Below are 58,903 nucleotides of genomic sequence, written 5' to 3'. Positions count from 1 at the left end.
TGCAGGGTCCATGCATGCATACACGGACAGCCAAGGGACGCGGAGGACCAAGGAGGTAAGAGGGGAACATCCCCGCTACCATCTCCCACCCCGCGCGGGGATCTGGGGAAGCGGAAGTGGCGCATGAAGCCGGGAAAACACCCACTACCATCACCCCGTCCCGCGCTGGTATCGCGGGAAGCCGGGTAAGCGGGGTCACCCCCCCCACTACCATCACCCGCCCGCGGGGATTGCGGAAAGCCAGGGTAAGCGGGGAACACCCCACTACCATCACCCCACCCCGCGCGGGGACCGGGGAAAGCTGGAAGTGGCGCGGGAAGCTGGGGGAATAAGGGGGGGACACCTCCGCCCCGCGCGGTTAAGCGGGGCCGGGGAGAGAAGGCGGAACACCCTTGCTACAATCTGCTTTCACGCGCGGGTATCGGGGGGGTGAGTAAGGGGGAACTGCAGGAGGCAGGGAAGGGGCAGAGGGGATGGAGGATTGGAGAGTACTTACTCTAGTACTCTCCAACAGATCTCTGGCCAGAAAAAATGGCCGGCTCGTTGTGGGGCTGGCTCATATAGAGCCTGGCCGCGCGCCCACAAAGCCTGGGAGCGCGCGCCAATCAGCAATCAGGTAGGGGGAGTTATTTATTTATTTATTCAGCGCGAGCAGGGAAAATTCAGCGCGAGACGGGAAATTTAAACAAACAAGCACGTGTTCTGCTTGGGCCAATATTTACCTCGCCTGGGGGTTAAATCCACCCGTCCCGGGCGTGTAAATGTATAGGATTGTCGAACACTGTATATATATATATATATATATATATATATATATATATATATATATTATAACAGACGACAGAGAAGCCCAATGCTACATCCAACATGACAGAAATACACAGTAAAATACTTATATATTCTCTTGAAATAGGGTAATTTAGTTTAACCCTTTGGCCAAAGCTTTGCAAGCTTGCGAGCCACGACAAGGCAGACACCTGTTCGCAAGTCCTAACACTACCAGATAAAATACTAATATACCTATATTAGGATTAAAATTCTCATTTACCTCTATTAGGAGGGAGAAAAGACCACAGTGGGTCTATATCCAGCAGAATGAGGAACTTGCAAACTAAGGAAGACATCGGAACCCCCCCCTAACCCAGAAGACAGGTAGGGAACACCTCCCCTCCAATGTATAACATTGCGTGGATGCGGGTACCTGGACATTGAGGGACTGCGGATCAGGTAAGATCCCAGGCGGGATTGCTGCTTTAGATATTGTGAAGCGGGGACGTCCAGACACTGATTAAAGGGTGCAGGAAACTAGTCATTCACGACCTGGCTTTTATTTCTAGATCCGACATTTACACACACACAACACACACACACACACACACGTAAGGACTAATTGTAGTATAATGTAATCAATAAATACATTTATGTCAAAAACTAATGTTGTTCTGACTAGGAATTTATTAAATGTATTTTATTTAAAGCGGGTTGGGGGCGGGACTGGGGGCGGGACTAGGTAGCGAGTAGATTTTTGGGTGATTTGTCGAACACTGTGTTATATATATATATATATATATAATAAAGAGAAGAATGGACAAGCACAACCCGTACAAGTATAAATGTTTCCAAACCCTGGTGTTCTAGGTTCTATGGATCCTGATCCCTGGTCCCCGACTTCGGCTCGCATTGGACTACTCTATTGATCCTGATTCCTGTGTGAGCCCCCCCTAGGGACTGCTATTTCAGTTAAGGGGTTAGAAGCCTTAAAGGGTTAACTGTGTGGCTCACGCAGGATAATGCCACTCTCCCATCACATGGTTTAGACTTTAGAGCAAGGGTGCGCGAACTATTCGCGCAGCGCCCCCCCCTGCCTATTCCCCCCCCCCCGGTGCTCGCGCCCCCCCCTACCTTCCTTTCTGGCATGCGAGGGTCACGTGATGCCACGCCATGACCCCGCTGCGTCATTTGACGCCGTGTTGCCATGGCGATGCGTCACCAAAGACCCGGCTGGCAGCAGGTAAGTTACAGAGGCCTCACGCCTCTCCCGGCATCTAATTTAAATGCCGTGGGGAAGAGCGCGGGGCCCTGTCACCGTCCGTGCCCCCCCAGCAAAATCTTCCGCCCCCCTCTCCCCCCACTCCCTGTTTGCGCACCGCTGGTTTAGAGGGTCTTGGAACATGGAACCATCAGGGTATAAATATAAGGTTGACGTCACGTCTCCATGGCAACCGGCATCATTTGACGCTGCGTTGCCATGGAGACGCGTGACTGAAGCCGGGTAAGTTTACAGGGGAATCGCGCTCTCAGCGCAGGGCCTGTGTAACCGTTGCGCCCTCCAGAAAAGTCTCGCGCCAGTTTGCGCACCTGCTGTAGAGAACCTGATTGACATTCCAAAAAATGTTTAGACACCGGATGGTTTGTATCCTTATTGGAAATTAATCTTAGGTGTTCTAAAATTCGTATTTTAAGTAACCTAGTGTTTGTCCCACATATTGTTTTAGACAGCCTCATGTAAGTAGATAACCTACGTAACTCGTTTGGCATGTAATAAAGGATTTTATGGAGTATTTTTTATTCTATCACTATTTTCAAAGGTTAACGTTTTTTGAACATATAGCAGATTTTGGCAGTGACCAACCCAGGACATTTCTCTATGTAACCCCCCCCCCCTTATCTGTCTCCAAAGCAGTTTATATCAGATTGACTATATACATTGCAGTGCTCAGTCTCTCAGACCTGTTCAGAGTGCTGGGTATCTGATCAGGATTGCACTAGTGACCTTCCGGTTTGGCTGATCCCAACACACTCTGTAGTTACTAACACTGAGAACTCCTTACTAAAAGCATGCTTCCTCCTGTTCAATAGTGATGTGTGTGCTGGGCCTAACGTTGTCTGGTCCCATGCCTGGGGACACAAATAAAAGACTGTGGTACTACAAAAGTTCCTGGCGCCCATTATTTTCAATCCTTGCTACCTCATCGCCCAACCGCTTGAATCCAGCACCCAGAGTCTAGGTAGCCCATACTGAGTAGGCAAACACCGTACACCGATGTAATCTCTCTAGAAGTCAGGTAGTGTGGGATACATTTGGCGCCCAATGTGAGGCTGGGCAAGCAAGAAAAAGAAAGAATGTTTGTGTTTTGCCCTTTTGAACTTTTAGGATGAAGAGCTGTTTCATGTGCATTTTGACAACGTTGTAGGCTTCTGTGACGGTGACCCGCGGGGACCACCTGGAGGCCCACAGCGCCTAGCGGGGACCACACAGAGACCCCAAGACCCTGTGGGCACCCCCTCTGGTGCACTGTGGGGCCTGCGGACACCCGTCGGGCCCACCGGGGACTACTGTAACAACATAGTCTCAGGATAGTAGGAAGCTTTCTGTCTGATTTATAGCAGAAAGTGCAGACATAGAGGGGAAGTGATCCACCCCACAGATTCAGTCACTAAGGCTGGTGGATAGGAAATCCATATCAGACTTTACAATAGGCCTAGTTCCCCCTCACCCGCTCACCTAATTACAAGAACAGGTATTTAGAGCAGAGAGTTGCTTCTGCACTCTCTCTTCTAGAGAGAAGGAGCATGCTGCTCCCCTGTTTCCAGTTCGGGGAGGATGTCCCCTGCAATGTCCGGAAGAATTGCCTGGACCCTTGGGATGCTGTCGCCATCTATCAGTTAAGCTATGTCTAAAGACTGTGGATATTATTGTGTATCTAGTGAACCTAAGTGATAGGGTATTGGTTAAGCTAGTGACCCAGCATCAGTTAGAGAGGCTTATACTACTGTGTAGTTAGATCCCCCCTAAAAGGGATAGGTGTTACTTTTATGATTTCTTTTGTTTCTTAAAGTGACAGTGTTTGAAATGTTTAGTGTCACTGATATGAGTAAACAGCTGAAGGTTAATGGCTGAGTGCCTCAAATGAGTATTTGTTGAAGCTGCAGTTCCCTAGTGGAATGAAATAAAGCAGGCAGAAGTCTGAGTTAAGCAACATAATGCTTCATATGAGCCTTTTTGTCTCATTTATAACCCTAGAGGACCGTGTCACGAAGAGCCTAGGCAAACATCAGTGCTACAGAAGAGTGCCGTTTGCCACAATATATATATAGCCTGGCAAGGAGGCTTACACTATATACAGTACCATCTATCTACAATACTGTATAAATACCTTGTTTCTGTACTACTGCATACCTGATGAAGAACCCTGTGAGGCTGGTACAATAAAAGATATCATGTTATCTACTCCTTCTGTTACTTTACTACCCTGTAGTAGGAGAGACAGACCCAGTCGTTCTCCTTCTGAATGTAACCCCTTCAAAACTCACAACAATGATCTGATAGTAGCCTCCTGGAGCCCCTGGCTCTTTCCTACAGAAATTTAGAGATGTAGTTGTAGCAGCTTTGGTGCTGGGCCAGGCTTAGATATCCCCGCAGGAAGTGCTGCTTCCTGTATAGCGCTCACAGGAAACGTAGGAGTGGAGAGGCAGCGAGTGAGACATGGCGACTGTAAGGGGAGGAGGGCAACTATTCCACAGTAGTGGTGTGAAAAGGGTTTAACAGAGTGACTGACCCCGGGGTCCAGTAACACTCACTATGTACGGAGTGCATATTAATTTATTGTAAGGCAAAACTTTACTTGATTTTGCCCTATACTGATCAGAGAGGAAGAGAATGGGCAGATGTAGGATGTAAGAGGTGCAGAGATGTGTGTGCCACTGATGTGTGTGCCACTAATGTGTGTGTGTGCCACTGATGTCTGTGCAATAGGAGGGGTGTGTGTGTGTGTGTGTGTGTGTGTGTGTGTGTGTGTGTGTGTGTGTGTGTGTGTGTGTGTGTGTGTGTGTGTGTGTGTGTGTGTGTGTGTGTGTGTGTGTGTGTGTGTGTGTGTGTGTGTGTGTGTGTGTGTGTGTGTGTGTGTGTGTGTGTTTTGTAAGATACAAAATGTTACAGATTTTCTCAACATAAAACTGTACTCTGAAATGTCTCCCTTGCCTCAGAAACAAATGCATAGGGTCATCATTTCTAATATTCCATATAACGGCTCCCAATAATTTGTCCCATTACTTAACATACCTGCTCCTTATAAATCCTCCTTTGCTCCATATAACCGCTCCCAATTTCTCCATATACACACTCCCTGTAATTCCTCCTATTGCTCCATTTTACCTCTTCCTATAACTCCTCCTATTGCTCCATACAACCGCTTCCTGTAACTTCTCTTATTGCTGACTATAACTCCTGCTATTGTTCCCTATAACTCCTCCTATTGCTCCATATAACCACTCCCTATAACTTCCCCTATTGTTCCATATAACCCCTCCCTATAACTCCTCCTATTACCCCATATAACCGCTCCCTATAATTCCTCCTCTTGCCCCATATAACCGCTCCCTATAACTCCTCCTATTGTTCCATATAACCCCTCCCTATAACTCCTCCTATTGCCCCATATAACCGCTCCCTATAACTCCTCCTATTGCTTCATATAACACCTCCCTATAAATTCCCCTATTGCACCATATAACCGCTCCCTATAACTCCCCTATTGCTCCATATAACTGCTCCCTATAACTCCCCCTATTGCTCCATATAACTGCTCCCTATAACTCCTCCTATTGCTCCATATAACCGCTCCCTATAACTCCTCCTATTGCTCCATATAACTGCTTACTGTAACTTCTAATGCTGACTATAATTCCTCATATTGCTCTATATAACCGCTCCCTATAACTCCCCTATTGCTGCATATCCGAGCCCAGCCTGCACCGACCCAGCACCCTGAAAAGATATGAGAGACTTAGCACCGCCATATATAGTATATACCCCCTCCCCCTTTCAGGTATAATTAATCGTCCTCTGTTTTCCTTCTTCCACTGAGCGATCCTGTCTGCTCTAACTCCTCTGGTTCTCTTTTGCCCCGATAGTATGGCTTGTTTGGGGCCTCGCGATCCCATAAAGGGAAATGTTTGTCTGCCTTCCTCTTTTCCTGCCGTGGGGTCTGGTCTAAAAGAACGTGATGACTTTTGAATATTTTTATTATTCTATTTTGGTCGATCCCCACCATTTGTTTCATTGGAGGGACCATCCTTTCCTTTGTCCTCTGGAAGTACATCTACCTCGAGGACAGAGAACCTGCAGACGGTTGGTGGAGCACCGTTCGAGCCCCCACTAGAAGGGTGTGGTCCCGGACGGTCGTCCTCCCCCAAGGCAGCAGCCTCTCTAACCCCTAGGCACGTGGATGTGTCCTTCCCCCACGTGTAACACTATTAGAATGAAATCGTTTCCTTCTTGTAACACTACAGGAGCGCTTCCAGTTTCTAACCTTGTCAGTGACATAGTCATCATTATCTCAACTTAATTTATTTTGTTTTCTGAATATAAGGTCTTTCTCAAACGTCTCTACTCTTTTGATGGTAATATCACATTCTAAAAATTCTTTACTTTCAGAATGTGGTTTGAGAACATTCTGAATAGATTCAATTTCTACTTCTACCGATTTCAGTTTCTATTCCCGAAACTGACCTGGAAGCTTCATGAGAGAGTATGAACAACTATCTAGTTTATTGTACCAATTTTTGGTAAATTCCGGATCAGTTCCAAAGGTGGGAGCTTTAATGATCCGGAGACCTCTTGGCACTAACTTTTTATCTATATAATGCTGTAAAGAATGGGCGTCCCACCAATGACGCATCTCATCCTTTAAAAGCTTTTCCAATTTGAAGAAGTTATTCTTAATATCTGAAGTCTCATCTATAGAGATATTATTGACATCATCCCTAGAAGAGCCTAGAAGTCTCTTCTCCTAGTACTTCTCTCTTTAGCTGTTTTCATCATCTTAATGTAGCCCTTCAAACCCCGCCCCCCCCCCCCCACCTAGGTGAGATTGGGGTCATCTGTTTCTCTGCTACTCCATTTAGGTGATGTGCTGTACCTGTTTGGCAACAGGAGGGCTGAGTGCTCCGCGGTGTTGTGGGGAGAACAGGACAGGTTTACAGGTTACCTTAGTTCTTTGGTGCAGCGCCTCCAGTCAGAATGGATCCTCTGTGATAGCAGCAGGATGGCCCATACTGACACCTTCATTTCAGCAGCAAGACATTGAAACATACTGGTGATGGTTCCATGGTATTTATTGCAATCAGAGCAGATGCACAAAGCAGGTGCAATCTTCTCCCAGCTTCCCCTATTGAAGGCACTCTGGTTAAGGCTTGAGGCCCAGACCAGGCCTTCTGGACTCCTCCTCACATCCCCTAGTGAGATGGAGGGTAGATGGTGCTCACTCCACAGGGGGTGGGAAAGAGAGACCCCCACTTTAGGAAAGTGCCAGTATTTATAGCCTGGTGTGTGACTGTAACTCTGACTCATAACAAATCATATCTGGATAATGATAGGCCCTCACATCCAGTGTGTGGTCCAATCAGTACCCACCCCTCAGGCTGGCACTCTCTGGCTGTTGCTAAGGCCCGCCCTTGGATACATCTAATGAATCCAAGGCTGCAAAAGCACACAGGGCCAGAGGCTAGGCTACATCCTCCCCCTGGTGAAAAATTCCAACGGCCACGCTTGGACTACAGTATGAGTAACATCCCATACTGTACAACAACCTGTAATTAACATAACACACAAAAGGCATTACTATCTGCATATACATTGCAATGCACTGTACCTTAACTATACCCATCCCTATATGGAACCTGGATATACTGGACAATGGGGTAGGGCTACCTCAGTAGTAGTGGGCCGGATCAGGCTTCTTTACCATATTGTCCTGACCGTCAAGTACTCTTATTGAATAGCACCGTTTGTGCCCAGACTCAGAGATATACTCTACCCTATTCATATGGATATTGCGCCCAACACCCCATGCCTTTATTAAACGCTCTATTTCAACCTGCTCTTCAGCCTCACGCTGACCCTCCTCCCACCATGGTAATGCACCCACTATAGATGTGACAGGCAGTGCAGGCATAACGACATCATTTATGGAGACCACAGCAGTTACAAGACCCGATGGGTCAGGGGTTTCACACTAGGGTGACGATCAGCACGGGTACACTGGCTATGTGGGATGGAACGGACACATTATAGTCCTGAAACTGGGAGACCATTGAGATATCCTGAGGCGGAGCCATAAAAGTGTCCACAGTCCCGGCAAAGCTCTGTATGCCACGGCCCCGGGCAACACTATATCCGGCTGCAGCATCAGCCGCAGCATCATGGAAACTCCATTCCTCGTTTCTCCCTCGGCACTGCATGGAAAATGAGTCCGAGGACTTGGCACTCACCGGGGAGGTAGCAGCAGCTGTTAAGCCCATCCGGCCGGACGGCTGTGCGGCCTTCTCTTCTACCGGTGATGGAGCTGTAATCGGCGTTGCGTCACAGACATCAGGGGTGGTGCCAGCCTCAGGGTCAGGGACCGGTAGGACAATCGCCAACTTGAGAGAGTGGGAGGCCCCGAACTAGAAACCGGCGCTTCCTCCGCATGGTCCTCCCTCGTGGAGCAGACCTGGATGGCAGATAGGCTGATCCCCATACCGTAAGCAGGTAGGTCTTCAGCGTAGATCTCGGGCAGAGGGTTGAGCGGCTCTGACATCACTCCGAGCGGTACAGCAGAGAACCTCGGCAGGGCATCGGGTACGTTGCTGAGGGTCTCAATCCATACAGCAGAGCCAGAAAGGGAGCTTCCCCTCCGCTCTTCTTGGCATGGAAATTCGACCTTAGATTAGTGACTCACTCCCCCGGGACACATCACAGGAACCAGGGTAGGGCAGTGCTGGCTCTGGATGAAATAATTCAGAACTTGGGCCACATTCTTCCATAGTGGAGGCAGCTTTGCATACACAACAACTGGTGTTGAAGTGGAAGTGTATCTGGCTCCTCACATCCTGTTTGCTCAGTAAGGGCACACCCAGCTCCTCCCCCTAGTGAATACGATAGTCCAATCAGGAGCAAGGAAGGGGGCGTAGTTTCGGCAGTTTGCGCTGTTTTCTTGCAAACTGTAGCAGCAAAAGCTTGTAACTGCCCGCAACTTTTGCAAAACACCGTGCGGTGTCCCGGGTATCGGCGGGAACCGCCATTTTGTGAGTTAGAGTCCAGCAATCATGTGACGTCCCGGGTATCGGCGGGAACTGCCATTTTGTGAGTTAGAGTCCAGCAATCATGTGACGTCCCGGGTATCGGCGGGAACCGCCATTTTGTGAGTTAGAGTCCAGCAACCATGTGGCGTCCCGGGTATTTTGGAGTGCTAAACAGTACATACATAACTCCTTTTGTTTCTTCAGGAGCCACACACAATAAAACATATTTTCTGCTCTACTTGATTACATGGGTTCCACGCTTCCCAGTGGCGCCTCGGTGAACGCCCCACTATTCAGCTCATCAGTACGTCGATGAGTGGGTGCACTGGGGTCCCTGGTGACGCCTCAGAGGCCCTGTCCCCTTGCTGCTTTGTAATAAGGGTTAAGGAGGTAACCTCCTCCCTGGTGGCGCCTCAGAGAGCGGTTTCCCCCCCCCCCCCCCTTTAGACCTTTGTAAACGGGCAGCAGGCTCCCTGGTGAAGCCTCAGAGAACTGCTCCCTTAGCCTTTTTTTCTGATATGCAGAGTAACCACACTCCCTGGCACGAAGCCCAGAGTACTCCCCAAACTTATTTTCTATTTTCTTTTCGGCAAGGGCCTGGGTAACCCCCTCGTTGGTGAGGCCTCAAGGAGAGACTCCCCCCCCCCCCCCTTCCTTTCTCAGTGGATGGGTAGCAGGCTCCCTGGGGAAGCCTCAGGGAACTGCTCCCTATTCTTTTCATTGTAGGGGGAAGTACAGTCTGTGATGCACAAACACAATAAGTCCATAAGTCCTGCTGCTGCAAAAACCTGTCCTGTGAGAATGGAATCTCAGCAGCACCTCCAAATGTAGCCCTTGTAACCCCCCCTCCACCCCCCGCTTCCTCCCCCCCCCTAAGGGAGATTGGGGTCATCTGTTTCTCTGCTACTCCATTTAGGTGATGTGCTGTACCTGTTTGCAACAGGAGGGCTGAGTGCTCCGTGGTGTCGTGGGGAGAACAGGACAGGTTTAAAGGTTATCTTAGTTATTTGGTGCAGCGCCTCCAGTCAGCATGGATCCTCTGTGATAGCAGCAGGATGGCCCAGACTGACAACTTCATTTCAGCAGCAAGACAGCTTCCCCTATTGAAGGCACCCTGGTTAAGGCTTGAGGCCCAGACCAGGCCTTCTGGACTCCTCCTCACATCCCCTAGTAAGAAGGAGGTTAGATGGTGCTCACTCCAAGGGGGAGGAAAGAGAGACCCCCACTTTAGGAAAGTGCCAATATTTATAGCCTGGGGTGTGACTGCAACTCTGACTCATAACAAATCAAATCTGGATACTGATAGGCCCTCACATCCAGTGTGTGGTCCAATCAGTACCCACCCCTCAGGCTGGCACACTCTGGCTGTTGCTAAGGCCCGCCCTTGGATACATCTAATGAAGCCAAGGCTGCAAAAGCACACAGGGCCTTTATGAAGAAATTATCCCACCCAGTGCCTGCACCTAAGGCCGGTTCTATACTGCGTGCGCGCGCTACACCGTGCGCACACGCTGCACTTTTAGTTGGCTGAGGATAGTCAGCTATTCTATAATGGTGCCACGCGCGTGCACAGCACTGAGCGTGGAACCGGCTGACAGGGGAGAGGATGAAGAAAAGAAAGAATTTGCGCCTCTGAAATGTGTGTGTGTGTGTGTGTGTGTGTGTGTGTGTGTGTGTGTGTGTGTGTGTGTGTGTGTGTGTGTGTGTGTGTGTGTGTGTGTGTGTGTGTGTGTGTGTGTGTGTGTGTGTACAATGTTATTAAAAAATGTATTAAAGTATTTATTTGTTTATTTATTCTGAAACATATTTAAACATACACACACACATATACACACACATATACATACACATACATACAGTACCTCACTCGCTCACAGCATAAACACAAAAAGAGGGCGTCACGTGCACGCGCGTTCACACAGGCACGCGCGCGCGCACGGTCGCACACACTGTAGAACGGCCCTAACAGGTCTTACACTGGTAGGGCCAGGAAAAGAAGTAGCGGCCGGAGGTTAGGCTACATTAACACAATCAAAAGGTCAATAAATTGGAATTGGTATATAAAATAGGCTGCTACTAAAAAGGTGATAGTGAACAAAAAACAAAGCAAAAATAGTGTGTGTATATATATATATATAATATTAGTGTATATTAAATATAAATGTGATTATAAATGGTGAAAATGAATTAAAGTACAAGATGTGAAATGTGTTTGTGTCTAATTACTACAATAGTGAAACATAAATGCCCCATAGCGTAAAAAATACATTTAATGGAGGGAACAAGGGAAGGGGGGTGGGGGAGGCTCACTCACAAGGATTAGGGTGCGGGGGCATCAGTATCCCAGGTGTCCTTTCCCAGTGCCAATCCCACCCAAGTGTAGGGAGTAGTGCTACCCCTGTGGACCAATGGTGCACTTATGATACCTTCCTGGGCACTCCTGTACCCAGGTGTCACCGTCAGGCAATGGATCATTCAGGTCCCGTGACGTGGGGCCTGCAAATCCCTCCTCTCTCCGTATCCGCTCCACCGCGTGGGGTGAACTCCCGCTGGAGGGTCTCGCCGTTAGAGTCTCTGATACATTGGGATGGTAGGGGGGTAACCAGGCTTTCAAATAAAGGTTTAAGCCCGTTTGGTTACCCATGATCTGTAATAAGGGTTCAAGAAGAGTCAGCTCTTGAGCCCAGTACTGTTTAATGCATACAATTTATTGTGCAACAATAAAGCATTTTATGTGTTTTTACCTTTCCAGGAGTGCCAGCGAGCAGGGATTGCTGTGGTGTGGGTTTCAAGGGGGGTTTTGCAGAGAAAGCGTCAGAATGTGCCTAGGTAGCCGTGGTCCAGAGTTACTGGATACCCAAAAAATGTACCCGGGAATCATGAGTGATTCCTGGATACATGTAGGCATATAGTCCCGGCAATATCTCCCATTGAAAACGCTTTTGCGACTCACCACTAGGGGTTCCCTGCTTCAGCACAGACCAGAAAGGTAAAAGGGGCATAGGGATGTGAGGTGTCCCTGAAACAGTCAAGGGGTCCCTAGGTTAATGGGGAGACCCAGTAAATGCCCAGGTCACTCAAACCCTTATAGGGGTTCATGGTTTGGTTCCCTACTTCAGCACAGCACAGAAAATTAAATGGGGCATAGGGATGCAAAGTGTCCCTGTAACTATAAGGGGTCCCTAGGTTAAGGGAGAATACCCAGTTACTGCCCAGGTCACCCAGAATCTATATAGGGGTTCACGTGTTGTTTCCCTGCTGCAGAACAGCCAGAAAAGTAAAAGGGTCATAGGGAAGTGAGGTGTCCATGAAACAGCCAAGGGGTCCCTAGGTTTATGGGGATATCCAGTAAATGCCCAGGTCACACAGAACCGGTATATTGGGTTCAGAGGTGCTCTAAGCATACACATATAAGGTTGTGATTGGAATCTTAGAATCCATACTAAGTCTATGCAATAGTGTGTGGGAATATGGCGAGTGAAAAATGAAGTGCAGCTTTTTATTCTATTCCCCATACCAGAAAGACTTAGGTTTTTAAAGTGTATATGTTATTAACAAAGTGTGTTAAGTACATATGCTTTGTGCACAGTAAATGAGCTGGGACTTTCAGAACCAATGTTCTGACAGGCCACTGGGACTCTCCAACAAATCAGGGGAGCTCGTCCCGTAGTTATGAAATAAAGAAACACTACATAGTGTAATACTCTTGTGAATAAATTTGTGCAAACAAAGCTCAAAAATGACTACTCACAATAAAGCAGTCAAATTCAGGCAGTCATCCAACTTAAGGGGTGGATGTTCCCTGTGTATACAGCAGCCACCAGCCCCCAACCTCCAAGGAGACAAAAAGGAGAAAAGAGACCATATAGTGCAGATGGTATTTAGTATTAAAGGGATTCAAAAAATGCAGGCTTACACTTCATATGATCGAGGTAGTCAGTATGATATTATAGGCAGTGGGTGCTCATCTGGTCGCGATCCTTTTGAGTTCCTCACTATCCTCTGCTCCACCGCAATACTCTCGCGTCCACGCCAGGCACTACCTTTGCGTCACTTCCGGTTGTTAAGCAAACTTCCGGATCTGAATTTTTTTTTTTCACTTAGGCCACTGGGACTACCAACTTGGTGCCAGTAAGTCTGAACAGGACATCGGAGATGAAAGCCACAGAGGATGTCTGATGTGTCAAGACTATTTGGGCAGGAGGAAAGAGCAAGTACCCACGTCCTGGGATGAATGGAAGGTCTCTGAATTTCCACTTGCCCCACCAGACTTGGAGGAGCCCAACCCAGCGTGTGGCATCTGAATAGCAAGTGGCTGAGGTGGCAGCCTTGCACATGCCCTTGGCAGATTCAGCACCCCCACTTGCCCGGCTTCACAAGACCAGCATCGCTCTCATTGGCTGGTTAGGAAACTCCCACACCCGGATTGACTGCTGGGTTTTGTGAATGAAACTCAGAAGTATTATAAACCCCTGAGCCAATGAGATTTGTAGATTCTAAGCACCCAGTCCAGTCCAGTCCAAGTAAATTCCAGTCCTCTGGAGAGAGGGGAGCGGTGGTGACTGGAACTGCAGGCTGATTTCAGTTCCAGGACATTGCGGGCTATGTCCCGGTCAGGGGAAAAGCATTATTTAGGATTTCCTGCACCTAGGAAAGTCTAGGTTTTTACCCCAGTTCCCAAGTAAGTGTGTCTTTTTGCCTGTAGTTTGTGCTCCACTGTGTGTATGCCTATTTAAGTGAATAAACTACAATTTATTTCATTACCTGTTTTGCTCAATGAATGATCCTGGTATAAAAAGGTGTAAACTGCCTCGTCTCCCGTGATGTATACAGGCCTGGGTCGCGTCTCAGACCGCAGGCCAAGCACACTGAGTGCCATCTCTTTCTGTTGCTGCACCTGTCACTATAAAGCTAAGGGTAGCGTCCCTATCTGGGGCCTTCCCTATAGCACCACAAGCTACAGGGTCAGGGGAGTATCTGGCCTAGTCCGGGAGCCACTTGCACCCGGACACTACCTACTCCCTTGCAGTCCCTGCTCCGACTGGCGTGTTCTTCCTATCATGCCAAATGTAACTTATCTGGCTTGCCGTGATTCTAAGAGACCTATTGGCTTTAACTCCCCATGTGGTGTGCAGCCCCTAAGGCTGCTAGGATATGTAGTCCCTCGCGAAGCCTGTTCTAAGATGGCCACCGCTCACGGCCGTACTGCGCATGCGCACACCTCTCCTCGCACATGCGTGATATTCAAAATGGCGGCGCCTGGCGGCACCCGGACTCCTCTGCAGCCATCCCCCACACCACCCCGGCCAAGAGGTATGAATGGGGACCTGGCTACATATTGTATTAGTCATTTATGTTTCACTATTGTAGTAATTAGACACAAACACATTTCACATGTAGCCAGGGCTGGTTTCTGGCTACCAGTCTGCCCTTCTCCTGGCAGTAAGCCCTAGTAAATGCAGGCCTTCCAGGACTAATCCTGGGTTTTCCCCACCCCCAGCAGCTTCAGTGAGTCACAGGGGAGGTGGTGTAACTAGGTCTATGTGTCCAATCAGGGATTTAGACCTGGCTCCTGCTTTTCCTGTACTCAAGGGGCTGCACTACCAAAGTTATTCAGTTGCCTCTACCCTTGAGAGAGGCTGGTCTACCCGAATAACTGTGCATGGCTCTGTCAGTTTGTACTCCCTCCCCACGGGCAGTGGAGTGGGAGACTATACCTCTTACTTCACCAGGGAGTAAGGGAAGAGCTAGGACTGCTTCAAGTGCCCTAGGCTTGGAGTGAAGGTCCAGGGTACATCCTGAGGGTGAAGGCCCTAAGAACTGCCTGCTGATGTGAATGCTGTAAGATCAGCAGTGTGCAAGAAAGTGTGACCCTGATTTACTATACCTTCCTGACTGAGACTGCAATCTATCAGGGGAAGGGTAAAGAAGTTCTCCTACAAGGGATTGCTCTCCACATCCCTGGGGACTTCAAGAGATGGAGGCGCTGTCACTGTGAGTATGAATCAGTTATTACCCCAGAAGCCTGTTCTGACATCCCCTACCACCATGCAGGAGACTCAGATCTGCTGTGAGCCAGCAGGTATGCACCATGTAGCAGCAAAATCTCCCATAGGGGGGGGGGATGTGTTACACACATCTTGTACTTGAATAAATTTTCACCATTTATAATCACATATATATATATTGACAGAATTATAGACAGCGCCCCTTACCAAACACACCAAAACTGCTGCAACGCCGATATATGTGGTAGGTGTTTGCACCAGGTCGATAAATTGAGTTCAAACAGATAAATATCAATATAAAAAGTGGCAGGGGCCGTATGTATGCCCAATTGATAATATTATAAAAAAAAAAAAAAATTTTAAAAATGTGTTAAAAAGAAAAAGTGTGCATATAAATCAAAAAGAAAAATAGAAAAATATGAACAAAAATTGATTCAAATTCTATCAAAAATAGAGGACAAAAGAATAACTGTGCAATTGACATAAATAACTAAAAATATGCAAGGTCCAACCTAACCTAAATTGTGAATTACATTCAAGTCATAACAAATAGTGGACCAAAAACAATAATATTCAAAAAAAATTGGTAAAGCAATTGTAAATGTTCACAAAAAATACTTAAGTCCTCAGATTGTCCAGGATAAATGAATCACAAAAGTACAGGCTGCTTCTTCTTGGGTTCACCGAACTCCCACAGCACCTATTTAGAAAAAAGAGAAAAGAAGCGCCCGATCCTTGTGTAAAATCAGATAAGAATAAGGGATATGTGGCAGTGAACCTACGGTGGTCGAGCAGCTCCCAGCTACCAACGTGAAGACGCAGAGACGTGTGTGAAGTCCCTTCCGGGTCCCAGTGCTCCACGAGAGAGGTGAATGGCGGCCGCACGCTACAACTAAGCAGCCGCAAAGGAAAGTACAGATTCCCTTACTCTCTGGGACAACTCTCTGGAACAACGGCTGATACAGACATAAGATCCAGCACTCCAAAGGACTTCAGTTTACACAGAGGCGATCGTGGAGTCTTCAGTTGGTGCATGGGCTGGTCCCATAATATGCCTGATTTTATCAGACAAATTGTAAGTGTGCATTTGTCTTGTCCGTGATGTATTAAAATTCTTATCTGATTTTACACAAGGATCGGGCGCTTCTTTTCTCTTTTTTCTACATATATATATATATATATATATATATATATATATTTGGTGCTACTATTTTTGCTTTATAGCCCTCTTTCCTGCTTATCTAGAGCGACTACTAGTGCTGTATGTACCTGCTGGCTCAGCGAGATCTGGGCCTCCGCTAATTGGGAGCCTGGGTAACAATAGGTTCTTGGCAGCGCCTCCACTTACCCAGGATCCCCAATAAGTAAGATTCCCCTAGGTAAGAATAATAAGCCTCAACGTTGTAACCTTTTACTAATATGTAATCGCATAACCTTAGCTTACACCTATTAGGGATAACACACATATAGTACAGTACATGAATAGCTGATACTCAGTAATTACACACCAGTGGCCTGGCCACGCTCCTCATTGAGTAATGTCACTTCCCACCACCGCGTGCACCCCACACCGTGTCCAATGTATAGACTCAGTCCCTTGGTCACTCAACCCAGTGTCCCCAAAGAACCCTCCCCCAAGGCGGGATCAGCGCCTGAAGGTACCGGTGTTGGTGCACTTATTAAATACATTCCGGCTACTCCAGCAGCCGGTAACAGACTTCGAAAAGGATCCGCCGATCCAGCGTAGTCTCTCACGAGTTTGGAAATGTCCAGCAGCTTGAGCCCAAACCACTGTCACCACCGCAGCTCAGGGAGAACACTGTGTCCCTGCCAGCTAATACAGTAAGGGAATAGAATGTCTCTCTCTCTAGGGCTTTCCCTGCAGCACCACAAGCTAATCGTGACTCAGGGTCTGCACTGGGCCTAAGGGGGAATCTGGCCTACGCAGGCGGGTCACTGACCCCCTGCACACACAAACCCTCTCCCCTTGCTTCTCCGGCACCCTCTGCTAGCGTGGCCTCTCCCCCACGCTTCCCTTTCCTGCCTGCTAGCCAATCCTGCACTCCTATTCGCTCCCTGGCGTCATGTGGCTCAGCTGAGGCTCATGGGCATTTAAGTTTTACCCCAGAGCATCCTGTCATTAGCCAGCCATTTCGCGCGTTTACACTGCGCATGCGCAAACTCTCTCCGTGCCTCCGATCGCGCATGAGTATTGCGCAATGCCAATCACAACATGGCGGCGCCCTATGCTATCGGGCCGCCGCGGAACCCCCAGACGCGTCCTACAGCGGAGGTACAGAGGGGAAACAGGAACACCACTACATATATATATTAACACACACATTCCCAGCACGCTCAAACTCCCACACCCACCACATCATGAATATATATTTATATCAAAAAGAGTGCAACTGGGCGTGGCAAATGACAGGGGTGCCCAATGCTACATTAAATTGACAAAACATATATGGTAATTAGTATAAAGATTATGTGGGTGTAGGAGTTTGAGCTGCTGGGAATGTGTGTTAATCAATGTCTGACTGGTAACAGTTGTATGGAGGTAGGTGGCACCTCCCCCCAGAGCTCGCCCCTCCTCACCTTTTTTAACTTGGGAGGTCTTTTCACTTTGCTGCAAGAACAGGATTCACTATGGTTCTTTCCCCTCATACAGAGGTAAAGGGAAGGGTCACAGGGTAGTGTAGGACCTGCATTAATGTTGGTTATACCTTGACGTGGTATGCAGGCTTATGACGCTTTGGCCAAAGAGTTTAACTAAATAACCAAGTAAATATTATTATTATTATTATTATTATTGAAGTATTTAAACTTTATACTTATTACTTTATATGTTTTGTCAATTGGATGTAGCATTGGGCACCCCTGTCTTTTGTTGTGTGTGTATATATATATATATTGATATAAAACAGGGTCCCCCTGGGTCCTGCTTACCTCCGCTAGAGGTTGTTGAGCGGTGCGGCGGCCCGGCTGGTGACTGCATCACCGGTGGTTCCCAGCGACTCCTTGAGCAGGGTGCCGCCATCTTGTGCGCAGTTGCACATGCGCCGCAAGTCCCTGAGTGCGGAGGCGATTAAGGAGCTTTGCGCATGCTCATTGGGATGCGTAAACGGAGGCCAATAGGAAAGGCTCAGAGACAGGGACTACATGTCCCATGAGCCTTAGGGGCTGGCATCACAGGGTGCACTACGGCCAATGGGACTCCAGTATTCTCCTGCACCAAGAAGATACATTTGGAGTGCTTGCACCATGTTAGCAGTCGGAGCTGGGACAAGGAAGGGGTAGGTTGTGTGTGCAGGTGTCTGTGGCACCTGCACTAGGCCAGATACCCCCTATTAGGCCCCAGCAAGGCCCTGACTCCCACATAGCTTGTGGATGATATAGGGACTTGCCCGTAGACAGGGACATTGCCCTACTTAGCACTATCAGGGTCAGGGACACAGTGAGACGCCGCAAGGTGACTGCGGTCTGCGGTCCACAACCAGACCATCAGAGACTATCATCAGTGTGGGACCCTCCAGCTGGATACCGCCCACCGTGGAGGTGGCCTCATCGCTGACATCGCTGGATCTGTGGATCCTATATTCTACAACGCGCTCGGGTGTGGACACACCCGGCAGGCACCCAACAAAGTGCACCAACTCACCTTCACACATTAGTGGGCATCGCTGTACCATACATTGGGTTGGGGAATTGACCTTGTGGACACCGGGTTGTTTGGGTGCCCAAGGGCCCCTAGGTACTTTGGGGAAAGGTGACTCCATTGAGAGGGGGTGGAGTATTGGGAGGTACAGCCGTGCGAGGCCTGGTGGGTAGGCTGTACTATATTAGTGTATATAGTAAATCTGTTCTGCTTTACAAAGTGTTATTCTTATTGTGTCCTGTGATGGGGTCATTCTACACCATAGAATCCCGCACAGGTGGAAGCGCTACCAAGCATCATTCCAGGATACACCCCAGGCTCCCAGCAGCGGAGACTCAGGCCTCCTGTGAGCCACCAGGTATTGCACCATACACACACCGTAGCTACACATCTCCCATGGGGTGGGCGAAAGTGCACTACATTTGGAGGCGCTGCTGAGATCTCAGACCTGGGGTGCCCTACTCAACAGTTCTAAATTAGTGAACCAATCAGCACTACCATGTATACACCCATGCAGTAGCAGGTCTATGACTGGGCCGTAAAGTTACGAGAACCTCAGCGACACGTGGTCGCGGTGGGAGGAGTCCTCGCTCTCACATCAATATTCGCTGTCTGCGAACAAGTGAGAAAATCTCCTGGTCTGACACTAGACTCATCTGTAGGAAATACAATTCTTCTTATCAAGGGAGTACTATCTTTCTGACCACAGGACAAGAGCTATGCCCTGAAAATGCCGCTCAGGTCATAGACCTTCCAGAGACTTTATCACAAGGGTGCCCGCTCATATACCCTGGGATAGCATCCCCTCACACTACCCCCCCATACAGTCCCGGGGAGTGGAGGACCATCAATATGGCCACCAGTACTCCAGCCAGACCCGATGTACCACTAACCCGGGTAACGTTCACTTCAAATAGCCTGCACGGAGCCACTAGCTGGGCAGGGAGCCCACCACAATAACCTCCCCCTAGCTCTCAGGTGAGAAGTTTTACACAGGTCCGTAGCCCCGAGCAAGGAACCAACAGACGCTTAGCAAGTGGCGGCTTCGTACTGGGGGTGACCCTACCACAATTAGTGGAGGCAATCACTATGTCTTCACAGTCCCAAAATTACAGGAAACTGAAGGCTTTCTCCGGGACGACTCCTACCCCCGCGGGTGAAGAGGGAATTGACTCCTGGAGGGAACACACCCTCAAGGTGATGGACGAATGGCCCTGCTCCGAGGCGATGAGGTGACAAAGAATAATGGAGAGCCTCCGACCTCCAGCATCCACCATGGTCAGTGGCAGTTCGATCAAGACGCTGACCTCTCGGCTCACGGGGTCGTGAAATTACTAGTGCGTATCTAAGGCAGGAATGAAGACGAGAGCGAACTGTGGTCCAACTATTACGGCCTCAGACAAAAGGATGGAGAAGACCTGTCCATCTTCCTTCAATGGATCCAAATGCTCCTCTGGAAGCTGCGATGTCGCAATATTATCCCCACCGTAATGGTAGACGAGTACCGGCGCAAACCATTCCTTAGAGGGGCAATCCCCACTCATCACATAGTGATCATGATCAGGTGCGCTCTACTACAAGGACCTCCTCCTACCTAAGAGGACCTCTTGGGGTTAGTAAAGGGGCAAGAAGCATATACACGTCTGCATACATCCCCAAAGACTAAAGAACCCCTCAAGGGTGAACCCAAGGGAGCATCCGCACCGAAGGTTAAGGAACCCTATAGTATGGAGGAGGACTCTCAATCAAAGTCACCTGCCGTCAAGTCCAAAGCGTCCGAGAGAATATCTCCTACCTATAAGAGCCGCACCGCCCCCGGCGACCTCATCTGCTACAGCTGTGGTCAGAAGGGCCACTTCTTCAACGAATGCCCCAAGAAAAAAAAACTCCAATTAAGAATTTCCACCCTAACGTAATGATCTGTGGGGTTCACACCGTCGAATCCCCTGCCCCATCGGACGAAACCACTTCCCTGGCCTCCGACGACCCTCCTGAGCAAAGCCCCAATGATGGAACCCCACCATTGGATGCTTACAGTCGGGTAGGACCAACCGCTATCATATGTGTCATCATGGACGGTGTATATTCATCAGCGTTGTTGGACACTGGGTCTCAAGTGACCATCGGGTACAGAGGTTTCTATAATGAACACCTTAAACACCGTCCCTTGCAATTGGCGGAGCATATGAAAGTGAGGGGGCTAAGTAATGAGGATTACCCCATTGATGGGATAGTGAAGGTTCAGCTGGAGATAGCTCAGCTGAACACAGGCAAATCGCACCCTACGGATGTGGAGGCACTAGTGTGCCCCGAGCACCTAGAGCAGCCCAAGTACCCGATTATCTTGGGAACTAACACTGATATAGTGCGGGCAATAGTCAGTGTCTATCTACAAGATGTCGGTGAGCTGCCTCTGAATAACCTAAACCACCATCCCATCCTGTTGGAGGAGTGTTGCAAGATTCCTGCCCTAGATAATCATGGAGATCTCTTCAACCTGCGAGCAGGACTAACAGCGATTCCACCAGGGGGAGTGAAGCTCATGGCCGCATTGTGCTGCTACCCCGACCGAGACGAGGCCGACCACCTCTTTTCTCTGGAAAGCACACCAGAGGAAGATGCTCAGCGAGGCTACAAGCTGATACCAGAAGTACAGGGATGGATGTCGAAGATTCCTGGACGAATTAAAGCAGGCCTGCACAACTCGTAGAGTGAGAAGGGCCGAACTGCTCCAAGGAAAAAAAATTGCGCCGCACGGGTAAAATCATCATCATCATCATCACCATCATCATCTCTCCTCCAGCACCTCATCATCATCATCATCCTCATATCTCCCCCAGCACCCCTCATCATCATCCTCATATCTCCCCCAGAACCCCTCACTATCAACCTTTGCGATACTCCCCATCTATCTCTCATACCAGCATCTCTCACCCTCACCCACGCACATAATACTCCCCCTCCACATCAAACACACAATACCCCCCTGCACAGCACACACATCACACCCCCTTGCACCTCACATCCCTCTCCCCCTTGCACCTCACATCACTCTCCCCCCTTGCACCTCACATCACTCTCCCCCCTGCACCTCACATCACTCTCCCCCCTTGCACCTCACATCACTCTCCCCCCTTGCACCTCACATCATTCTCCCCCCTTGCCCCTCACATCACTCTCCCCCTTGCACCTCACATCACTCTCCCCCCTTGCACCTCAAATCCCCCCCTTGCACCTCAAATCACCCCCCCTTGCACCTCCAATGACCCCCCCAATGCACTTCCAATCACCCCCATGCACCTCCAATGACCCCCCTGCACCTCAAATCACACCCCTTGCACCTCAAATCACCCCCTTTGCACCTCAAATCACCCCCCCTTGTACCTCAAATCAACCCCCCTTGTACCTCAAATCACCCCCCTTGCACCTCAAATCACCCCCCTTGCACCTCCAATGACCCCCGCCTGCACCTCCAATCACCCCCTGCACTTCCCATCACCCATCACCCCCCCCTGCACCTCACATCACCCATCCCCCTCTCCCCCCTGCACCTCCCATCACCCATCACCCTCCCCCCCTGCACCTCACATCACCCATCACCCCCCCCCTGCACCTCACATAACCCATCACCCTCTCCTCCCCTGCACCTGTAAAAACATTTCAATGCAACCTGTTTATTTTTATATTTTCAACAAAAGACATGTGACTGCCTGGGTGGGTGGGTGGGTGGGTGGGTGAATGACAATGACTGGGTGGGAGAGAGTGACTGTGTGACAGTGACTAAGTGGGAGAGAGTGACAGGGTGACTGGGTAACAGGGTGACAGTGACTGGGTGACAGGGTGACAGTGACTGGGTGACAGTGACTGGGTGGGTGGGTGACAGTGACTGGGTGGGTGACAGTGACTGGGTGGGTGACAGTGACTGGGTGGGTGACAGTGACTGGGTGGGTGACAGTGACTGGGTGACAGGTTGACAGTGACTGGGTGGGTGGGTGACAGTGACAGGGTGACAGTCACAGGGTGACAGTGACTGGGTTACAGGGTGACAGTGATCGGGTGACAGTGACTGGGTGACAGTGACTGGGTGATAGTGACTGGGTGACAGGGTGACAGTGACTGGGTGACAGTGACTGGGTGACAGGGTAACTGTCACAGGGTGACAGTGACTGGGTTACAGGGTGACAGTGATAGGGTGACAGTGACTGGGTGACAGTGACTGGGTGGGTGACAGTGACTGGGTGACAGTGACTGGGTGACAGTGACTGAGTGGGTGACAGTGACTGAATGGGAGAGAGTGACTGGATTACAGTGACTGGGTGGGTGACAGTAACTGGGTGGGAGAGAGTGATTGGGTGACAGGGTGACAGTGACTGGGTGGGTGACAGTGACTGGGTGACAGTGACTGGGTGACAGTGACTGGGTGGGTGGGTGACAGTGACTGGGTGACAGGGTGACAGTCACAGGGTGACAGTGACTGGGTTACAGGGTGACAGTGATAGGGTGACAGTGACTGGGTGACAGTGACTGGGTGGGTGACAGTGACTGGGTGGGTGACAGTGACTGGGTGACAGGGTGACAGTCACAGGGTGACATTGACTGGGTTACAGGGTGACAGTGATAGGGTGACAGTGACTGGGTGACAGGGTGACAGTGACTGGGTGACAGTGACTGGGTGGGTGACAGTGACTGGGTGACAGTGACTGAGTGGGAGAGAGTGACTGGGTTACAATGACTGGGTGGGTGACAGTAACTGGGTGGGAGAGAGTGATTGGGTGAGGGTGGGTGACAGTAACTGGGTGGGAGAGAGTGATTGGGTGACAGGGTGACAGTGACTGGGTGGGTAACAGTGAATGGATGGGTGAGTGACTGACAGGGTGACAGTGACTGGGTGACAGGGTGACAGTGACTGGGTGACAGGGTGACAGTGACTGGGTGACAGGGTGACAGTGACTGGGTGACAGTGACTGAGTGGGTGACAGTGACTGAGTGACTGGGTGGGTGACAGTGACTGAGTGACTGGGTGGGTGACAGTGACTGGGTGGGTGACAGTGACTGAGTGACTGGGTGGGTGACAGTGACTGGGTGGGTGACAGTGACTAGGTGGGTGACAGTGACTGGGTGGGTGACAGTGACTGGGTGGGTGACAGTGACTGGGTGGGTGACAGTGACTGGGTGGGTGACAGTGACTGGGTGGGTGACAGTGACTGGGTGGGTGACAGTGACTGGGTGGGTGACAGTGACTGGGTGGGTGACAGTGACTGAGTGACTGGGTGGGTGACAGTGACTGAGTGACTGGGTGGGTGACAGTGACTGGGTGGGTGACAGTGACTGAGTGACTGGGTGGGTGACAGTGACTGGGTGGGTGACAGTGACTAGGTGGGTGACAGTGACTGGGTGGGTGACAGTGACTGGGTGGGTGACAGTGACTTACCTTTACCGGGTGGGTGCAGCTTGCCGCCGGACGCTTTCCCCTCCTGCCCCCGATATCCCTGCGGCAGCTGCCCGGGACGGGAGGTGGGCTTGGGGGCACGGGCTCGGGGGGGGCGGACTCGGGGGGGGGGCACGGGAGGTGAGCTCGTCAGGGGGGCCACGTGAGGTGAGCTCGCGGGAACGTGGGAAGCTGGCCGTGGAGGGAAGCGTGGGAAGAGGGGGGGGAGGAGTGGGCTGGTACTTCCCCCTCCGTCCCACGTTGGGAGCAGGGGGGGGGGGGAGCGGCCGCAGAGGAGCTTGCTTGTTACTTTCCCCTCCGTCCCACGTTGGGAGCAGGGGGGGGGGAGCGGGCCCTGATGAAAGAAGATGGAAGAAGACCCCAGAAGACCCCAAAGAAGAAAGAAGACACAGACGTGGATTTGTTATGGGTTTTTATTTTATGGTTACCTGTGGATTGGTTCCTGTGCTTCCGGCTCGCCTGGATTTCGGTGAGTGGGCATCTAATGGTGAGTAAACAAAAGAAAAGTGTATTATTTTTACTTTTACAGGTTTTTATGATTTTTCATTCATGTCTTTTATTTTTTCACTCCCATTTAATGCCCGTTAATGTATCTATGTATATAAAACATTCACGGACACTGAATGGGTGTATTGTATGTAAATGCATTGTATTTGATGCTGTATTATTGCCCCTGTATGTTATGTTTATCTATCTGTATGGATAGACATATAGGGATAATAATTGATTGTTTGGCTCATGTTTAGGTTCTTTTCATGTATGGATAATGTATTTAGCAGCTTTATTTTGTCACTGTTGTGAATAATGTAATTTGTATTTAGATAAAGGCTTCTTTATGGTAGTAAGATTAGAATGATGGTGGTTACTTTAAATTAGAATTGTTTTGGCAATGGTTTGGCTTTAGCAATTGAATAGGGAATTGTATAATTGATTTGTATTGTATTATAATTGTTTGAGGAAATTGATTAATTGATTGATGCTAATTGTATTGATGTTGGTTAGTTTCAAATTGATTTTCAGGATGACTAAATTAGAATTGTTTTGGCAATGGTTTGGCTTTAGCAATTGAATAGGGAATTGTATAATTGATTTGTATTGTATTTTAATTGTTTGAGGAAATGGATTAATTGATTGATGCTAATTGTATTGATGTTGGATAGTTTCAAATTGATTTTCAGGATGGCATTGGTGGTTAGGGGACATTGTTCATAGTGTATTTTATTGTTACATATATTTTGCATAGTGTTATTTGATGCACAGATTAATTGCATCATGTACACAATGCAATTGTGTGACATTTCATAGACATTTGTGTAGCTGCAGTTTGTTTTTTTTATACAGTATTTGCAATGGCTGCTGTATTTATTTTAACATGCAATGTGGTGGTTTTAAGATTAAAAATTCATGTTTTTATTTGTGGATGTTTTATGTGTTTCATAATGGGCAAATAATCTATTATCCCTATCTGGATAATAGTTATTTGGCACATTATTGTACTTTAGGTGTTGGGGGGGGGGGGATTTATGTATTGAATGTATAGGCCAGGTTTATTTATTTTACATTCAGGGTTGGTTCCTTGGTTCTGCGTGAGACCTCTGGAGACCACCTGCGGTCTCCTCAGGTATCTCACGGGTATCAGGCTGGTGGTTCCACGGGTGACACCTCCGGGGATGAAGCGGTGGTCCCACATCTGTGGGGGCACCGCAGACCGTAGTCTGCGGGGAAGAACCGGTGGTCCCACATCCGTGGGGGCACCGCGGACCCGTAGGTGTGGGGATGAAGCGGTGGTCCCACATCCGTGGGGGCACCGCGGACCCGTAGTGAGCACTCGTGAGTTCCCCAGACCCCCGTGAGAACCACCCGAGGCCCCGCAGACACCTGTGGGTCTGTCCCGGGGCTCCCAGACATCCGCGGGCCTACCGTGGGGACCCAATTGTGGCCCACGGTGTCCCAAGGAGACCACCTGGGGGCCATGGCGCTTGGCGGGACCCACCAACAGGCCTCCAGAACCTGTGTGAAACAAGTTGCTGGTACCCTGTAGGTCTGTCAGGTGACCCGCCAGCCCGCCGGGGACTCGCGTGGGGCTGGGGTATGAACCCTGTACCCTGGGGTATGAACCCGCCAGCCTGCTGTATGGGTTTTGCGCATGCAAAAATAAAAAGCCAGAATTTTTTCTAAATCCAGATTTCTTTGCATCTACTCTGACCTGACGTGTTCTAATCAAAACAACTTTCGCGTTTGCTAAGTTTGCGTTGCTTAGTGCATTCCGCTTAAGGGCAGAATTTCACGCAAACAGGGTTGCGATTGAGCAAAGTTGGACTTAGAAAAAATCCCTGAAAAAAAAAATTTTTAGACCGCAAAGTGCCTGTTTGCGTTGCTTAGTGCATCGGGTTGAGCCAAAAATCACGATCGAAGAGCACTTTGCGGTCTAAAAGTGACTTATCGGAGCTTAGTGCATAGCCCCCTTAATGTGCCACCAAAAGGTCCAGCGTTTCGGCAGGGAACTGCCTTTCTCAAGGAGAGGGCTACAACATACATCTAAAATCCCCACTATATATGCTAGATAGTGGAGATGTCACAAGGTGAATAAATATGCTCAGTGGCTGGAGAAGCGTGGGAGATCCCAGGGAGCAACCACAGCTCTAAAAAGGCTGTCACAGGGACTTGCTATAGGTGCTACGCACTGAATCTGGAGAATATACAGTCATAGAGGGAAGTACATGCACTCTGCAGTATGGTGCTGGAGGGGGTACTTATCTGTCGGTGCACAGGATCCAGGGAGCTCCAGCAATAGTAAGACCGGGCAGGGGAGTTAATGACATTCAGGTCCCCCCGGTATATGTCCGAGAACCCCAGAACCAAGGGGGGTTCAGAGTAAAGTAATTTTTAAGATTATGTGTATAACTGTGGCAGTGTTTTCATGTAAGCGCGTGAAAGGAAAAATGGTTTTAAAACCGAGCAGCTCGCAGCATAAGCAAGCGGCTCTTTGCTAACTTTCGCTAGGAAGCTCCTAGCGCCGTGAGATTTGCTGTGAGCGCTGTTCGGGTAAAATCAGGAAATATCATATTGCACAATTTTTATAGAATCATATCAAAATTGATGAATTAAAGTCCCCCTATTTTAATTATAACAACATGTTAGGCACATTGGGATTTTCCTTTGAAGCGCCAGAGACAGAGGGAACGCTTAATTTGTAAGTACTGTCGTTTAGAAATGTATGGTAGGAATCTCCTGCAAGGTAACTGCGCATATTCAGCCCTGGACTTCTAAAGCACCCCGCTGGTTCGATGCCAGGATGTCTGGAAACAGTCCTTAGTTGAAAGGCTCCCACTCACCAGAGTGTTAACTGGGGAGGGGTAATTCAAGTATCCCCCATCTTGGTAATGTCTGGGCAATTGGGCCAGATGTCCAGCCAGCTCAGACAAAATGTCACCAGGTAAGGGGGCTGGGTCTGGTATGCTAAGCGGCAAAGGTGTGAGGTTTGCCATGCCCTTAGCAAACTAAGAAGCCCCTATGCCAGGTTTTGCAAAGTATTTGCAACTCTGGGATAGGTGGGGAATATTATTCCCACGGAGGAGATTGGCTGCATGGGTTAAGGATTGGGTTTTGTATTGCCTAAGAATCCCTGCAGCCCATCGGGAACCAGTTCCATCTACAGTTCTAAAATTCTACAAGATTCGTAACAAGCTTAAAGATTTCATAAGAACTGGTGTTCCAAGATCCAATACTACAGCGGCAGAATGAACTAAGCAGTTTCGGCGGAGTACACAGTGGTTGCGACTGGCGCCACTGACCAAAGACTGTTTCCAGCTCTGTTTGCGAGCAATTCCCGCTCCTGGGAAATTGCTTCTAGAAACATTTGTTTCCAAGATTTTGTTTTGGGAAGAAGTTTTTCGTTTGCCCCCATCCCAGCAAGTGTATTTATAGTGTAATTGTAAACTAATGTGTGTGTGTTCATTCTGTAAATAAATCACAATTTATTTTACCTCTTCGCTTTGCTCAATCAAAGGATCCGGGTATTAAGATGATAAAAGTGCTGGTCTCCCATGACACACCGTAACCACCTTCTCCCTATCCCACAAGTGGGAGACGATGAACCAGTGTACACCACTTGACGGGGCCAATTAAAAGCTAGCCAAGAGACTGTAAATGAGACTATCTCTGAGACCACCCAGGAGCATGCAGACGGTGAAGAAACCGTTAATGAGACCATAGAGGATCCCATGGAGGGACCCTCTCAAAGGGGACCTCCAAGTCACGGAGCACCTCACGGAGTTACGGGTAAAGGACCCCGACGCAAAACGCCTGCAAGGGTGGCTCCAACTGTACTTGTAACCATGTATTATTTGTCTTAACTCTGTGCCCAGGACATATTTGAAAACGAGAGGTAACTCTCAATGTATTACTTCCTGGTAAAATATTTTATAAATAAATAAACCTGTGGACCCCAGAAGCCCATGCTTCATTCCAAATAGAGACTAATTAGAGACATTTATGCCCTCAGTGGGAGAGGCTGAGCCTCAGGACTGTGTGTACTACTCCCCAAAGGGAGTTGCAGAGGAACCATTCAGAAAGAGCCAGTGAGCTAGGCATCCAACCAATCGGATGACCTATGACAAAATTGGGGCACCCCATTATTAGGCTCAGCAGTGGGCCCGTAACAGAGTGAAATCAGTAATAACTATGTTCACAGAAATGCATAACCTGATGTAGAGCTCATATGTGATAAGTTGTACATAGTTACTGCCTTTTTTATTGTGTAAACTTCTGTCCTATATTGTTATGTTGCGCTGTTCCCAAGCGGGGTCGTTGAGGTTTCACAAGGGGGAGAGTATAACGGTGTCCCCCTGGGTCGCGCTTATCTCCGCTAGAGCAGGGGAGGTTGTTGAGTGGTGCGGGCGGCCCGGCTGGTGACTGTATTGCCGGAGGTTCCCGGCGGCTCCCTGAGCAGGGTGCCACCATCCTGTGCGTAGTTGCGCATGCGCAGCAAATCCCTGAGTGCGGAGGCGATTAAGGAGCTTTGCGCATGAGCATTGGGACGCATAAATGGAGGCCAATAGGAAAGGCTCAGAGACAGGGACTACATGTCCCATGAGCCTTAGGGGTTGGCGTCAAGGGGTGCACCATGGCCAATGAGACTCCAGTATTCTCCTGCACCAAGAAGATACATTTGGAGTGCTTGCACCACGTTAGCAGTCAGAGCTGGGACAAGGAAGGGGTAGGTTGTGTGTGCAGGTGTCTGTGGCACCTGCACTAGGCCAGATACCCCCTATTAGGCCCCAACTAGGCCCTGACTCCCACATAGCTTGTGGCTGCTACAGGGACTTGCCCTTCGACAGGGACATTGCCCCACTTAGCACTATCAGGGTCAGGGACACAGTGAGACACCGCAAGGTGACAGCGGCCTGTGGTCCAGAACCAGACCATCAGAGATTATCATCAGTGTGGGACCCTCCAGCTGGATACCACCGACCGCGGAGGCAGACTCATCGCTGGCATCGCTGCATCAGTGGATTCTATATTCTACAGCGCACCCGCGTGTGGACACACCCGGCAGGTACCCAACGAAGTGCACCAACTCACCTTCACACATTAGTGGGCAGCGCTGTACCATAGGTACATGGGTTGGGGAATTGACCTTGTGGACACCGGGTGGTTTGTGTGCCCAAGGGCCCCTAGGTACTTTGGGGAACGGTGACTCCATTGAGAGGGGGCGGAGTATTGGGAGGTATGGCCGTGCGAGGCCTGGTGGGTAGGCTGTACTATATTCGTGTATATAGTAAATCTGTTCTGCTTTACAAAGTGCTATTCTTATTGTGTTCTGTGACGGGGTCATTCTAAACCATAGAATCCCGCACAGGTGGAGGCGCTACCGAGCATCATTCCAGGATACACCCCAGGCTCCCAGCGGCGGAAGCTCAGGCCTCCTGTGAGCCACCAGGGATTGCACCATACACACACCGTAGCTACACATCTCCCAGGGGGTGGGGGAAAGTGCACTACATATACTGTATATATATATATACTCCCTATAACTCCTCTTATTGCTCCCTATAACCTCTCACTATAACTCCTCCTATTGCTCCATATAATGCCCTCTATTGATCCGTATAACTGCTCCCTATAACCGAGCCTTCTAACTCCTCCCTAGTACCTCCTTTTGCTCAGTATAACCTCTCCTACTGCTCCATATAATTCCTTCTATCGCCTCCTATTTTTATAATATATTCCCGACACCTCCTTGCTTCCTGATACAATCTTGGAAAATCCCACTAGCTGGAGTCATTGACTCTAGGACATTTACATTCAAAAAGTCTTATAAATGCCTGGACTCATGGTTACTGCCCCACACCCATTCGCTCCTACCAACCATTATGGCCAAGCACTGCCCTCTACTACATTTATTCCCTCGCCTGCTGTCTCTGTAAATCTCCCAGCATACCACTTAGATTGTAAGCTCTCCGGGGCAGGGATTTCCTTTCCTAATGTCTGACTTTGCTGCGCTTATTGTATTATAATTCCCAGTACTGTACTACATTGTCTTTGTAAAGTCTCAGTACACTGTGGGCGCTATACAAAGATATACATAAATGTTGGAATGGTGCAGTTTTTCAGCTTAACACACAGACTGTATATAATATTAAAGCACAGCTTGCATTGCTGCACTGTTAAATGTGTATACACATATATAACCCACTGTCCAGTGACCTGGTTGCAGATAAATGGACTTTACCAGCAAGGCATTGCTGAATAGGAGAACACCCCAGTTTATTAATGCTTTGTATTATAAAGGCTGGTAACTACGAGATTGTATCTCTAAATAGCCTCCTATTCTGATAATATTAAAAATGCTTTAGCAATTTAACCTATCTTAGAAGGGGCTTTCACATAAAGGGGGGGAGGGGCACATATCTTACACTACATTGCAATTTATGCAACAGGAAAGGGAATGCAATCGTATTTTATATATACAGTATATATAGGTTGCCCTCCCCCCTCCTTCTTCAGTACTGTAATACAGAGCAAAGGGTGAAAAATCAGCAGCTGAGGTGAGGGAGGGACTGTCTTTTGATTGGCAAGATGCATGGCCAATCAATCAGAAGCTAGGGGCGTGCAAGCAGGGCTCGGGGTATCAGCCAATGGCAGGTAAGGGGGGGGAGATGGGGCTGGGTATGTGTCTGAGTGTAGCAGGGCAGAGCCGCCGCCGCCGCTGCAGCCGGGGAGAGCGCTCCCAGCTGTGCAGTATGAAGCCCGGGGAGAGGCACAGACTTTATTCCTGCTGTACAAACCGGGCATTTTAACCCCTTGCATCCGGGCTGGGGAGGAGAAGTGCAGGGGTCTGGAGGCAGGGGACCCGAGTGAGGAGGAAAGCAGGTATTTATATACTGGGGGACTGGCTGTGTGTTAATTGGGAGTTGCACATAGCAGTTCAGACCTCTGGCTTAGGGGGAGGTGGGGTTAGCGGAGCTCCCAGGATAGCCACACCAATCTGTTTTGGGAGCATTAATATAAATGAATCTGCAGCAATCAACAATGCATTTAATACTAAAATGCAAGCTTGATCTCACCTGCTGATTTTTATATAGTGGGGGGGGGAGGAGGTGTAAGTGCACCCTGATTCAGTTAGATTGCAAGCTCTTTGGAGAGCGAGATCCACACATTACAGTGCTTTTCCTCCTGTATTTTTCATAACTTTTAATTCCAATACTTTTAAACCTGTGACCAAAATGCCCGAGCATGCTGGCTCTGTGCAAGCTTTATTTTACAATATATTAGCAGGCGATCTGAAATGTATAGAAAACTTGGTGCCATTTTTTTTACATTTTCATTTAAATATCCCACGCCGCCCCCTTATAATGAAGTGAACGTGATGCTGTGTAGTTGTTATTTTAGTGATTGTAATATATAAAAAGGCTGCCTGAGCCTGCACATATTCCCACTGGTGTACATGCATGTGGATTGATGCACATATTCCCACTGGTGTACATGCATGTGGATTGATGCACATATTCCCACTGGTGTACATGCATGTGGATTGATGCACATATTCCCACTGGTGTACATGCATGTGGATTGATGCACATATTCCCACTGGTGTACATGCATGTGGATTGATGCACATATTCCCACTGGTGTACATGCATGTGGATTGATGCACATATTCCCACTGGTGTACATGCATGTGGATTGATGCACATATTCCCACTGGTGTACATGCATGTGGATTGATGCACATTATGACGGGCCTGGGCTACCCTGCCTTTACCGGGTGGAATTTGGACTTATTTGATCAGTTTTGCCAATCTTTATGAAGTAGTTTATCTGGAAGGGGCTGCGGTGTCCTCTCCCCTCTGTGGGTCCTGTTCTCTGCCATTGATGAGCTCAGTTCTTGCGTTTTTAATTATTATTTTAAAACCTGATCAGATACTTAGTGGATACGCGATGATCGGAGTTTAAATATTACCGCTACGGTAGTCCGATCTTATTTTTTATTTTTTCATTTGATGACCTTCTGGTTTAAAGGGCTGGTGACGCCATGGATCCGGGCACGGGAGGGTTTATGGGAGATGTAGTTAGGTTTGCAGTCAACTTTTCTTTGTACCGCTTAACCCGGCAGAAATGATCACGTCCGTGGCATTATTCGTTCGGCGGCAGCTGCAGCCATGTCGCTGTGTTTGTTTTCAAAAGAACATTAAGGATTGATAGTGTTTTCTTCTTGTTTTTTTTTGCACGGGGAGATGGTGCGCAGGCTCATGGAAGCAGCAGTGCGCTGGCGCCCGCCTGTTCATGGGAGTTGTAGTTCCCCAGCCAATCTTATGCACCAGTTTGTGTGCGGTTTAGGACTACAGCTCCCATGATGCTCTGCTTGCCTTGGGGGGGCGTGATGCTGAAAGCCGCGGTCGCTAAACTTGAATCCACCGGCGGGAAGCGAACTATTTCCAAATCAGCGCTGGTAACATACAGTATTATAGTGCGGGGTAACATACAGTATTATAGTGCGGGGTAACATACGGTATTATAGTGCGGGGTAACATACAGTATTATAGTGCGGGGTAACATACGGTATTATAGTGCGGGGTAACATACAGTATTATAGTGCGGGCTAACATACGGTATTATAGTGCGGGGTAACATACGGTATTATAGTGCGGGGTAACATACGGTATTATAGTGCGGGGTAACATACGGTATTATAGTGCGGGGTAACATACGGTATTATAGTGCGGGGTAACATACGGTATTATAGTGCGGGGTAACATACGGTATTATAGTGCGGGGTAACATACGGTATTATAGTGCGGGGTAACATACGGTATTATAGTGCGGGGTAACATACGGTATTATAGTGCGGGGTAACATACGGTATTATAGTGCGGGGTAACATACGGTATTATAGTGCGGGGTAACATACAGTATTATAGTGCGGGGTAACATACAGTATTATAGTGCGGGGTAACATACAGTATTATAGTGCGGGGTAACATACAGTATTATAGTGCGGGGTAACATACAGTATTATAGTGCGGGGATCTGTGCGGCAAAGAGGTGACTTCATGAGCAATCGAGATAGGTTAAGATCTATTTTATTGGAGCTTCCAGACCCTTTATATCTCTTCTGATTGGTGAGTATTTTGTGTAACAAAAAAAATGATCTGTCTTATCTAGTCATTAAATTGGGGCGCAGATCTCACTTTATTTGGCGCAGATCTCCCTTTATTTGGCGCAGATCTCCCTTCATTTGGCGCAGATCTCAATTCATTTGGCGCAGATCTCCCTTCATTTGGCGCAGATCTCCCTTTATTTGGCGCAGATCTCCCTTTATTTGGCGCAGATCTCCCTTCATTTGGCGCAGATCTCCCTTTATTTGGCGCAGATCTCCCTTTATTTGGCGCAGATCTCCCTTTATTTGGCGCAGATCTCCCTTTATTTGGCGCAGATCTCCCTTTATTTGGCGCAGATCTCCCTTTATTTGGCGCAGATCTCCCTTTATTTGGCGCAGCACTCTGGTAGCATCCAGGCAATTTTAAATAGAGCGAAATAATACCGAACGCTGGGATAAGAGCATCAGACATGAGAGCTAAATATATTAAGGTAATCCTTGTGTGTGTATGTGTGTATGTATGTATGTATGTGTGTGTATGTATGTGTGTATGTATGTGTGTATGTATGTATGTGTGTGTATGTATGTATGCATTATTTCAATTGTAGATAGATGATTTTTTGCAGGTGTTGAGATGAGAAGCTGGTCTGTTCCCATTCGTTAGGGCTGAAAAACACCAATATTTATATACCGTGTATATTTTCTTTCATGTTGCTGATAATCCCACTTGTGTAATGCACTCGTCTGCCTAGAATGTAATTTGATTTATTTGCAACATAGTTTGCCTGCAAATGCACATTAAAGGGCAATATATATATATTTATTATTATTATTTTTATTTATTTATTTTCTCGTTCAAGGAGAGGATCTGTTCCTGTTTTACAAACTCCATTTTTATCTGTTTTCCCAGTGTCCCAGCTGAGAGGAGGGGGGTAGGGACGAGCCCGCCCCTTGTAACAGGATCCTCTTCCTTCTTACTAGACAGAAAAAAAATGCATCAGCTTTTCTATTGGTTTGTGTTGCGTGACTGAAGAAGGAACCTTTCAGCTCTAGTTCTTAAAGAACACGTATTCTGATATTGCAATGTGTTTTTGCCATTTCAAACTGCATGTAAAGCAAAAATACTGCAATATTATGTATTTATCTCATCTTAAAGCGTCAATCAATGCTTTTTTTTTTTTAATTTAAATGCAGGGTGTCCCCAGAGCTGAACCCCCATTACTTTCAGCACAGGGGACCCCTTGTTCCGGAGATGCATACCTCCGTAGCTGTTGCCGGTAGCCGTGCGAGGGTTCTTATTATTGCTCCTGCGGGCCAATAGCAAGCCGTGACATCACCCAGTGCGCCTACCCATTGGCACATCTGACAGGAGCTTAAAAGACCCACCCCCTTCGGAGGTAAGTATCTCCTAAAGCAGGGGGTCCCCGGAGCTAAAATTAACGGGGTTCAGCTCTGAAGATCCCCTGCTTCAATCCTGTATTATTATTGTTTTCTTAATGGCATAGATGGCTCCTTTTTTAAGCCCTTGTCGATCCGCTACTGGATGAAGGTGCTGTCCCCCCAGTGATTTCTCCAGTACTGCGGCTGCACGCCTCGCCTCTCCGCCATGCTCCAACACATTCCCTGATTTCATCCTCCCATTTTAGGCCGCGCTTATAGCGACACGCGACGTCGCGTCAAAACAAGTGTATTGCGTCCGTCGCGTGCGCTTATAGTAGGGTCGACGGCTTGGTCGCGATCGTTGGTAGTCAATCCAATTTTTTGTTTTTTTTCAGCGACCGCAGCTTGCTGTCGCGCCGCCGGGACTATACGTGCGGCCTTACTTTTAGTCGTCGTCTTGGTCTTTTGATACCCCATGGAATCCAATTTAGTACCATCTTTATCCAATAATGTAATCTTTTCCCGTGATATGTCTGGCCCACGCCATTTTAATTGCTTCACGCTTGTGATGAAGTCACAGACGTTGTTGTTGTTGTTGTTGTTGTTGTTGTTGTTGTTGTTGTTGTTGTTGTTGTTTGCATCCAAACCCATTTCATTCTTTTTCCTGTATCTTCTGGTAATACCCAGCATACATCCGCTTCCTTCCTTCTAGTTGTCTGAATTATCTTCGTATTTAGAGTCCAAGTTTCACACCCATAAGTGAGCACGGGCAGAATGCAGGGGTGGAACACTTCTCTTGAGGTAGGGGTGCGCAAACTGGGAGGGCGGGCACAGCGGTTACAGAGGCCCCATGCTTCCCCCGAAGGCATTTAAATGCAGGGGATCGTGCGAGGCCTCTAACTTCGCTTACGTTGGCTTCCAGCAATGTGACGCCAGAGCCGCGCGGGGGGGGCCAGAGAAATGAACTCTTGAAAAATTATCTTGTTTCCTTCAAATGCTCACAATCCCCTTTTTATCTTTTTATCTTTTTATCTTTTTTTTTTTTTTTTCTCCTATTAATTTCAGTGGAATGGTTCCCATCCGTTTGATACTTGCCGACCAAGGTAGATCTAGTGATGTTTAATTTATTTCGATCTTTGGGCAGCGGATACATTTGTTGACCATTACTTGCTTGAGATTCAAGGTCCTTGTGACCTTGGGCAAGTCACTTTATCTCCCTGTGCCTCAGGCACCAAAAAATAGATTGTAAGCTCTGTGGGGAAGGGACCTGTGCCTGCAAAATGTCTCTGTAAAGCGCTATGTAAAACAAGCAGCGCTATACAAGGACATGCTATTATTATATTCATATAGAGGACTGCTTCTCTGATTTTTGTATTTGCGGCACAAATAAGTAATCTGCAAATCGTTGGACTGGGAGCTTCTGTTTTTTTTCTCCTCAATTCAATGTCCTAAACAATTCTGCTGTGACCTGGTGTCCCCCTTGTCATACACGCTTATTTATTTTGCTTGTCTTCATGTAATATAATGGTTGATGTAAATGTTCTGTATAATATTAATGCACGCTTTTTTGAGGTTTTGACTTCAGAATGCATGTAGAATGCATTTTGCAAATATTTTCTCTAATTCCCCAGGTTCTTTAAAGATTTCAGTTGTAATTCTCTCTCGCCCTCCCTCCCTCCCTCTCTCGCCCTCCCTCCCTCCCTCTCTCGCCCTCCCTCCCTCTCTCGCCCTCCCTCCCTCTCTCGCCCTCCCTCCCTCTCTCGCCCTCCCTCCCTCCCTCTCTCGCCCTCCCTCCCTCCCTCTCTCGCCCTCCCTCCCTCCCTCTCTCGCCCTCCCTCCCTCCCTCCCTCTCTCGCCCTCCCTCTCTCGCCCTCCCTCCCTCTCTCGCCCTCCCTCCCTCTCTCGCCCTCCCTCCCTCTCTCGCCCTCCCTCCCTCTCTCGCCCTCCCTCCCTCTCTCGCCCTCCCTCCCTCTCTCCCTCTCTCGCCCTCCCTCTCTCCCTCTCTCGCCCTCCCTCTCTCGCCCTCCCTCCCTCTCGCCCTCCCTCCCTCTCGCCCTCCCTCTCGCCCTCCCTCCCTCTCGCCCTCCCGCCCTCTCGCCCTCCCGCCCTCCCTCTCTCTCTCGCCCTCCCTCTCTCTCTCGCCCTCCCTCTCTCGCCCTCCCTCTCTCTCTCGCCCTCCCTCTCTCTCTCGCCCTCCCTCTCTCTCTCGCCCTCCCTCTCTCTCGCCCTCCCCCTCCCTCCCTCTCTCTCGCCCCCACCCCCTCTCTCTCGCCGCCCCCCACACCCCCTCTCTCTCGCCGCCCCCCACACCCCCTCTCTCTCGCTGCCCCCCACTCCCTCTCTCTCGCTGCCCCCCCTCTCTCTCAACAAAAATTGTAAATCTGTATGTCAACACTATTCAAACTTAAAGCCTTACATTCATCATGAAGCTAAAAGTACACTTTGTGATAATGATGAATACATAACCAGCAAATCGGGCTGAGAATTGGATCCCACAAGAGGGAGGAGAGTGAGGCACTAAAGTTACGTCAAAGTTTGAAAAAAAATATATAGGTGCCAAAATACTGAACAAGAAACACCTTGCAAACGAGTAATATCGTTTCAGCATAAACAAGGATAGTAATCTATATGTATAATATATATGTATAATATATATGTATAATATATATGTATAATCTGTTACATGTAGAAAGAACATAGATATTTTGTGGCTGAAAGTTATAGAAACATTTTCTTCCTACTTGTATAACAGGGTAAGCTATGGTAGGGGGCTCAACTCCAGCCTTCAAGCTCCCCCAACAGGTCAGGTTTTCATATTGAGCCACCTGTGCTGAAGCAGGGACTGATTGAGCTACTTGTGCTGCAGCTGGAATATCCAGAAAACCTGAACTTTTTTGGGGGAGGGGGAAGCTTGAGGACTGGAGTTGAGTACCCCTGTGCTATGGAATATACTGGTGTGTGGTGTGTGTGTGGTGTGTGTGTGGTGTGTGTGTGGTGTGTGTGTGGTGTGTGTGTGGGTGCGCCTCCTTGCTGTATAACCGCAGCCCCTATTTGATCCATGGCTCTTTCACGTGCAGGATTGGATTAGGTCTATCCCGAACCATTTTGAATTCCATTATTGTGTTGGCATTTAATGCTTCTGTCGGGAGACTATTCCATGAATCAACCCCTCTTTCTGTGGTATAAAGTAAAACTAAATGTATGGGGTAAGGGGGGAAATGGACACACATTCTGAGCATTGTATTTATTTTATTACAGCTGGCTGGCCATGCCTACCAAAGGCACTAAACGGAAGTTTTCTGACTGGGAGGAGGCCGGGATAGATGGGCATCCCTCCTTGCGGGCGGAGGGCTACTCCTTCATCCGCCAGTCCCTGCTGAATATGTCTCTGGATAAATTTAACAAAGGTCGTATGATGGTGGAGCCCAGTCTGCGGCGCTCTGTGCTTATAGCAAACACGCTCCGCATCATCCAGGAGGAGATCCGGCGAGATAACAGCTGCCCTGTGCTGGGTATGGGTGTCCCTGGTACTGATTATCCATCTCCTGGTGACGTGGGGGGCCTTCGAGATCAGTCTCCCCGCATAGTGACGGAAACTCATCCGTCCAGCATCCCAGAAGATTTAGAGAACATCCTGCTATCTTCGGCTGAAGAAGACTTCTCGTTTTCTGCTGCCATCTCTTCTATCCTGAGAGAGCTGGAAAACGTATCCGATGAGGGCTCCCCACAGAACTTGCTGCGTCTGTCTGGTATCCAGGATCCCGAGGCCAGGCTTGAGTTTGGCCTCAATGCCTCCTCTCCTCTGACCCCTAGGCTTGCTCAGCTAGAGGGGAGCTGCGTTGAGGCCGTGAAGGAAGACATGGGAAAGGAAGCAGTGTTTGCCTCTAACTCTGATACAAGACCCTTGGAAGTGAACGAGGACATAGAGTTGATAAGTGAACTGGTGCTGGATGCGGCCTACTCAGAAAATCTGCATGAGCTTCCAGTAGCTATGGACACCTCGCTGTTAAAAGAAGTGTCTGCTGAGGCCTCAGATTCAGCAGTGCCTGAAGCACCGGTTGTCATGGACACTTCCTCTGCCTTGAAAGAAGTGCCCGGCGTAGCCCAGTCCATGCATAAAGCCTCCACGGGACTGACTCAGGGACTCCGAACCATGGAGCCAGTCTTTGGAAGCTTTGAAATCATGAGCTCCAGCTACCTCAAAGATCTCTCCCTCGATGACCCCTTTTCAGACATAGACACCTCTGTGTTTGAGAGAGAGGTTTCAGCTTTGGGGGCTGGTTCCTTCAGCCGCTCCTATGCCGCAGAAGACCTCTTGTTTCCTTTTTCCTGTAACTCAATGTCCTACAACTCCAGCCAAGGGGGCAGAGACTCTAACGAACTAGACAACATCATAGAGATCCTGGTGGGTTCCTGACACCTCCTAGCTCCTTTGCCTCCTTTCTCCAACAGCAATAAGGCATCATATGAGTTGCGCTCTAGTGAACCAGCTTTGCGTACCTCTTCTGTCTGAATTACAGGCCAGTAAAGCATAGTCGTGACGGGTGAATTAGGAACTGGCGCGACGGGTATTCATATAATATTTCTATCGCTCTCGCCGGTTATCCATGTTCAAAACAAGTGTGCAACCTCCCCACCGGTGAAGAGAGGGTTAATGTTTACAGGGGGAAGCAATGCAATAGATTATTAATTCACCGATATCAGGCTCAGGGGTGATTCAGGCTGGCGGATTAGTAGCTGGATCCCACCCTGCTTTTTATTATTTTTCTTTTTTTAAACAAATATATATTCCGTATTATAGATTGAGTTTCCAAAGCTCTTGTTGTAATGTGGAGTTGAATCGGGCCAAGAAACCCATCTGTCTTCTGTGAAGACGTTATTTTATATATTTATATAGGTATCTGTGTTTTTATGCATATATATTTTTAAAGCAAGAGTTTTACAGACATGCCAGTCCACAACCCAGTGATGTGGAAGATGAAACATTGGCTGCTATGTGACTTCTTCCCGGAAGGGGTTAAACTGACATGCTTCCATTTTCTCCCCCCCCCCCCCCCTCCGAGGTCTAACATTGCCTGTACACCTCGCTGGTGCCCCCTTCCACACTTTTATTTAATCATTATTTATTTCGGGAACAGTCAGACTCTGTCGCAAGGACCTTGACGCAGGAATTCGTGTTTCAGTGTCTTGAAAGCAGTATTTGATGCTGGATAGCCACTTATCCCAAATGTGCTACAATGCAGACCAGTACAGAGTATGACTTCACACTCTCAGCAGCTTGAGAGCTGCTTATAGTGCCGGCGACGCGATGTCGCCCGAAAACAAATGCATTGCCGCTGCCGCGTGCGCTTATAGTAAGCGCGACGGCGACAATACCACGGAGCGACGTTGCGAAAACTGGTAGCCGGCAAAATTTGATTTTTCAAGGGCTGTCGCCTCACGTGACGGCCCTTGAACCAATCAAATGGCCGGAAACCCGCGACGCTGCCGCCCGGCAAAATATAACTTTCGGTGACGTCACCCGTCGTGCCATCGACAGCACTATAGGCACGGCCTAATAAGAGAGCTGAGATATAACAACTCCCTCTAAACCCCATAAGTCATAGCTACTGACACAAATGTCCTTTTAATTTCTGTAGTATACCTACTGTGAAATACCTCTGCAGAGGCCTTAGCCACAGTGGCTATCAACCTTTTTAAGGCCTGAAATAGGTCAAGTTTGGAGGTTCTGGACCAAAAAAAACCACCCAGTATTAATAGACAATGCTTTTTTTTTGTCACAGACTTCCATTTAAATCTATGATGCTAAAAATCAGTGAGACTCGCAATTTGGGAGAGTTGAGTCCGGCTGTGAGTTCCAGCTGGAGAGGAGCACGTTCATTTCAGTATAAAGACGATGCCATAGATGTTTTCCTTACCCGGGAGGTTTCCATACCTGCTGGGAGTGTAAAGAGATACTCTGCAACATTGTGCAGCATTGTCACGGAATCACGACTTTAAAGATAGAAGCGTTATAACAGCGCTGACGTTTGCTGGTGGCTCAGTTTAGCATCACAGATGTTAACCACTTTGCTGCCGGATAGGTAGTAACCCCATAAGGCCTTTGGCAGTGATGTGGTTAAAATAGGACTCGACCCTGAAACTTTTTTTTTTCCTACAACATGTTGAAATCTTCCTTGAATTTAAGTGTAATTACCGAGGGGACTGTGGATTTCTTTACCGATATGTATAATGTGAAACTTAATAAGTTAACCTCATGAAGCAGATTGCTTGCCATAACTTATTGCAGAAGAATAGCCATATTTAAGAAGTTAAACAACGCCTCGCCTTAAGAATCTGAAAAGTCTTCATGTTACCGCCACGCAGTGTAAACTCCCGAAGGTTTTGTGTCAAGCTGGTTAGAAAATACTCATTTTGTCTTCTAGCAGTTCTGGCTCTGAATAAAGTCTCATTCCCACTCTCTTTTTAATATAAAAACTTTTTTAAATTTGTGTTGTTTTTTTTATAATTTTGTCCGTTTCAATGTCTTTTCACATTTAAGCCACGAAAGCCTAGCTCTGAACAGCAAATTAACAGAGAGCTTAGAACCTGCAGCAGCAAATACATTCTATATTTATAGTTCATTTGGCGCTTTTTAACTACATACAAATGCTGCAGTGATCAAGACTGAACTTCGAAACGGCTTTTAGAAAACGCCACAATGGAAATTGTATTTCAATGGTCCATATTCGCCCATGTCTACTGGATGATTTTAGTGTTGTGACGCAGAAATAAGAAAAGCGAAGAGTCATTTTATAATTTAACAAGATAATATATATATTTAGATATATATTAAGTGGGAATGAGGCTTGAACAAGCAATGATGTCCGATTTCATTTTGCACAAATTTTTTTTTTTTTTTTGTAAAATAAACTTCTATTTAATTTGTTCCGAGGTGTGCGTCCTGCTAGGAAATCTATGCAATGTGTACAGAAGATTCAATATGTTTACTGTGTTTTTTTTTTTTTCTGGCTAAGTTAAGAAAAAATAAAAATGGAAGAAAACACGTGGTTTCATGTTTTTTTATTAAAAGATGCATGTCACCTTCCTAAAATAGTAATCTGTCTTAACAATATAATGGTCTCTTCTAAATCAATACTTGCAATACAATGCATTACATTGAACAGCACTGATTAGAGACAGTCCATGTAGCTCAGAGCTCAACTGTTGGCCCACGATAGGCCTTCTGCTAATCGCTGCCAGAGCAACTAGTATGCAAAGTACAGTTTTTGAAAGAACTTAGACTGGTGGTGGATGTGAGGGTCTCTGGCAGGTTGTTCCAGTTTTGGGGTGCACGGTAAGAGAAGGAGGAACGGCCGGATACTTTGTTGAGCCTTGGGACCATGAACAGTCTTTTGGAGTCTGATCTCAGGTGATAAGTGCTGCATGTGGTAGGGGTGAGGAGCTTGTTCAGGTAGCGGGGTAGCTTGCCCAGAAAGTATTTGAAAGCAAGACAAGAAAGGTGAACTTTGCGCCTAGACTCGAGTGATGACCAATCTAGTTCTTTGAGCATTTCGCAGTGGGTTTTTTTTTTGTAGTTGCTTTGGAGAACAAAACAGGCTATATATAGGAGCACGATCTCCCCCCAGCAAGGACTTTTTTTTTTCTTCCCCACAAGGGTTAATGTAATGGTTTTACTTATTTGTATCACGTGTGTGGGGGGGGGGGGGGATTATACTTTTTATTTTTTATTTATTTATTGCTTTTCTCTGGTAACACCGATATCAACCATAGCATAGGTTCCCAATAATACTTGTGCCAGAAGGTGCCCCGTGATGCTCTCCCCCTCCCTGCAGGGGAAACCAAATGGCAGTTTAAGTCTCCCACTGCACGCATTTCTATAGGAAGCCGCCACACCGTCCAGCGTTGCTTCCTATTGGCCTGCGCGCTGCGGGAAGTAGCTGGCGGCACCTACGCAGGGCAGTATCTCCAGACCCCCTGCTTCATAACCATTACAGAAAGTTGCCCTAGGAAGGAATGCTCCTTTTGTAGGGGTTGCGTTTGGGTTAGGGTCTTGAAGATGGTGAGGGTTATGACACGTGTCTAGACCAGGGGCGCGCAAACTTTTTATGCTGCCCCCCCCCTCTGCCAGTCGCCCCCCCGCCTTACCTCGTGTGGCATCATTTGATGCCACGTTACCGTGGCAACTGTGACATCACATGATGCCGCGTTGCCATGGTCACGCGTCCAGAAGCCGCCTGAACCTCGGTAAGTAGAGGTTGCAGACGCCTCGCGCGGCCCCCCGGCATAACGTTTAAATGCGTTGGGGAAGAGCGTGAGACCTCTGCAACCGCCCGTGCCCCCCCAGACAAATCTGCCCCCCAGTTTGCGCACCGCTGGTCTAGACATTAGTGCCTAGAGTTATATATGGAATTGGGGAGCAGAGTGAGGTATAATAAGTGGAGAAGAGGGAGCGTAGTACAGGGGTGGCCAAGTCCAGTCCTCGAGGGCTGAAGCAGGGACATCCCCAATATCTGGCCTGGTGGAGGCCCTCGAGGGCTGAAGCAGGGACATCCCCAATATCTGGCCTGTTGGAGGGCTGAAGCAGGGACATCCCCAATATCTGGCCTGTTGGAGGGCTGAAGCAGGGACATCCCCAATATCTGGCCTGGTGGAGGCCCGTGAGGGCTGGAGTTGGCCACTAGTGGAAAAACACACGAGATCAGAGCTTGAAGATACGGTATCGGGCGTTTTGAAGGATAGGAAAATGGTGCAAAGGGATTTCTGTTACATGAATATTTTTGCTTGTAAAATACATTGGCAAAATAATACAAAAAGGCTGGCGGGCCAGCACTCCTGGTAAAACTCATTGCGAAGAGTAGCTCAGACCTTTAAAGTTTGATCAAGTTATGTCATTTATTTGGTGGACCATGTAGCAATGACGTTTATGGCCGCCATGTGTCTCAAGTAGATGGTTCCCACCTGCCAGAGAATTGATTACAAATCCAACCCGTCTGTACAGCCTTCTGCAGCCAAAAAAACCTCAGCTGACATCTACACGGAATCACCTGGACTTGCATAGCCTCTGTAAACCATACCACATTGATTGTAAGCTCACAGGGCCAGTAACTTCTCTCAATTGTTTTTTTTTTTTTTTCACACCTGCCAAATCTGCCTTTATCGTGGCTGGTATCCTATGCCTGGTACATGCTGGCCATATATACAATTATTTTCAGGCAAGTACATGTTAAAGTTAGTGGTGGGCAAAACCGTGTGAAATCGGTACCTAGCAGAACCTAACACTACAAAACCAGAACATCAGGCCCAGTACCCATCTAGCTGTTTCTCGCCATATCTTTTCTAATTGAAGTTTTTCCAGTCGTTTCCTGATTAGTTTGAGCTTTTTTTTTCTTCTACATTTTGTTTGGTTAAGCACAACACGATTAGGTTTTATTTATTAGAACACAAAGCGTGAGGGTGCACGGCCCAAACTAACATGCTGTTTCACCGGGTGAATACGTGTCTCCTGTGTGGAGCAGAGAGGAAGACCTTGGTGTGTTTCTCACAGCGGGAGGGGAGGAAGGAGCACTGTGTGCTTGGTTGTTGAAAGAGATGTTTCGATTCTGTTCTGCAGAGACAGCGGAAAATGTGAAATCACCAGCCTCCTGCCTCCCTCCCCCTCCTTTCTCCCTCTCCCTCCCCTCCTCTCTCCCCTCCTTTCCCCCTCATTTCTCCCTCTCCCTCCCCTCCTCTCTCCCCTCCTTTCCCCCTCCTCTCTCCCTCCCCTCCTCTCCCCCTCCTTTCTCCCTCACCCTCCTCCCTCCCTCCCCTCTAAAGCCCTGAGGAAATAGAAGGCAGAGTCTCATGACGGACAGCAGAGGGGGGGGGGGGGGGGGGAATGGTACAAACTACCAGTAGACGCAAAGGGACATATACTTTCTAACCCCCCCTCCTGAATACACCGACATGAGCGATACATACCTCTCACCCCCTCCTATTAGACAGGGATACATACCTCTCACCCCCTCCTATTAGACAGGGATACATACCTCTCACCCCCTCACCCCCCTCCTATTAGACAGGGATACATACCTCTCACCCCCTCCTATCAGACAGGGATACATACCTCTCACCCCCTCCTATTAGACAGTGATACGTACCTCTCACCCCCTCCTATTAGACAGCGATACATACCTCTCACCCCCTCCTATTAGACAGCGATACATACCTCTCAACCCCTCCTATTAGACAGGGATACATACCTCTCACCCCCTCCTATCAGACAGCGATACATACCTCTCACCCCCTCCTATCAGACAGGGATACATACCTCTCACCCCCTCCTATCAGACAGCGATACATACCTCTCACCCCCTCCTATCAGACAGGGATACATACCTCTCACCCCCTCCTATTAGACAGGGATACATACCTCTCACCCCCTCCTATTAGACAGCGATACATACCTCTCAACCCCTCCTATTAGACAGGGATACATACCTCTCACCCCCTCCTATCAGACAGCGATACATACCTCTCACCCCCTCCTATTAGACAGGGATACATACCTCTCACCCCCTCCTATTAGACAGCGATACATACCTCTCCCCCCCTCCTATTAGACAGGGATACATACCTCTCACCCCTCCTATTAGACAGCGATACATACCTCTCACCCCCTCCTATTAGACAGGGATACATACCTCTCACCCCCTCCTATTAGACAGCGATACATACCTCTCACCCCCTCCTATCAGACAGCGATACATACCTCTCACCCCCTCCTATTAGACAGGGATACATACCTCTCATCCCCTCCTGTTAGACAGGGATACATACCTCTCACCCCCTCCTGTTAGACAGGGATACATACCTCTCATCCCCTCCTGTTAGACAGCGATACATACCTCTCAACCCCTCCTATTAGACAGCGATACATACCTCTCGCCCCCTCCTATTAGACAGGGATACATACCTCTCGTCCCCTCCTATTAGACAGCGATACATACCTCTCACCCCCTCCTATTAGACAGGGATACATACCTCTCGCCCCCTCCTATTAGACAGGGATACATACCTCTCACCCCCTCCTATTAGACAGCGATACATACCTCTCGCCCCCTCCTATTAGACAGGGATACATACCTCTCACCCCCTCCTATTAGACAGCGATACATACCTCTCAACCCCTCCTATTAGACAGGGATACATACCTCTCATCCCCTCCTATTTGACAGCGATACATACCTCTCACCCCCTCCTATTAGACAGGGATACATACCTCTCACCCCCTCCTATTAGACAGGGATACATACCTCTCACCCCCTCCTATTAGACAGCGATACATACCTCTCACCCCCTCCTATTAGACAGCGATACATACCTCTCGCCCCCTCCTATTAGACAGGGATACATATCTCTCACCCCCTCCTATTAGACAGCGATTCATACCTCTCACCCCCTCCTATTAGACAGCGATACATACCTCTCACCCCCTCCTATTAGACAGCGAAACATACCTCTCACCCCCTCCTATTAGACAGGGATACATACCTCTCAACCCCTCCTATTAGACAGGGATACATACCTCTCATCCCCTCCTATTTGACAGCGATACATACCTCTCACCCCCTCCTATTAGACAGGGATACATACCTCTCACCCCCTCCTATTAGACAGGGATACATACCTCTCACCCCCTCCTATTAGACAGCAATACATACCTCTCACCCCCTCCTATTAGACAGCGATACATACCTCTCGCCCCCCTCCTATTAGACAGGGATACATACCTCTCACCCCCTCCTATTAGACAGCGATACATACCTCTCACCCCCTCCTATTAGACAGCGATACATACCTCTCACCCCCTCCTATTAGACAGGGATACATACCTCTCAACCCCTCCTATTAGACAGGGATACATACCTCTCACCCCCTCCTGTTAGACAGGGATACATACCTCTCATCCCCTCCTGTTAGACAGGGATACATACCTCTCACCCCCCTCCTATTAGACAGCGATACATACCTCTCACCCCCTCCTATTAGACAGGGATACATACCTCTCACCCCCTCCTATTAGACAGCGATACATACCTCTCACCCCCTCCTATTAGACAGGGATACATACCTCTCACCCCCCCTCCTATTAGACAGCGAAACATACCTCTCACCCCCTCCTATTAGACAGGGATACATACCTCTCAACCCCTCCTATTAGACAGGGATACATACCTCTCACCCCCTCCTGTTAGACAGGGATACATACCTCTCATCCCCTCCTGTTAAACAGCGATACATACCTCTCCCCCCCTCCTATTAGACAGAGATACATACCTCTCATCCCCTCCTATTAGACAGCGATACCATACCTCTCACCCCCTCCTATTAGACAGGGATACATACCTCTCGCCCCCTCCTATTAGACAGGGATACATACCTCTCGCCCCCTCCTATTAGACAGGGATACATACCTCTCCCCCCCCTCCTATTAGACAGGGATACATACCTCTAGCCCCCTCCTATTAGACAGCGATACATACCTCTCGCCCCCTCCTATTAGACAGGGATACATACCTCTCATCCCCTCCTGTTAGACAGGGATACATACCTCTCACCCCCTCCTATTAGACAGCGATACATACCTCTCACCCCCTCCTATTAGACAGGGATACATACCTCTCACCCCCTCCTATTAGACAGCGATACATACCTCTCACCCCCTCCTATTAGACAGGGATACATACCTCTCACCCCCTCCTATTAGACAGCGAAACATACCTCTCACCCCCTCCTATTAGACAGGGATACATACCTCTCAACCCCTCCTATTAGACAGGGATACATACCTCTCACCCCCTCCTGTTAGACAGGGATACATACCTCTCATCCCCCTCCTGTTAAACAGCGATACATACCTCTCACCCCTCCTATTAGACAGAGATACATACCTCTCATCCCCTCCTATTAGACAGCGATACATACCTCTCACCCCCTCCTATTAGACAGGGGATACATACCTCTCACCCCCTCCTATTAGACAGGGATACATTATTACATACCTCTCACCCCCTCCTATTAGACAGGGATACATACCTCTCGCCCCCTCCTATTAGACAGCGATACATACCTCTCGCCCCCTCCTATTAGACAGGGATACATACCTCTCGCCCCCCTCCTATTAGACAGCGATACATACCTCTCGCCCCCTCCTATTAGACAGGGATACATACCTCTCGCCCCCTCCTATTAGACAGGGATACATACCTCTCACCCCCCTCCTATTAGACAGGGATACATACCTCTCGCCCCCTCCTATTAGACAGGGATACATACCTCTCACCCCCTCCTATTAGACAGCGATACATACCTCTCACCCCCTCCTATTAGACAGGGATACATACCTCTCACTCCCTCCTATTAGACAGGGATACATACCTCTCATCCCCTCCTATTAGACAGCGATACATACCTCTCACCCCCTCCTATTAGACAGGGATACATACCTCTCATCCCCTCCTATTAGACAGGGATACATACCTCTCACCCCCTCCTATTAGACAGGGATACATACCTCTCATCCCCTCCTATTAGACAGGGATACATACCTCTCATCCCCTCCTATTAGACAGGGATACATACCTCTCATCCCCTCCTATTAGACAGGGATACATACCTCTCACCCCCTCCTATTAGACAGGGATACATACCTCTCACCCCCTCCTATTAGACAGGGATACATACCTCTCACTCCCCTCCTATTAGACAGGGATACATACCTCTCACCCCCTCCTATTAGACAGGGATACATACCTCTCACTCCCTCCTATTAGACAGGGATACATACCTCTCACCCCCCTCCTATTAGACAGGGATACATACCTCTCACCCCCTCCTATTAGACAGGGATACATACCTCTCACCCCCCTCCTATTAGACAGGGATACATACCTCTCACCCCCTCCTATTAGACAGGGATACATACCTCTCACCCCCTCCTATTAGACAGGGATACATACCTCTCACTCCCTCCTATTAGACAGGGATACATACCTCTCATCCCCTCCTATTAGACAGGGACACATACCTCTCACCCCCTCCTATTAGACAGGGGATACATACCTCTCACCCCCTCCTATTAGACAGGGATACATACCTCTCACCCCCCTCCTATTAGACAGGGATACATACCTCTCACACCCCTCCTATTAGACAGCGATACATACCTCTCACCCCCTCCTATTAGACAGGGATACATACCTCTCACGCCCTCCTATTAGACAGGGATACATACCTCTCACTTTTCCTATTAGACAGGGATACATACCCTCTCACCCCCCTCCTATTAGACAGGGATACATACCTCTCACTCCCTCCTATTAGACAGGGATACATACCTCTCACTTTTCCTATTAGACAGGGATACATACCTCTCACCCCCTCCTATTAGACAGGGATATATACCTCTCACCCCCTCCTATTAGACAGGGATACATACCTCTCAACCCCCTCCTATTAGACAGGGATACATACCTCTCACCCCCTCCTATTAGACAGGGGATACATACCTCTCACCCCTCCTATTAGACAGGGATACATACCTCTCACCCCCTCCTATTAGACAGGGATACATACCTCTCACCCCCTCCTATTAGACAGGGATACATACCTCTCACCCCCTCCTATTAGACAGGGATACATACCTCTCACCCCCTCCTATTAGACAGCGATACATACCTCTCGCCCCCCTCCTATTAGGACAGGGATACATACCTCTCACCCCCTCCTATTAGACAGCGATACATACCTCTCACCCCCTCCTATTAGACAGGGATACATACCTCTCGCCCCCTCCTATTAGACAGGATATATACCTCTCACCCCCTCCTATTAGACAGCGATACATACCTCTCGCCCCCTCCTATTAGACAGGGATACATACCTCTCGCCCCCTCCTATTAGACAGCGATACATACCTCTCGCCCCCTCCTATTAGACAGGGATACATACCTCTCATCCCCTCCTATTAGACAGGGATACATACCTCTCATCCCCTCCTATTAGACAGCGATACATACCTCTCACCCCCTCCTATTAGACAGGGATACATACCTCTCACCCCCTCCTATTAGACAGGGATACATACCTCTCACCCCCTCCTATTAGACAGGGATACCTACCTCTCATCCCCTCCTATTAGACAGGGATACATACCTCTCACCCCCCTCCTATTAGACAGGGATACATACCTCTCACCCCCTCCTATTAGACAGGGATACATACCTCTCACCCCCTCCTATTAGACAGCGATACATACCTCTCACCCCCTCCTATTAGACAGGGATACATACCTCTCACCCCCTCCTATTAGACAGGGATACATACCTCTCACCCCCTCCTATTAGACAGGGATACATACCTCTCACCCCCTCCTATTAGACAGGGATACCTACCTCTCATCCCCTCCTATTAGACAGGGATACATACCTCTCACTCCCTCCTATTAGACAGGGATACATACCTCTCACCCCCTCCTATTAGACAGGGATACATACCTCTCACCCCCTCCTATTAGACAGCGATACATACCTCTCACCCCCTCCCTATAAGACAGGGATACATACCTCTCACCCCCTCCTATTAGACAGGGATACATACCTCTCACCCCCTCCTGTTAGACAGGGATACATACCTCTCCACCCCCTCCTATTACACAGGGATACATACCTCTCACCCCCTCCTATTACACAAGGACACATACCTCTCACCCCATCCTATTAGACAGGGACACATACCTCTCACCCCATCCTATTAGACAGGGACACATACCTCTCACCCCCATCCTATTACACAGGGACACATACCTCTCACCCCCATCCTAATCTACAAACATCTTGGACTCATACCTCTCATTCCCTCCTAATACATAGATATGAGGGACACTCATGCGCCTAATACGCCGACGGAAATATACCTCTCACCACCTCCTAATACACATACATAAAGGACACATGCCTCCAACCCCCCCCCCCCCTGAAACACGGATATCGGGCACAGATACCCCTCACGTCACATAGCGCCCCCTACGCATAATACACAATAAGGGACACATACTGCTCCCTTGTTCCTACTGCACATAAATTAGGGACACACCTCCTCCTAATACACTAACAGGAACACATACCTTTCCACTCCTCCTAATACACTGACATCGGTGACACATATCGCTCACACCCTCCTAATACACAGACAGCCGCGACCCATACCTCCCCTCCTAATACAGACATCAGCAACACATACCATTCAGGCCCTCCTTATACTGTGAACAGACATCAGGGACACATACATCTCACCTTTCCCTAATACACAGACATCAGGGACAAAACTCTCACACCATCCTAATACACAGGCATCAGGACACACATCTCTGAAGTCCTACTAATGCAAAGATATCAGGGTCACATTCCTGTTACCACTGCCTAATACACAGACATAAGGACACATACCTCTCACCTAAGATCCCCTCTCCTCTTCCCACCCCCGAGTCCAGCAGCGGATCGGGGCCCACCCTGGTGGCCAATAGCCATAGTTGGGCCTAACTTCTGCTGGAGTAATTTGGGTCTGGACACTACGAGGGCGGGGACAAATGTCCCTGTGCTCCTCCAGTCGGTGGGCATAATCGGAGAGATCCTTTTTACGCCCTCCTAATTCAGACATCAGGGCACATACCTTTCAACCACTCCTAATACACAGTCATCAGGGAGGACACCTCTGACCCCTTACCATTACATCAGGGCACATGCTGTACCTGCCACCCCCCTCCTTACAGTCAATTAAGAAGTGCTCTGGCAAGTCTATAAAGATAAACAGCATAACACAGTGTGACCAGGAGTCATCAAATTGCTATGCAGGGTATCGCGCCCCGTCTGGCAGGAACTGTCATTGACTTGAATGCCACCTACCGCCAGATTACCCACAATACCCCACATCGCGATTTGATGAGTCCTGACCGATATTTGATTTTTGACCCATTCGGATCCGACACTGTTCTATTATGTGCAATTATTTCAAATGGGTGGAGAAAGGTCTCTAAACTTGACCAACAACCTGAAAGAATATACATTTGGGGTGCACAACCTGACCCCACCTATTATTGCATTCCCCACATGAACTGTGCATGCGTTTTACGAGCAGTTGCACAGACTAAAGGAGTGTGGCGAGTGTAGAAGGGTGTTGGAGAGGGGGGATGGAGAAGTGCAGGACACTGAAAATCCCCAAATGGCTTTGTTTGAACATCAGGTATCAACCACACGCACTGCCAGATGGGCCGGCGATGTGGCATTGACGGGGTTATTTCTCATGCCCTCCCCCCCATTGACAGCTGTGCACTCCACCACCACTGTCCCTTCCCTATGTCACTAGTGCCATGCCTTTTCTTACATCTCACTACCCCTTTTCCTGTCACTGTCCGGTTTCGGCCCCTTGCGCTCCTTCCCTGTGCCTTTTCACTGTCGCTCCCTACTCTGCACCGTGTCACTGTGACGGTCTCTATTCCGCTGCTCCTGCCGCGCGCAGATAAAAATAGGGCAGTATTTATAAGGCAGCCTACATTTCCATCACATCCCCCTGGAAATCGTGCAGAGATGGCAGCTGTGATTTTTACGGTGACAGGCGCGGATTGGGGTGGGGTAGTGGCGTGTCTAGGATGGGGTGGGATTGGAGAATTGAGGGGAGCGGGTGAGGGGCAGAGATGGGAGCCTGCTTGTGTTTTATAGCCAGAGTAAATAGCTCCTTTGGTGGTTTCATATTACACACACTGCTGAGGGAGGGACACTTCTGAAGACAGGGGAAGAGGAATGGGAGGTGGCAGAGATAACCCCTTCACTGCCATCGCATGTATCTTTTTATTGTCAATCCCGGAGAGATATAGCGTGTATATAAGGCAGCACTCATGTAACTATCCAGTCATTTGCCTGGGTGCACTGTTAGAGAATTGTCCATGAAAATAAAGGGGAAGTGGGCACTCACGGGTACCTAGAATGAATAAAAGGATTTATTATTGAACGTTTCAGTCCTATTCCAGGACGAGTATAAGAATAGGATCGAAACGTCGATGTGTTAAATAAATCCTTTTATTCATTGATCCTTTTTGTGTGTGTGTGTGTGTGTGTGTGTGTGCGTGTGTAAATTCTTTGACATACATTAAAAAAAAAAGAAATGTAGTCTTAATCAAAAGAATAAACAGTCATAATGAATATCATATCATACAAGCATTGGTAAGACATTAAGTACAGCACTGAATACCATTACAGAAAGCAAAGTAAAGGTTCCCGATTCGCCCAGACAGGGGCCGCTACCTTTCCAGGCAGAAGAGACTATTTTGTTTTTTTCTTTGACCAAAATATTTAGAGCCGCAGCACATGTATGAATATGAATACAGTACATCCCCACAAACACATACATGGTACATATACTGTACAGCACACGCTGCCCTCCCACTCTCCTCTCTCCCTCCTCTCACTTTCTCCAACCTCTCTCTATCCCTCCTCTCACTGTCTCCCCCCTCCCCTTACCCTTTCCCCCTCACTCTCTCCTCTCGCTCTCCCTCCCTCCTCACACTACCCCCTCCCTCCTCTCACTCTTCTCCCCGACCCCCTCTCACTCTCCATCCCCTCACTCTCTCCCCCTCCTCCTCTCACTCCCTCCCCCTCCTATCACTCTCTGCCCCACCCCCACTCTTCTGCGTCCCCTGCCCCCCTCCTGTCTCCCCACTGCCCCCTCCTCTCTCACCCCCTCCTCTCTTCCCCTCTCCCCCTTCCTCCTCTCCTCCCCCCTATCCCCACCCTCCTCTTACTGTCCCCCTTCCTCCTCTAACTCAGCCCTCTCTCACTTTCTCACTCCCCCCTCCTCTCACTATCCCCCTCCCTCCTTTCATTCTTCTCCTTCCTCCTTCTCACTCTCCTCCAATTACTCACTCTCCTGCTCTTCTTCTCACTCTCCCCCCTTCCTCCTCTCACTCTCTCTCCCGGACCCCCTACTCCCCATCCCCTCTCTCCCCTCTCTTCCCCTCCTCCCTATAACTCTCTCCACCTCCCTCCTCTAACTCTCTCCCTACTCACTATCTCCCCCTCCCTACTCACTCTCTCCCCCTCCCTACTTTCACCATCTCCCCCTCCTCCGCTCACCATCTCCCCCTACTCTGCGCTCTCCCCCTTCCCTCCTCTCACTCTTGCCCCCTCCTCGTCTCACTCTCCCCATCTTCATGCTCCCTACCCCTCTCCTCCTGCCTCTCTCTTCTTCCTTCCCACTCCAGTCTCACTTGCCCCATCACGCTCCCCCCTCTCGCTGTGCCCCCCTCCTTCCTCTCGCTCTTCCCATCCCTCCTCTTGCTCTTCCCCTCCCTCCTCTCCCTCCCACCTCTCGTTCTCCACCTTCCTCTCACTCTCCTCCCCCTCTCTACCTACTCCTCAATCATCTATCCTCTTTTCTCTCAATCATGCTCCCTCCCCCTCCCTCCTCTCTTCCCCTCCCTCCTCCTCCATCATCTCACCTCCTCCATCCTCCCACTCTCCCCCAATCCCTCCTCTCATTCTTCCGCCCTCCCTCCTCTCATTCTTCCCCCCTCCCTCCTCTCATTCTTCCCCCCTCCCTCCTCTCATTCTTCCCCCCTCCCTCCTCTCATTCTTCCCCCCCTCCCTCCTCTCATTCTTCCCCCCTCCCTCCTCTCATTCTTCCCCCCTCCCTCCTCTCATTCTTCCCCCCTCCCTCCTCTCATTCTTCCCCCCTCCCTCCTCTCATTCTTCCCCCACCCTCCTCTGCATTCTTCCCCCCACCCTCCTCTCATTCTTCCCCCCCTCCCTCCTCTCATTCTTCCCCCCTCCCTCCTCTCATTCTTCCCCCCCTCCCTCCTCTCATTCTTCCCCCCTCCCTCCTCTCATTCTTCCCCCCTCCCTCCTCTCATTCTTCCCCCCTCCCTCCTCTCATTCTTCCCCCCCTCCCTCCTCCCATTCTTCCCCCCTCCCTCCTCTCATTCTTCCCCCCTCCCTCCTCTCATTCTTCCCCCCTCCCTCCTCTCATTCTTCCCCCCTCCCTCCTCTCATTCTTCCCCTCTTCCCCCCTCCCTCCTCTCATTCTTCCCCCCTCCCTCCTCTCATTCTTCCCCCCTCCCTCCTCCCACCTCTCATTCTTCCCCCCTCCCTCCTCTCATTCTTCCCCCCTCCCTCCTCTCATTCTTCCCCCCTCCCTCCTCCCATTCTTCCCTCCCTCCCTCTCTCTTCTCCTCCCCTCCCTCTCTCTTCTCCTCCCTCCCTCTCTTCCCCTCCCTCTCTTCCCCTCTCTCTTCCCCTCCCCTTTCCTCCACTGTCTCTTCCTCTCCCCCTATAGCTCTCTCCCCTCTACTCTCACTCTCTACCCTTCCCTACTCTCACCATCTCCCCCTCCTCACTCTTCCCACATCCCTCCTCTTCCCCTCCCCCTCCCTCCTCTCTTCCCCTCCCCTGTCATCTCCCCCCTCCTCTTCCTCTCTCCCACTCACTCTCCTGTTTCACTCTCAACCTCACTCTCTCCCCTCCCCCTATTCCACGCTCTATCCCTACCCTTCCTCCTTTCTTCCCCTCCCTCTCTCACGCACCTTCTCACTGTCTCCCCCCCTCTTCCGCTCCCTTCCCCCCTCCGCCATCCTCTTTCACCCCTTCCGTCCTCTATCCCCCTCCCTCCTCTTACTCTTCCCCTTCTCTCACTTGTCCCCGTCCTACTCTCACTCTTCCCCCCTCTCTCTTCCCCTCCCCCCCTCTCCATCCACCCCTCTCTTCTCTTTCTTGCCGTCCCTTCTCTCTCTTCCCGCCTCTCCCGCCACATCCGCTCACTGTTCCCCCTCCCTCATCTCCCTCTCTTTACCTCCCCTCTCTCTCTTCCTCTCCCCCTCTTTCCCTATCCCTTCTCTTCCCTTCCCCACCTTCTTTTCTTTCCCTCCCCCTCTCTTCTCCTCCCCCTCTCTTCCCACCCCTTTTCTTCCCACCCCCCTTTCTCTTCCTGTCTCCTCCCCCCATCTCTTCACCTCCCCCCCTCTCTTCCCCTCCCTCCTCTTGCCTCCATCATCTCTTTCCCACCTTCCTCTCTCTCCTCCACTTCCCCCATCCACCTACTCCTCAATCTTCTCCCTCTTCCTCCCTTCACCTCTCCCTCCCTCCTCTCTTCACCTCCCCTCGCCCTTCCCCCTCCATCCTCTCGCTCTCCCCAATCCCTCCTCTCATTCTTCACCCCTCCCTCTCTCTTCCCCTCCCCCCATCTATCTTCCCCTCCCCCTATAACTCCCTCCCCCTCTACTCTCAGTCTCTACACTTCCCTACTCTCACCATCTTCCCCTCCTCTCACTCTTCCCACGTCCCTCCTCTTTCTTTCCCCATCTCTTCCCCTTCCCTGTCATCTCTCCCCCCTCCCCTTACTCTCTCTCACTCTTTTCTCTCCTGTCTCACTCTCTCCCCTCCCCCTATTCCACGCTCTATCCCTAGCCTTCCCCCTTTCTTCTCCTCTCTCACTTTCCTTCTCACTGTCTCCCCCCTTTCCCGCTCCCTTCCCCCCTCCTCAATCCTCTCACCCCTTCTGTCCTCTATCCCCTTCCCTCCTCTTACTTTTCCCCCTCCTCTCACTTGTCCCCTCCTACTCTTCCTCCGTCTATCTCCCCTCACCCCATCTCCCTCCACCCCTCCCTTCCCTTTCTTGCTCTCCCCTGCTCCCCCTCTACCTGTCCCTTCTCTCTCTCCCCCCCTCCTGCCATATTGTAATGGATCGGGGGACACGCGCTTCTCAGCGGGTCCCCGTCACCTCTAGCCCCACGGCAGCCTCCTGCCCTGCTTCTCCGCTCCCTCAGCAGCTTACCTCCTCCTTGCCGAGCCGTTCCTCCGCGGCGCCCGCCGCATCTGCATGATCGGGGCGCGCGCACAACAGCCTTACAGAAGGCGCGCGCACCCGATCCTCTTACCTGCTCTCCCGTGCTGCTGGCGCCGCCCCTCATCGGCTGCAGGCCATTACGAGCTATCACACCCCTGCCTCCCTCCTGGACCTATCCCTGCGTTCACTCAGACAGGCCTCCGCTCCTCCCCTTGCCACCATTGGTTCTCCCTCCTTTATTACCTCACTCTGCCCTCTCCGTCGTCGCTCAGCACAGCTTCTCTGTGGCTCCTGTGTGCAGTGACTTGTGCTTAGCTCTCTGTTCCAGCTCCTTGTTCCTGTTCCTTGCCTCTGTTTGGATTTCCCTGGTTTGATCTCGGCTCGGCTTTACTACGCCTCTCTACTCCTGGACTCTGCTTTGGACACCACTACGCTGCCCTCTCCTGCCCCTGACCCTTGGTTCTTGGACATTAACCCTCCGACTTCTGGCACCCCGGACTCTGCAAGTATATGGTTAACCCTTTTCTCACCAGGCCCGGCAACGCTACTTACCACACTTTGGGCACACCCTCACTGCTGTGGGTGCGTGTTATACCCTTACCCACCTCAGTACTGGGGACTGATCAGGTCTGCGGGCATACAGGCGTTACACATATCCTCTCACTCTTCCCCTTTCTCTCTTCCGCTCCCCTCCCTATCTTCCTCTCCCCCTCTATTTCCCTAACCCTTCTTTTCCCTTCCCCCTCTTCTTTTCTTTCCCTCCCCCCTCTTTTCCACCCGCCCTTTCTCTTCCCGTCTCCTTCGCCCCCATCTCTTCCCCCTCCCTCCCCTCACTCTTCCCCCCCTTCCCTCCCCTCACTCTTCCCCCCCTTCCCTCCCCTCACTCTTCCCCCCCTTCCCTCCCCTCACTCTTCCCCCCTTCCCTCCACTCACTCTTCCCTCCCTCCCTCTTCCCCCCATCCCTCTTCCCCACCATCCTCTCACTCCTCCCCACCCTCCTCTCACTCTTCCCCCCTCCCTCCTCTCACTCTTCCCCCCTCCTCTCACTCTTCCCCCCTCCCTCCTCTCACTCTTCCCCCCCTCCCTCCCCTCACTCTTCCCCCCCTCCCTCCCCTCACTCTTCCCCCCCTCCCTCCCCTCACTCTTCCCCCCCCCTCCCTCCCCTCACTCTTCCCCCCCCTCCCTCCCCTCACTCTTCCCCCTCCCCCCCCTCCCTCCCCTCACTCTTCCCCCTCCCTCCCCTCACTCTTCCCCCCTCCCTTCCCTCCCTTCCCCCCCTCCCTCCCCTCACTCTTCCCCCCCTCCTCCCCCCCCCTCACTCTTCCCCCCCTCCCTCCCTCCCCTCACTCTTCCCCCCCTCCCTCCCCTCACTCTTCCCCCCCTCCCTCCCCTCACTCTTCCCCCCACTCCCTCCCCTCACTCTTCCCCCCCCTCCCTCCCCTCACTCTTCCCCTCCCTCCCCTCACTCTTCCCCCCCTCCCTCCCCTCACTCTTCCCCCCTCCCTCCCCCCCCTCACTCTTCCCCCCCTCCCTCCCCTCACTCTTCCCCCCCTCCCTCCCCTCACTCTTCCCCCCCCTCCCTCCCCTCACTCTTCCCCCCCCCTCCCTCCCCTCACTCTTCCCCCCCCTCCCTCCCCTCACTCTTCCCCCCCTCCCCTCACTCTTCCCCCCACCCTCCCCTCTCTTCCCCCCACCCTCCCCTCTCTTCCCCCCACCCTCCCCTCTCTTCCCCCCACTCTCCCCTCTCTCTTCCCCCACCCTTCCCTCTCTTCCCTCCTCTCACTCTTCCCCCCTCCCTCCTCTCACTCTTCCCCCCTCCCTCCTCTCACTCTTCCCCCCTCCCTCCTCTCACTCTTCCCCCCTCCCACCTCTCA

General features: G+C 49.6%; 1 protein-coding gene across 2 annotated transcripts; it reads left to right on the top strand.

The window, feature by feature from the left end:
- The first annotated feature begins 31,368 nt into the window (after positions 1–31,368).
- Positions 31,369–42,185, top strand: LOC142498691 (SERTA domain-containing protein 2-like). Of its 2 annotated transcripts, none has more exons than XM_075606978.1 (2): positions 31,369–31,552; positions 38,418–42,184. In XM_075606978.1, exon 2 carries the CDS (start codon positions 38,428–38,430, stop codon positions 39,574–39,576), a length of 1,149 nt encoding a protein of 382 aa, XP_075463093.1. In that variant the 5' UTR covers positions 31,369–31,552; positions 38,418–38,427; the 3' UTR covers positions 39,577–42,184. The 2 variants fall into 2 exon arrangements, with proteins under 2 accessions (XP_075463093.1, XP_075463094.1); XM_075606979.1 differs by lacking the exon at positions 31,369–31,552 and adding an exon at positions 33,068–33,801 and having other exon boundaries at positions 38,418–42,185.
- Positions 42,186–58,903: the final 16,718 nt, after the last annotated feature.

This window comes from Ascaphus truei, chromosome 7, assembly GCF_040206685.1.
Source record: "Ascaphus truei isolate aAscTru1 chromosome 7, aAscTru1.hap1, whole genome shotgun sequence".
Taxonomy (NCBI): domain Eukaryota; kingdom Metazoa; phylum Chordata; class Amphibia; order Anura; family Ascaphidae; genus Ascaphus; species Ascaphus truei.
The sequence above is the reverse complement of the archived record's forward strand: the minus strand, read 5'-3'. Positions and strand labels throughout refer to the sequence as shown.

Coding starts and splice junctions, on each gene's coding strand:
- LOC142498691 (XM_075606979.1), top strand. CDS start 38,428: ATGCCTACCAAAGGCACTAAACGGAAGTTTTCTGACTGGGAGGAGGCC.